The following is a 72,089-nucleotide window of genomic DNA, read 5'->3' as shown; positions in this document are numbered from 1 at the left end:
AAAACTATAGTGGATCACTGGTTAGTTATGATAAAGGACTTTGATAAAGTGAGTAACTTAAGAAAGATGTACTCCATTTTCATTTTATGAACAATTATTTTCATGTCACACCATATGACGATTTTAGGCACAAGTACAACAAACTGCTGAATAAAGTCTGATTCCAATAAAATATCTAAAAACAAAATGTATTTCCATAAGGTTGAGAGTGAGTAGAACAAAAGTAAATAACTTTTATGCCTGCAATTTAAAGTTTTTTTAAAAACACATTTTTTGGGGCGTCACGTCACTGACCCATATACAGTAATGCAAGCATAATGCCTTTTGTCATGATGAGACAAGATGATGTTATTTGATTATTGTATTTGTTTTATTATTACAGACACACACACGTGATGTTGTACTGTACTGTGCTCCTTGAAGACTAAGTAAAACCCTTATTGCGAAAAGTGGTCTGTCCAGTGTGTTCTAACCGACACCCCTGGGTGAAGTGGGGTATCTGGACCAGCCAGATAGTTTAATACAGTCCTTCCCTTTAACCCTCACCAACATTGAGGTCCTTCGAGCCGGATCCACGCTTTAATTCAGGACAAGGATGGATCAGTACAGAGGTGATACCCGACCGAAGAGGGATTCACATCGACCACGTCACCTGGATGAATATGTAGTGGGCTATCCAAGCCATGCACCACAGGATAATCATCCATTGAGCACAGTACAGTATGAAGATGAGCACCAACAGATGGAGGAGAGAACAGCCAGGTCGACCACTCCCAGCTGTCGTCAGGCCACTCCTTCCCAACTTCAGCATGACAGGGACGAACGAGAGTCCCATGGCTCATACAGCCACGACGGGGAGTTGGAGGTTATGCGCGAGGAGAACATGCAACTTCACAGATCTCAGCTGGCAATCCAGCAAGACGTTGCACAGCTGAAATCACTGAAGGACGACATGAAGTGGCTCATGGAGACTGTAGGCCGCCTAGCAGTTAGTGGTAGCCACCATACACAGTCCAACAAGGAGCCAACTAAACGGTCTACCAACTGTCCTTCACCTGGACCTTTATTGTCTTCAGCAGAGGAGGAAGAAGACGAAGAGGATGAAGAGGAGGAAAGGGCAGAGTCGTTGCACAGAGTATCACTATCACATCGGGCTAAGGCTGAAGAGCAGCTACAAGGCCACAAGATCGTCAACCCTACAGATAGGGTGACACAGCACCTGGATGCTCCACGCAACACTGCAGCTGGTGGCATACCATCAGCAAATGTCCCTCTGTCTTCTCTCACACGCCATCCATACAACGTAGGTCCACCCCGGGGTTCTTTGGACTCTCTTCAGTATCATCCACAGGCCAGGTCCACACCAGTTCGACCCAATACAAGTCAGCAGACCCATAGGCCTACCGTACATTCGGCCTCCCCCCAACAGACAGCCTCCAGGCAACAATCACAGGCCCAGATGCCTGGTTCAGGACAGGCATCCATCGGGCAGTCCTACAGTGGACCCTCTCACGCTGAGTCAACCTATCGGGGGCCCAGGCCTACTATACCGAACTTCAGTCAGCGCGACCCAAGTCAGTTTGCCAAATTGAAGATCGCGCTAGAGAACTTGTTGCCAGCTGATGCAACAGAGCTCTTCAAGTACCAGATACTAACAGATCACCTCAAGCTGGAGGAGGCGAGTCTAGTAGCGGATTCATATCTCCACTCTCCAACTCCATATACGGACACCATGGCAGCTCTGAATGAAAGGTATGGGCAGCCGCACCAAGTGGCGCTGAAGAAGATTGCCAGCGTCATGGATTCCCCTGACATCCGCCGCGGTGATGCTGCTGCCTTTGAGAGGTTCGCCTTGCAGGTTCAGTCGTTGGTGGGACTGCTGAAGACCCTTGGCCAAGAAGGCAAGAGTGAGCTAGGCTGTGGGTCTCATGTAGTACGCCTGCTCAGTAAGCTGCCCCCTGAAATGAGATCAGCGTTCCGTCGCTCAATGATCCACCGCCCAGGTGCCATGTACTCACTTCAGGACTTTGCTGTGTGGCTCCAATCTGAGTCTTGGTGCCAAGACTTTGATAGTCAGTTGACCTACAAGTCAGAGAGATGTCAGGGAATGCGTCCAACATCTGTTCTTCATGGAGCTGAAGGTGCTGATTCCCCCGCCCCTGCAGGGAAGAAGAACGGCAAAGCAAAGTATTGTCCCTACTGTGACAATGATGCACATTACCTGAACCAGTGTTCAGCCATCCAGAGCCTCACTACGGCCCAAATCACTGAGTGGATTCGCTCCAACCACAAATGCTGGCGCTGCGGAAGATCCCATCGGGCGGCACAGTGTACCCTCAAAAAGTCCTGTGGCATCTGCCAGGGCAGACATTTGCCAGTCCTGCATGAGGTCAACATCAGGACTCCTAGGGAGGAGCCAACAGACCAGAGAGCAACCTCTGTTAATACAGCCACGGAGGTACTCTACCTCGATCGACCGACAGGCCGCAACCGCGTACTGCTCAAGGTCATCAGAGTGATCCTGCGTCACGGTAAACGCACACTAGATACTTACGCCATATTTGATGACGGGGCCGAGCGTACAATGCTCCTTCCGGCAGCAGCAGAGAAGCTTGGCCTACAGGGCACGCCAGAGAGTCTCGCCCTTAGAACCATCCGTCAGGATGTTCAAACGCTCAAAGGCGCCTCAGTATCCTTCAGAGTTTCCCCTTCCTCACAGCCTAAGAGAAGTTACCGTATCAGTGGAGCCTTTACGGCAACTCATCTAGGACTGGCTGATTATTCTTATCCTGTAAACAGTCTGCAGAAGAAGTACAAACACCTTGCAGGTCTTCCCTTACAGCAGTTCGAGAATGTCAGCCCACTTATCCTCATTGGAGCCGACCACCCACATCTCATCACCCCCGACAGGCCGGTGCGGTTGGGTCCGCCGGGGGGACCAGCAGCCATCAGAACGAGATTGGGGTGGACGCTACAAGGCCCCACTGGAATAGTGGAACAACAGTCACGGCCACAGCAGTGCCTCTTGACTATGACAGCCCCGGTCAAGTGGCCAGTGAAGCCAACAGCCTCGGCCGAGGAGTCAAGTTTCTGCGGTGTTACATCCGCAGTGACAGATCCGCAAGTTGCAGATGCAGACAAGTGTGACACCGGGAGGGAGCTCCTTGACGTTCCTGCGCGGGTGCTTCACAGGGCGGCAGACCAGCATAGTAGCCCTGCAGCTGCCGAGTCCCAGAAAGCAGGGACCCTCACCTTACAGCAAGCCCAGAGAGACAGCTTCCCGGATGAGCTGTGTCTCTTGAGATTAAAAGAGCCTATTCCAACTAGTAGTCGCCTTCTCACTCTACCCCCAGAGTTCGACAAGTCTGATGAGATCATCAGAGTCGGCGGGAGACTTCAAACATCAGGAGATCTGGACCCTGTTACCCCAAGTCTCCATTTGATGGGGCGGCTCGATGGGGCGGCTCAACGGATCCCTTCCTCAAGTCGTCTAACCAGATACAGAGCTCCACAGCAGACACCGGTGCCAGCACTAGACTTACCTGGACTGCAAGCCAGACAGAAATGGCGCACCACCAAGGACGCTTTTACCGACCAACAACCTCCCCAAGGGTGTAGCCTTTTGTTGGAGCAAATAGCTTCCATTATTTGGGGGCGGCTGTACAAAAGGCTGGCTCTCAACGAGGTGCGTGCCTGTGCGTGCGTGCTCGTTGAGCGTGTGCGTGGAGCGGCGGGTGCGCGCACACACCTGCACGGAGCAATCAGCGGACTGCCTTTTGATCTGCCAGAGCGCAGCGTCAGTGTCAAACAGACTGTTCCCCGTACGAGGCAGAGAGTGCAATTCAGTTTAGTTTGTCATAAAGACGTTCTCTTCAACCCTTACACGTTGTGTGCGTCCATGACGATGTAAGTCTCTGTTTATCTGTTCATTTCAGCCACAGTATGTGCCCTTTGATGTACGCTGTTTTCACACGTTGTGATGCGCTTGGTTTGACAGACAGTATGATGCGCTGATGTACTGTATGTAGCCAAGAGTGGTATTTAGTTGGGTTATATTCTGGTTTAGTAATGCCCTGTATTTTATGTTCTATATCTACCTGACAGTGAGCACATATTTCATGGATGTGATTGTGGGCATTAGGCCAAGTTATTGCATAGTTCATGTGAAGATGTGTATAATTCATATTGATTAATGTACTGCTGCTTGTTGAGCATTGTCTATACTTTATTTCCATTACATATATGATGATGATGAGGTATACAGTAATGTGTGCAGGCACTAGGCCCTTGTCAGATCATATAATTGATATTATGTTTATGTAGATATGTGCTGCTTATATTAGCATTGTCATAGGTTTCATTTCATTGTGTATACAGCATTTCATGATGTAGCCCAGTATGCCAGCATCATGCCTTTGTCTTATATACAGTAATGCAAGCATAATGCCTTTTGTCATGATGAGACAAGATGATGTTATTTGATTATTGTATTTGTTTTATTATTACAGACACACACACGTGATGTTGTACTGTACTGTGCTCCTTGAAGACTAAGTAAAACCCTTATTGCGAAAAGTGGTCTGTCCAGTGTGTTCTAACCGACACCCCTGGGTGAAGTGGGGTATCTGGACCAGCCAGATAGTTTAATACAGTCCTTCCCTTTAACCCTCACCAACACATACTGTTGATGCAAGGAAGGTAAAATTAGAAGTTGAAGTCAGAAAGTACTTTATTTTCTCATTTCGAAATATGTCCTGTGATGCGCATCACGCCGCGGTCAAACAGCTGCTGCTTTCTGACCTGCGGTGTGTGGCAAGGCAGCAGCGCGCGCACACGCACACACGCGCGCAGAGAGAGAGAGAGAGTTGAATGGACATGCTGGCTGCTGCGCTCACAGCAGTGAAAGTTACTAAACTACTAGGTGACGATGTTTATCTGTCACAGAGGCATGGAGCATGTTTGCAACATGTTCGTTATCAATCCTACGTCCAACATGCGACAAAATAAAGGAATAATAAGGCTTATTGGACAAGCTAGAACTGGGACCAGCCGATGATGATGTGATGGAAATAATCCCCTCGCCCAGATGTGTGGAGAGAGAATGTGAGTGAACAACAAGTTGGTCGGCTGTGTGTACACGTACCTGAACTCTAGCATTAGCCAAACCGAATCCATACAAAAAATGTTAAATCCATAGTCCGCGTGCACGTGTATGCGCGTGTATGCGCGTGCACGCGACGCTCGCGTGTATGTGCTTGCATGCGTGCGTATGCACATGCGCGCGTTTTTGTGTGTGTCTGTTTATGTGTGTGTGTGTGTGTGTGTGTGGGGGGGGGGGGGGGGTAGGGGTACTTGTTTATTTACCTATACTGGACTGGTGGTTCTGCAACCTCTGCAGGTGTTGTTTAGTAATGTTAGGCTGTGGCTACTGGGTTGTGGGTTCAGTTGGATGAACTGGACATTGTCTACTGCCTGGTGTTGTCTTACTGTACTGTATGTAGTGTACTACTGTAATGTACTGAGATCAGTTGGTTGAACTACTAGACATTGGTTATATAACCAGGACAGGTGTTGTCTTGTACTGTATTCCTATAATAGTTTTTTATTTTTTTCATCAAAAGGATGCTGTGTGAATGTACATGGCAATCTTTGTCCAATAATGGGTAAAATAATTGTCATGATGACTAAAACTAGACTAAAATGTCAACAGTTTTTGTTTATACTATACTATTCTACTTATACTATTATTTAAATTAATTATGACATGGATCACTGTTTTAATGGATGGCCTTCTGCCCTGGCACTTGGCCTTTGTGCCCTCAAATATTTGACAACACTAAAGGCCAAGTGGCCTTGCCCCTAAAATGACGAAATTCCAGGCCTGGATGGAACTGCAGTTGCGTTTTTTGGAGTATATGTCGCAGTCCACCATTCAGGCCAATAAATATATCCATTCACGCTCCAGAGTATGCTTCCTTCTTTAAATGACAGTTGTGAGATGTTTTGATTCCATGTTAATGTGTACAGTATATAAAATGGACATTGCAGTAGACATCAGATATAACAATCTTGAAATATTTTTATACGAGGTTTATGCAGTCAAAATTCAAAAAAGTAAACAAGTGCTACACAAGAGGAATGTATAACATGTTTTATTTTAACATTTTAGTTTTGTGCTTTACATTTTGATGCTAATACCTTGTACATAAGTCTTTTACTCAAGTAAAATCTTGAACACAGGCCTTTGGTGCTACTTTTACTAAAACATTTGATTACTTTATACACCACTGCTAAACTGTACTGCCATTTGAGGCATTGATTTCTAATTTCTACATTAATGCTTTTACTCCTAGGTCTAGATAGGGCTGTGTTGCGACCCTCTGATATGGCCATGGAGATTTTGCAATATGTTTTTAATATGTTTTTATTTGTATCACATTAAAAACGGGTGATTCATTCTATACAGTACACTGTTAATTATTACCAGGATCTCACAATACTTTACATTATTATTTCACAATATAATACTGTATTCTGAATATTACTGTGTAATCACACCATCCTCTGTGATAACACAACGAATGACTGTACTCTAAATTGTTATCAGGATTACACAACACTTTACAATATATCTCACAATAAAACATTGTGTTCAGAATGTTATTGTGATATCACAACAAATGACTTGAACCGCGCTGCATTGTGGGATTTCATTTCAAATTTTCATCCATTGTGAGAGGGAGAAGCAGTGAACTGATGGTGAAGATGGAATTATGAAATTATGAAGTCAATTTCAATTCAAAGGAGCTTTCAGAAGTCGTGTGAAGTTCATAACAGTGCTCTGCTAAGGTAAGTCAGTTTTCTCTCCTCCACCTTATAGTTGTGCTATCAGTCTTGCTCCAGCAAATTGTGTGCAGCACTGCCGCCGAAAGTTTTTCATGTCTGTAATAACATTTTAAATGTGTGTTTCCCTCACACACCGTTATAATTAACTAAATAACAGATATACAAGCTCACAGCGGCGGCACTCGGTGCCGCGCTGTGAGCTTGTAAGCCAAGCCGGTGTGTGTGTGGTTTGTGCCACTCACAGGCTCACGTCCATGGGGCTTTAGTGTTATGTAAGTCGGCTACGCAATGTTCGCCCTGTCGGTTCAATACGACCGACGCGCGGGGAGCTCTCCCACGACGCACGAGTTACGCGGGTCCATTGTGTGGTTTCTGTGTGGACACAGGCTCACGTCAGCGGGGCTTAGTGTCATATGTTGGCTGCTTACTAGCGGTAGGGAACGTTCGCCCCGCCGGTTCAATACAGCCGACGCGCGGGGAAGAATGCGGGTCCATTTGGTTCCTATCATTTAGCTGTGGACCACCTGGAACTCCATCACCCAGACGCGATAATGACCGGACACCACTTTGAGAACCACAGACAATCCTTGTGTCAGTTGTTGTATCCTTACGCGTTACGCCGGGTCCATTTGGTTCTCAACTATATCAATGATAATATTTGCACCGCGGGGGAGGTTTTATGCTCCAGTGTGGCTAAAAGTTGCTGTTGTAAAAGCAACCGATCCACAACACAAGCCAAGCGTCACGACACAGGAGTCTGTAGATCATTGGTTTTCAAAGTGGGGTCCGGGACCCCTCAGGAGTCCTTCAGGGAGTTCCAGGGGGTCCCTGGCTAAAACAGGTCCATTTGTTCTATTTGTACATTCTGAGAGTTAAATTAACATATATCATCTCAGAGATAGAAATGCCATTAAATGGGTGTCCTGGGGGTCCTTGAAATTAAAATGGAATCACTACAGAGCCTTAAAAATCTTCTCTTATGGGGGTCCCTGGCGTGTTCGTATATCTTTTCAAATGGACGTCCACTGGCAGATAAGTATTAAATTGGGGTTTGTTGACGTGAAAAAGTTTGAGAACCACTGCTGTAGATGGTCTATATTCGACGGGTGCATGACACCATCAGATTAATGATTGATTATTAGCATACCTGACGTTGTGCTGTCCACTGCAGTAGGAGCATAAATTCAATTTCTGTCAGAAATCCCATCATAAGTATAATGTCCTTAAATCCTTATGCATGGATTACATCTATATATTTAATTGCCTACATTAAAACTTTGTTTTGACTTTGATGGAATCTCCTCGCCCCTCCCCTTTCCTCCACATGTGAGACATTATGGTCATTAGGGTGACATAGGGTGATTTTTTCCCCCTTAATATCATAATGTAAGCGTACCTAGAAAATAATGTAAGTCAGAAAATACTGGAATGTGTCTGAATAGAGATTTTATTTTTTATCTTCATCAAATAATATTAAAGTAAAATAAACTGAACATTTTGGAAAGATTTCATTTTTTTTTATGTACCAAAACAGTACATGCCACAGAGTGATACGCCACTCTGTGGGCATAAATACATTGTGTGTGTGTGTGTGTGTGTGTGTGTGTGTGTGTGTGTGTGTGTGTGTGTGTGTGTGTAGATTGTGGAATGCATTTAGCATTTCACCTCTTAACAATATCACACGATGGGTATCTCTGTTCAGGTGATACAATGAAACCTTGGGCCTGGAAGGATGCTGTCCATTGAAGAACAAGTGATGGGACCACATGATGTCTGCAGTATCCTGAGGATGGCACGTGCACTCTGCAGTTTATCCAAAGGTATTATACTTATAGGCTAATGAAAATTAATTATACTGAATTTAACATTGTTAATAGAATTTGGCATAGAATAATACAAAGTAGATCTAATGTGATTGACAAATTGATTGAGGTTCTAGATAAGGTTTTAGAGGTCCTGGAGAGAGTTTGGTGTCAGCTTGAGATCTCTTGGGCATGGTCATTGAGGTGGTTGTTGTCTTGTCTTATTTATTTTACAGGCGTGTGCCGCAGCCGCCGATGTGCAGAGGACAGAGAAATTACCAAGCACCCCCTGCTTGATTGTTCAAGGTACTGTTGATATCTGGATTTTATATTATAACCTACATGATCATAAGCTACTTTTCACATAAACTGATCAGTGTCTTGATCTACAGCAGTGGTTCTCAAACCTTTTCGTGTCAAGGACCCCCGAATTGACAAGCCAGTAGACCCCATTTGAAAAGCAATGCCAGGGACCCCCATAAGAGAAGATTAGGCTACAGACCCCCCATTTAATAGCATATCAATCTCTGAGACCCCAATCTACAGTATATTGTAAAATCTATGTTAATGTAATTCTGAGTGTACAAATGGGAACAAAATTGACATGTTAGGGTCATTTGGTTCTGAGTTACATACCCAATAAGGGTCCATTTAGTTCCTAATTATCATTTAGCTGGGGACCCCCTAGAACTCCCTCAAGGACCCCTGGGGGTCCCCAGACGATTCATCAACCTGGTTGTAAAAATAGTGTAAGTAAAGTGACTAAATCTGGCTTATATATCTGTCTTACCTTCAAAAACCCTTCAAAATCCCAGACAAAAAAACATTGCTGAATCTGACCCTAATTTGAGAATTGTCCTAAATGCCCGTTAAATCAAAATAAAGTGAGTTGTGTCACAGTTTGTGATGTTGCTGATCATTGAAATTCTACTCTTGTTCAATTAGCATTTCACCTCTACAATATCACATAATGGGTATCTCTGTTCAGGTGATTTAATGAAGTCTATGGCCTGGATGCTGTCCATTGAAGAACAAGTGGTGATGGGACAACACGATGGGATCATTATTGGATAGCTGTGGTTTTCGCGATCTACTACAACTTCAATCTGCTCCTGAGGATGGTGTGTGTACTCTGGATTGGAGGTATTGTAACACTGAAATTGTATTGAAACATTGTACTGGATTGATTGCAACATTGATACTTGAATGTTACTTACTCTCAGTACTACTTTCTTTCCGTGGTGTGTAGGGCAGGGGTTTTCAAAGTGGGTAACGGGGCACCCTGGGGTTCTGCGACGGCAGTCCAGGGGTGCCGCGAGATCATTTGATAATATTTGGAATGTATTTATTTGGACAGATATTTAGTATCATTTAAGTACAGTTCTAACCAAAATGGCTATTATCGCAACGTTATCCTCTCAACATAATCACTTTTCACTAGTTTAGTACATTTTATGGATGATAAATACAAAACTAACGGTTTTGGACAAGGTTTCCACCCGACAACGATGATATGCTATAAATATAAGGTGCTGGGAGTGAAAATTATAATGTAGGGGTGCTTCGGATTAAAAAGATATTTATGGGGTACCCTGAGACAAAAAAGTTTGGGAACCCCTGGTGTAGGGTTTACTTAAGGGAAAGGGGAACTGCTGCATGTGCCTTGTATAAACGATGCAATATATGTCTATGTGAAACTAAAAGTTGTTGTCTTGTCTTATTGTTTACAGGTGCTTCATGGGAGAGAGGCTCCAAATCGAAGAAGCGTGGCGGTATCAACCCACACGTGAGCACACTTTTGAGACAACTTGTGGACTTTGAATGGTCGATGGTATTCAGGACTCCAATATGAGACACACTCATACGCATTTGAAAAAAACTTGTGGACTTTGAATGGTCGATGGTATTCAGGACTCGAATATGAGACACACTCATACGTGTTTCAGATGCCCTACTCTTGTTTGTTCAACTCCACCAGCCATTATTCTTATCTGGATATGTAAAATTGCCAATATTCTTTGCTGATGCCCTGTCACTTCATTCAGCAATGCTCGCCTCTTCTGTCTCGGCCTGCACGTTAGCAAGGTGCATACTGTAATCATTAGGTTGCTTTGTTTTTACCACTGCTGTGTTGCCTTATACCTTCAGGACTTATGTGACTGAGTACAATGTTGAGGTGTACTTCACATACTTCGTGCCTGCTGAAGTGTGTTCATATAACACACAGGAGGGTTGCCAGAGAGAACCAGTCACCATTTCTTCCCAAGTTGTGAAGGCAACCTCCATTTGTGTTATATGGACAAATTTCACCTCTGTTCCAACTGGCATGAGGGTGAGTAGATGAGTTATTTTGCAGTTAAAGGAACAGTTCACCCAAAAGGGAAAATGTTGTATCTACTCACCACCATGCTGATACAAAGTCAGGTGAAGTTTTTTAGTCCACAAAATCACTCCTAGTCAGAGTTTCACAGGAAAACAGTGTTGCAGCCTCCTAAATAACTAAAGTCTATGACAACCAGTTTTCAAACTGGTTAAAAAAAAGTGCCTCCAGACACCAGACCAAACTCCAGGAGTGTTTGTAGACTTAACACTTCTAATGAGTAAAAGGCTTTGAGAGAGACTGGTGTGGTTCTTCTTTGTCCATTTGAAATGTTGCACTGTGTTGGAATTGTACAATAAAAAGTTTAAATGAATGAAGTTGTATTTTTTTGTTTGTTTTTGTTTTAGCGTGTTTGTTGTATGTATGGTAAAATCACAGTTAAGACCCATTCCCACTGAGCCAGATAACAGATAAAGAAATCTCTTTCTTCAGATATTTTTCCATTCAAAGTGGATGATAGATAGTTAGATACAGATAAAAAAATATCTGTCACAGATAAAAGAAATATCTGTGGCAGATATTTTTTATCTGTATCTACCATCCACTTTGAATGGAAAAATATCTGGAGAAAGAGCTTTTTTTTATCTGTTATCTGGCCCAGTGGGAATGGGCCTATAAATTCAAATTTACAATATTTTACTGTATTAGATACAATTTACTGTAAATGTACAGTAAATTACTGCCTACTGAGCTGCCTTACATTCACAGTAATAGTGTAAAAATACAGGCAACTACTGTAATATTACAGTAAATAACTGCAATACATACTGCTAAATCACAGTAAATTACTAACATTTCACAGCTGTGAAATTACAGTAATTTACTGCGCAATATTTACTGTGAAAATTACTGTGAAAGTAATGCAATTAGTAGCCAGTAATTTACTGTAATTTTACAGCGAATTATTTTACAGTGTATATTTGATTAACTGCAGCAACTTTAAGCTCATAAGAGACAATACATTGAAGTTAACAAAACGTTTTAGCTTTTTTTCCCCCTTTTTTAGACGGTCCTAACAAGTACAGTAAAAATGACAATGTCTAGAATGTTCCCTTCTTTAAATTTGAGGTGATTGTATTAAAATAGATTTTTTTTTCATGTTCAGGAGTGTAATGCATATGTTTCTACAATGTCTAGAAAGAGTGGTCCTAAAAAGTTCAGCATTAGTCAGAGGTCCTAAGTAGGTAACCTATGTGAGAATGTGTGTGTGTGTGTGTGTGTGTGTGTGTGTGTGTGTGTGTGTGTGTGTGTGTGTGTGTGTGTGTGTGTGTGTGTGTGTGTGTGTGTGTGTGTGTGTGTGTCACACACAGCATTTTCGTAGACAAACACCCAGGTATGTACTTTATGGTCACATCATATTGTGACCATTGTCAACATATTTATTTTGCAGCTAGATCAAACAATGTAGGATTTGCGTTTGTTTGATTCTTCAAACCCGCCTAGACAGGTGAGTCAGGTGAGGTAGCTAGACTGTTGGAATCAATTGAATATTGGGAGGCTTATTTAGAGAGTAAACTATAATATTTACTTTACACACACACACACACACACACACACACACACACACACACACACACACACACACACACTAAATAGAAATAAATAACTGAAAAATGTTGGTCCTGTCTACAGTCCAGTCGTGGAGGGGTTCAGAGAGAAACTCCTGACAAACGCGGGGTCTGAAGGAAGGAGGACAGAGAATTTGAACCAGAGGGCCCTAAAGGACAAACCAAATGAACAAGTAGAGGTACAGTTCCCACAGCTATCATTACAAAATATGATTTTTTATTACCCTTTTTTTAATTGTTGAAACTTGTATTGTTTACAGATGGGTTAAGGATCAGGGAGAGAGGTTTGCGGGATCCACCATCAAAGTTCATTGCATTGCTGTAAAGCAAATTTTGGAGTACGTCGAGCAGAGAGGGCTCGAACAGGGCCTTTCTTCTCTTTTTAAAGAAGCAAGCAACAGTGAGTGCGTTTCCATACCTTAATGTCAGAGATAATCCACAAACATGTTTCTTTTTTCAGATAACAGTTACTTTAATATATGTATATTATAGAACAAGAGGAAACCACAACGAGTGTTGGGGAAGTTACTTTGAAAGCGTAACTTGTACAGTTACAACTTACAAGTAACTCACCATGGCAGTAACTTGATCAAGTTAAAGTTATACCCCTGGAGAAATATATTCAAATTACATAGAAAAAGTAACTTGAGGTAACTTGATTTTTTTTTAATTGTTAAATTGAGAATGTACATTTGGTGTACATGAAACAAAGTATAATATCCTACAAAAAAGTCATATGCCAGCAGAAATATGCCTCTCAACTGAGTTTTATATTTTATTTCAAAAAGGTTGACATTTTCTTTAGTAAACATCTGTGTTCCTAAAATAAAATTCCACAAAAAAGAGGATCTGTTGAAGATAATGTATGACATTTGATCTTCAATTTGATCACATCTCTCAATTGTGTAACTTAACTGTACATTTTTTTTTTAAAGACTGGTGCCCTTTATAGTGATAGCTACACCTTTGATATACATATTAATTAAACTGTTACATGACATTTGATCATCAATCTTAACAAAACTTAAATGTAAAATTATAACTTTGCTTGTAACTTCTTGTAACTTGTAACTTGAGCCAAAAATGACCCAAAAAGTATCTTTGTTACTTGACGAATTACAGAAATATGAATGTAACTCAGTTACCAGCAAGTTACAGCAAAATGTAACTCAGTTACATGTAACTTTAAGTTCCCCAACACTGACCACAACAAAGAAGAGCAGGAAAAGGTCCCCGCCCCCCTCAGATGACACTGCAGACAAGAAGGTGCCAAAGAAAATGCCCCCCACCCAGGGTTCGAGTTATGTGGGGGCCAATGGGGGCTTAGCCCCAATAGATAAAGTCTGGGACCCCATAGTCAAAAACCCCTATGGGGTCTCTTTTTTCTTTTTTTTTTTTCTTTTTTTTTGACTGACAGTCCCACATACATACCTAAATGTCCAAATAGATAAACGTATTCCCACCATACATTGCCGGCAAATATCGAATTTTCATAACACCAGGGATTTTCCCAGTTAACAGTGAACAGAGTGCAGTTAACATCGGTGCAATACCGCCAGCCGCCTGCACTGTTTGTAGCGGGGGCGCTAGTGAGATAAATGAGAGTTTTGACACGATTTTGCACAGTGAGGAAGAGAGAAGAAAGTTTAGCTTTGTAGCTCCGTGAAGTGAGCTGAGGAGAGGGGAGTGGAGGAGAATACATCGCATTGTCTTCATTTTACAAGGTGAAGTTAATTTGAGCAACACAGCACTGTTTGTGTTTAGTGGACACACATACTGTACACATGCTGTTACCCAAACCACGCTTGCACACCCACATTAATAATTATGAGAATAAAAGTAGGCTATGTAATCATTATTAAAATTATAATCATTATAGGCTCCACTAAATGTTCAGTCTATAAATGTAGGCCTATTTGCAAATGGAAAGGGGGGAAAACAGCTTGTTTACAATTCACTTGCTACCTCTTATATTAGATTTTATTCTCTATCACAATGCTTGTAAAGCAGTCAGTCTTGGAGTTCCCTAACATTGTTTAACTATGAATTAATTCAATTAGCCTTTCATTATAGCCCCAAAGACACCCAAAATAATATTGTGAAAGGAAAAATATGATTTAATAAAGCAAACCCGTTTTAGACGACTTTATACCATATCCATTTTAGACGACTTTATAAGGCGCTGTGCGCCGGCGAGATATCACCCAAATATGAGGGCCCCCATAGCTCTCTGGGGATAACTCGAACACTGCCCCCACCCCCCGGGAAAGAGGGGAAAAGGACAAAGAAGACCTCCCCGCCTGATTCTTCTTCCTCAGACGAATATTCGACTGAGGAAAGGAAGATACCACAGTATGTCATGCTATGAGCAAGATAAACACAAGACATCAAATGCACTGAGACATGAAAACCATGAGAAAACATCCTGTTCAAAGATAGATAGACAATTATAAATGATTAGCCTTAGGGTTGTGTGTGTGTGTGTGTGTGTGTGTGTGTGTGTGTGTGTGTGTGTGTGTGTGTGTGTGTGTGTGTGTGTGTGTGTGTGTGTGTGTGTGTGTGTGTGTGTGTCACACAGCATTTTCATAGACAAACACCCAGGTATGTACTTTATGGTCACATCATATTGTGACCATTGTCAACATATTTATTTTGCAGCATGATCAAACAATGTAGGATTTGCGTTTGTTTGATTCTTCAAACCCGCCTAGACAGGTGAGTCAGGTGAGGTAGCTAGACTGTTGGAATCAATTGAATATTGGGAGGCTTATTTAGAGAGTAAACTATAATATTTACATTACATACACACGCACGCACGCACGCACGCACGCACGCACGCACGCACGCACACACACACACACACACACACACACACACACACACACACACACACACACACACTCTCAAACACATTCTCACAAATGTTACCTACTTAGGACCTCTGACTAATGCTGAACTTTTTAGGACCACTCTTTCTAGACATTGTAGAAACATATGCATTACACTCCTGAACATGAAAAAAAAATCTATTTTAATACAATCACCTCAGATTTAAAGAAGGGAACATTCTAGACATTGGCCGCGTTTCCCAAAGCGATTTTGAGTGCTCGTAAGCTCAGGCATGGTCGTAGAGACCAAAATCGTCCTTCGCAGCCTGCGCAGGCATCTGTCAATCAAGAGCAACGAGGGCTTTCAGGAAACCGGTCGTCTCGTACAATGGAACCAAATAGCTGTGATGACGGTTGAATGCACACCTCATACGAATGGCCATCGTAAGGAGGATTTTAGAAGCAAACACCTTTCCCGCAAGTTTCCCACGGGTGCTGCAGACGTGTCTGTACGATGTTTTTTTTAAGGGTGCGCCGGGGCACCCGTAAGCACCCTTCATAGAAAACTGAGCACTATATAACTAAGTATAACTATTTAAAAATAATCTAAGTCTTGTGGATGATAGAGTAGGCTATTCTACACACCTGCTATACAAAATAAACAAGTGAACTATTATATTTAGGCTATATAATAAATAAATAAAAAATACAAAGGTGAACTATGTTTTATGTTATGCGTGTCGCTTGCTTTGATATACTGAGAAATAGCGCACCACAACACACATTTACATAAAAAAGAACACGCTTATAGGCTGTCTCATTTGTTAAGTGGGTCCGTGGACCAGTGGGGGTCCCCTGTCCCCAGCTAAAAGGCATGCAGCGATGCGTGGAAGCGGTGATAGAACTCGGATCATCCCGTCGCTAGTCCAACACACAACCCCCCTTGCCAACACGACTCAGCGAGAATCAGTCCGCTCAGACAGTCGGCTGGAGCCAGGCACTCATCATCCTACACTCTGAGAGTTAGCCTACAAATTGGAACCATTAGGTTCCTAACTTGCAAACTTCCAAACTAAAATATAGGATAACAGCCCTGCCTCTTTAGCCCCTTGTGCGTCGTGCCAACACTGAGGTAAAGAGGCGCACGGCTGTTATATTTTAGTTTGGACGTTTGAAGTTAGGAACCAAATTGTTCCAAAATGCAACTCACATTTTGAGAGTGTAGGATGATGATCGCCTGGCTTCAGCCCACTCTTTGAGCGGACTGGTTCTCCAGCGCTGAGTCTGAAATCAGGCTAGGAAGATGAGGGTCCATTGGTTAATATAACTAATTGTAGCCCTATAATTATTACAGCCAAGAGGGGGCGGACAACAGCCTTTGAAACTGAACACAGGCAGATTAGCATGACGAGTTGTGAGTTGGACTAGTGACTGAGAGCCTCGGGTTCGACTCCCGCTTCAGTAGATCGATATAAACGATACAGAGCTCATTTTGAGAACCAATACTCTAGTCTACAATACTGTAGGCCTAGCCTATAAAATAAAAAATATATATATATTTAAGACGGGCAGTTAAGTCAATTTGTGCAGTCAGTTATAGGCCTACCAACAGGCAACAGCGCTTTGCAGCTTTGCATGTAGTTTCAAATTAAAACAAGGGGTTTGTGCGGTCAGTTAGCCTACCAACAGCGCTAAAAGTGTGTTAATTTTCAGTGTTGTATGTTTTATTGATGGGCCGGCCCGATACAATCACACAAGCCGCTGAAATTCATTTCGGAGCGCAGCTGCTGACGTCCTATCAATCGAAGCCCAGAGCCATTCAAGGAGAAAGTTGCATCATCTCCGTTCACATGGGGCCAGAGTTGGCAGAACTCTCTAATACAAGGCTCTGGCCAGCCACTGGCGTGCGAAGGCTGTTTTACGAGAGGCGCAACAAGCGCATTTGAGAAACGCCATAATCGTAAGGACCGCAGCCGAGCGAAGGCCCTCGTACGACCTGCGCTTTGGGAAACGCAGCCATTGTCATTTTTACTGTACTTGTTAGGACCATCTAAAAAAGGGGGGAAAAAAGCTAAAACTTTTTGTTAACTTCAATGTATTGTCTCTTATGAGCTTAATCAAATATACTGTATAGAATGAATCACCCGTTTTTAATGTGATACAAATAAAAACAGCTATAGTTCACTTATAGTTTTATTCTATCCTCCAGATGTATTTTGTCTTGGGGGGGAAAAACATATTGCAAAATCTCCATGGTAGTGATGCGCGGATCGACCCGGTCCCCCCACCCGCCCACCAACCCGCCCGCATGCGGGTGGGTGGGTCAAGGTTTTCAGACTCCATTGGCGGGCGGCGGGCGGGCGGGTTATCACCACTCTCATGTGCAAAACATAAATAAGAATAATCACCTGTTCTTATTTGCCCTTTATTCTTAATAAGAGTAGGCCTATAAGAATAAGAATACTACGTTTGAATACGAGCACGACGAGCGAGCGAGTTTTAAAATGCGCCAGAGAGGAGCGAGGTTTCTCCTCCGCTCCTTGGTGTGAGGACCGTCCCAATTCCGCTCCTGTTGGGGCCGCGAACCACAGTTTGCCAACATTTGACACAACGTGAGCACAGCAGAGAAGATGCAAAAACAATTCAGCGCATGTCGCTGATCAGGATTTCACTTATATGTCTCTGTCATCCACACAAGTCTGTTTATAAATACTTTGTGTCGGTTAAGTTATATAACCAGCCAGTCAACGGATACGATTTGAAACACAACTTTCGCAAGTGAGACAGATTTTTTGACTGACCCAACCACGCTCACCTCGAGACTCCAGTCGCTCCCATCTCTCCAATCTGGTGATTAATCAATAACCAACAGGATTTAATATTGTCCGTCTTTTGCTGTCTGTTTAAAGTGCGAAGCGCTGTACCTATAAATATGATTGACATAAAACCTGAAACGCCATTCTTACCCCGACGATGCCCCAGAGAGACTGAACGTCTTTGAATGAATGTCTTTTAGGCTAAACCCCAATTTGAACAACACGTTTGTTTATTTAGCCCATGACAATATTGTGCTACTGTAGACCTTTCTGTAAAGCGACTTTGGGTACTTAGAGAGCCGTAGGACCTATATAAAGATGAGCTATTTTTTTTATGCGGGTTGCGGGGCGGGCGGATTCGTTGATTTATATATTGTTCTGCCGCGCGGGCGCGGGCGGGTTACGTTTCGTGCGGGCTGTGGGTCGTGCGGGTTATGAAAAAAAGCTGACCCGCGCACCACTACTCCATGGCCATATCAGAGGGTCGCAACACAGCCCTATCTAGACCTAGGAGTAAAAGCATTAATGTAGAAATTAGAAATCAATGCCTCAAATGGCAGTACAGTTTAGCAGTGGTGTAAAAAGTAATCAAATGTTTTAGTAAAAGTACCAATAGCACCAAAGGCCTGTGAAGGCCTTCAAGATGTTACTTGAGTAAAATACTTATGTACAAGGTATTAGCATCAAAATGTAAAGCACAAAACTAAAATGTTAAAATAAAACATACATATACATTCCTCTTGTGTAGCACAGAATTTTTACTGCATAAACCTAGTATAAAAATATTTCAAGATTGTTATATCTGATGTCTACTGCGATGTCCGTTTTATATACTGTACACATTAACATGGCATCAAAACATCTCACAACTGTCATTATGAATGGATATATTTATTGGCCTGAATGGTGGACTGTGACATCTACTCCAAAAAACGCAACTGCAGTTCCATCAAAACGTTATCCTGCACATTTGTACAACCCGACTGAAATACAATAAGGCCTTTTCTACGGCAAAGAACTGGTTTGGTTCTTTGGGGATGAACCAGTGGTGAGTGTTTCCACCGAGAACCAAGTTGGTTCCGAACTGTAAAAGTCGGTTCGGGATTGTAACCACAAATTCCTTGTTTTTGCAGTGAACCGTGGAACTGAAATGGGGACAACGGTTCTGGTTCAATCTGGTGGAAACGCAAGTCTGTTCCCGGCCGGTTTACAGAAACTAACCAGGTTCTTTTTTTGGAAAAGGCCCTAATGTGTATTGCAGAGCTTACAGCTTAGTGAGGCAGGCTGTGGGTCAAAGCCCTGCAAACAATCCAAAGCAGGAAGGCAATCGAAAAATACCAATCACAAGCAAAAGGTCAAACACAGAGAAGCATGGGTATATAGACATATGAATAACATTCCAAGAACCTATCACTTCAGTCCTCTGGTTAGGGTTACAGTATGATTAAATTGCTATTCATCTGTAATTTTTCAAGTCTTTAAGGTTAACTTTGGGGCCTGCTTGCAGTGTCCTCAATGACCACCATAGTGTGTGGCTGTAAAGAGTCCAATCTTACAGCAGCAGGGGAGGGGAATTGGAAAAATGACACCACCATCATTGGCCTGATTACAGACAATAATGAGAACTGGCAACTGAGAGGAAGCGAGAGACTTGACATGGCGGTGTCAGGATAACAAAACAATCAAAGAAAAAAAAGTCAGACACAGAGAAGTCTACATCCTTTGGTCGGAAACAATTCTGTTGTAAACAAAGAACTTCACTGCTTTCCAGTCCCTTTCAGATAATGCTTGAGGAGACGCAGCGATGCATCTCTCGCAGTCCTGCTTTCCTGGTATCCTCCCAGTTCGGAACATCATCAAAAGCCCAATTCGGACGGGATTAACATTACCTGAGGACCCCAGGTAAAGTGGAAAGATCACTGAGGTCCTCTGTTTTTTTAATCCCGTGCGAATCGTCCATGTCTGTAATAATCACGGATGACAGGGGGTAAAGATTACAGGCCGTTTTACCTACCATAATAATCACTTTACAGACGTCCTCTGATAAAACTAATCCAGCGCGAATCTCCGTAATCGGGGTATCTCCGTTATCGGGGTAAAATCACCTTTTTTCAAGCAATGTTTTTGTTTTCCCAGGCGATGGACGGGCGGCGCGCGCGCACACACACACACACACACACACACACACACACACACACACACACACACACACACACACACACTTTTTTAAACAAGTCTTTGTTTTTAGCGCCTTTACCCACACAAGTTAACTCAACCTCCCTCCCTTTTTGCGCTTTCTTTCCTGTCGTGAGTCGTGACCCGTGGACAACAACATGGAGGAGGCTTTCAGTTTTTTGGACAGCCTTTTGGGCGCTTCAGTATCACCTGCCTACTACACAGGCACAGCTTTAGAATGGGGACCCATTCGCAGCAAATACAATGCAAGAAGAGCGAAGTCTCGAAAAATGTTGAGAGGTGTAATTCTCCTAGCAGCATGCGGTAAGTTATCTATCAACAGAATATGCTATTATCGTTAGCTCATCCTATTGACAATAAAGTAAGAATAGCACTTTCGAATCATGTGACTCCTAAATAGTGTGTCAGTAGGGATTCCTATGTAGCATACTGTAAATTCTCTAATAATATCCTGTATTCAATATAAAAAAAAATACGAGCCTCCATTAATTTCTGGGGCGCCGTCGGAAAGACGGGAAAAAAGCGAGTGATTGAAATAAGACGTTTCTCTGTATATTTTTCTCCTCCTCCTTCTGTCTGTCTGCATTGAAGTTTTGCTTTGACATTGGAATGTGTTCTTATTAAATCACATCTGCTTAATTTTCACTGTTAATGTGTTGTTAATGTCAGCTGTTATTTGCTGAACTGTTAGGTTAAAATTACCAGTGTCCACTGTCTGTCACAGTGTCTACTGTGACGTTCTAGACCAGTGTTTCTCAAATCTTGAAATTGCCAGCTGCAGTAAAACTATCAATACTGCAATATAGAAATACTCTTTTACAAGTAAAAGTCGGGAATTCAAAATGTACTTGAGTAAAAGTATGAAAGTGTAAAAATGTACTTAAAGTACCAAAAGTAAAAGTACAAAATGTTTGACAATAGCAGATCTACAAGCTCACAACATGAGCTTCTAGATCGGCTATTTTCAAACCGTCTATGTATCAAATAGGGCTAAAGTCAGTCACAGTTTTGTTTTTACTTTACTGGAGTATTTCATAGTTTCAATACTTTTACTTTTACTCCACTACATCTCAGCAAACATTGTACTCCTAAAAGCGCATCGCTAGCGCCTCCAGTCTGGCACAATCATAGTACTGCATATCACCACAGATCTGTCTGTCTGTCTGAGTGAGTCAATCAGTGTCAGTCTTGACAGTTTTTCTAGTAGCCTACTTTCAGTTGGCTGATAATATGACTGTTCCTATCCAGTTGGCCTATATTTACTAAAATGAATTGAATTGCACAACTCATTACTGATACTTTAAAGTACCAAGTCAAGTGCCTTATAAATGTCCAATAATATACAGGTACTGATTGCCTTCCCTCTCTGTTTTAGCCAATGACTGGTACATTGAGAAGACACCACGGGAGCGAGGTCCAGCGTTCTGGGAGAACGATGTGCTTCGGACCTTTCGTGAGAGCGACTGGTACGAAAACTTTCGGATGCCCGAGGAGGATTCCTATGTCCTGTGTGACATGTTGCAGCCTTACATCGATCCCCAAACGACTATCATGCTGGCTCCTCCAGTTCCCCTTGAGAAAAGGGTTGCAGTTGCTGTCTACAAGCTAGCCAGCACGATCGAGTTCCACGATATCGGCAACCTGTTTGGCATTGGAACCAGTACAGCCTGTGACATCTTCTGGGAGGTGTGTGAGGTGAGTGGACCACAATAGGAAAACAGGCTTCTGCTTTTTTATGATTTTCATCCACATTGGTGTTTTTATTATTGTGATTTTATAAAGTGCAGTTTGCTGATAAAAAATTAATTCTATTCTATAGGCACTATGTCAACTGAGGAAGGTCCTCGTGAAGAGGCCAAAAACTGTTCCTGAAGTGCAGGCAGTCATCGCAGGTGAGGACTTCCAACATATTTAAAAAGACAGTAAAAGGTCTTGTTTGGGATGTTCCTTATGGGCAGGGTGTTAACTGTACTTGTACTGTACTACATTTCTATTGTATTGACTATACATGTACTGGTCTCCGTTTTTGTCTAATAACATTTTCAATCAATCAAAGGTTTTGAGAGGAAGACGGGATTCCCCATGTGTGCTGGCGCGTTGGACGGGACGCACATACCCATCGTTGGCCCAGCAAACTATCCCACTGATTACTACAACAGGAAGGGATGGTACAGCATTCTTCTGCAAGGACTTGTAGACCACACGTACAGGTAGGAGCTTGAAACGTGAGCCTGTTACATACTCGATTACAGATTTACTGAGTACCCTGTATCAATAAGCTTTGGGCTTATCAAGCCTGTTGGAGCATATAGTGTCCCATGACTATTCCTACATTAAATATAACACTTATTGCACATTAATGAATGGTTGTTTTAATGATAGGCAAAATATTTACTTTTGTTATCTTCATAGATGGTCAGCCACAAACCCAGTCACAACAACTGTCCAATAATAAGATATACAGTTCTCTTCAGAATTTGTCTTCTTATGTCTTTGCACAAAACATATATAAAAAAAAGCTCAATAGTGGGCTCAATAAAAGCCAGGCTCAATAAGCAGGATCGATAAGGTGCTCATTATCAATAGAAATCTAACTAGCTCCATTCCTACTTACAGGTTCATTGACTATGATGTTGGCTGGCCTGGCAAGTGTCACGACGCACATGTGTTTGAGTGTTCCCGCCTGTGCCGCAAGTTGCAGGATGGCACCTTTTTCCCCCCTGTCAGCAGAACCATCCAGGGGGTCAACATACCTGTGCTGATTGTTGCCGATTCGGCGTACAGCTTGACCAGCAGCATCATGAAGCCGTTCCCAGATGGTACAGTGAGGGGACCAGAGAAATTCTACAACGCCTGTTTGAGCCGTGCACGAATCCATGTGGAACATGCATTTGGCCGGTTAAAAGGTCGCTGGCGGAGCATCATGAAGCGGAATGACTCGCACACAAAAAAAATGAAGTACGTTGTGTCTGCCTGTATTGTGTTGCACAACTTCTGCGAAATGCAGGGAGTTGAGTACCTGGAGTACGAGGAAGACCTGTTGGAGCAGCCGGAGCCAGAGCAGTACGATGCACCCGGGCACTCCCCAGGAGAACACATCAGACAGGCTTTGGTAGCCCACATCGAGACACAGCAGTAAGAGTGTCTCAGAGTGTCTCAAAGTGCTATGTTTCAGGGCAAGGACCCTTTAGTTGACAGAAGCAGGGACCCCCCACAACCTTCTCAGACCCTTGTCTGTGCATTTGAGTCATGTCAATTTGTTTTCAGATTTAACCACTTGAACCAGCACTGCTTAATAAACTTGACCTTTCACTCTGTACTTAGTCTTGACACCTTTTTATTTTTTTACTAAAGTTCTCAGTATAGGGATGCTAGGGTTCAAAAGTTAAAGTTACTTGTATCAAAGATTTGGACCATTTGCAATCAGCTCTAACCAAGTACAAATTAGGGCTGGGCGATATGGAAAAATGTACCCTCAAAAGTATGTAACTGTCAGTGTAAAAATGGACACCTATGGGTCCACTTGGTTTCATTACTACACTGTCAGAGTTAAGGGGAGATCTTGACATTTTAAAGTTTGAGAACTATTGATTCAGACCAAAGGTTTAAATGGATTCTGCAATGAATCTCTGTATCAATTCACCGGATATATTTTGTATAAGGGTCCCTCATTGTATCACGATATATATGACATCTCTGAAAAGGTGTATCATGGAGACGTATCGTCCCAACGATATTTATCACCATATTGCCCACCCCTAGTAAAAATGCAATTGAGACTCAAGTACTAACATCTTGTTTTATCAATGTAATATAGTGACCTAAAATTCTATATGGGTTGTTTTGAGCCAAACAAGTTTACAGACCCATAAGTTTGAAATGAAACATTTATTCTGTACTGAAAATAATTCTGGTGCTGTCAGTCTTACAAATGACAAACAAGTCAATACTGCAATATTGAAATACTGTCGAGGAAAATCACCCATTTCCAATATTGAACTGTCATTAATATACCTTGTGGAACATTAAAAAGTTCCCCATTCCCCATGGGGGTGGGGTACCTTATCCTTTTCCACACAACTCCTAAGGTCTTAGTGAGTCCTGTTGTGACTCATGAACATAAGGCTTTCAGCTCGACAGCGTACAAATGGAACCAAATAGAATATGTGAGTTGTACAAACGTATTGGCATCAAAAGGTACTTGTACCAAAAGTTAAAGTATTTGAAAAGAATAAAAAAAAAAAAGTATCCCTTTCTCTGGATAATGTGGATATAGACACATCAACATAAATACTGAGGTATAACCATAAGGTTTAGTGCAACATGAGAGATATATCTACATACATACTGAGGTATAACCATAAGGTTTAGTGCAACATGAGAGATATATCTACATATATAATCTGAGATACCGTATAACCATATGTTTCAGTGCAACACGAGAGAGATACATCTACCGTACATATTTACTCTGAGACCACAAGGTTTTAGTGCAAGGTTTGACCGAAGGGCTTTTTTATATTATTTTAACCAACACAGATGCAAAGGGTGTTCAATAGCACATATTTATGAAAAAAGAGGGCCTATCGGGTGGAGTTAGCTGGTCTGGCATTAAGTGTGGAATTAGGTTTTGTCCCAAGCACTTTTTACTACTTTCCATTGGTTAAATATTATGTCAACCAACACCCAGATGTAAAGGGTGTTCAATAGCCCTGATTTAAGCCAAAGACGTATTTAGTGCAACATAAAGGGGATACAACATACTTTTACATGACACAAGGGAAGGGAGGGAGAGGGAAATGCTAAGATTTAACACAGGAGATGAAGGTTAAGGCCCATTCCTAATGGGCCAGATAAACAGATAGAAAATGTCCTTTGTCTCCATTCAAGATGGTAAAATACAGATATGATGGTAAGATACAGATATTTTGTATCCATTTATCTGGTCCAGTGGGAATGGGCCTTAACCTTCATCTCCTGTGTTAAATCTTAGGGTGTTATTCTTGGAAATTGTGCACCCGATGTGCTGTTGGGGCAGGTGGGCCAGGGGCTAGGAACTCAAAGTCCATAGACTCCGCTGCAGGCCATGGTGGGGTGGGGTTGTGCCTTGGTGGGAATAATGGTGGAGGTCCAAGGCTTCAGCCTGTTGGGTTTGACCTTGGCGAGGCGGAATGTAAGGGATATTGGCCTCCGCTGATGGACCTTGGTGAGGTGGCATGAAAGGTAAATTATGAGGGGTTGCATCAAATCGGGGGAACTGAGGGGCCATATATGGTGGAAAGTGGGGGGGGTGTTGTGGCCTAAAAGCCTGTAACATCTGGAACATGAACTCCCTGTTCTCCCGAGAACGTCTCTCCTCAGCCTCCAGTCTCTTTAACTCAAAATCAAGGCGCTGTTTCTCCAGGTCTATTCGTCTTCTCTCCACCTCTTTTTCCCACTCAAATCGCTCCTTCTCGTGGTCATTCTCCATCAGCCTGTCCATGCCTTTATCCAGGGCCTCCATTATTTGGGTTTTCCTCCCCTTTCTGCGGCGATAGGCTAAAACATTGACATGAGACAAATAAAAATGACATGAGTATTAAAATGTAGTTTGTAGAGAAAGGCACATTTTGGGGTAAAAAAAAAGGTTAAAGCAGTGCAAGTAACCATTGCTATTCTGTCCTACAAACTGTAGTAACTTTGTTTTTTGCCAAAATCATATTTGTTTATCACAAATATTAAATTAGCTTCTGTGATTTTGTGGATAAACACACAAAAAACGTTCTTTCCACAAAACGATGGTTTAGTGATCAGTCATCACTTTTCACAGTTTTGTGGGTGTTTTTGGGGGCCATTTCTAGCCCAAGGAAAGTTTTTTGTGCAAAACAAATGCTTGCAATGGATTCAGAATCACCCCTAACATCCTACTTAAAACAGGGTTTTTTCTGGGTATTTTCCTCCTGTATAGAAAGCCAATGGGAGCCCAACTTGATTTGGCCGTTGTGGCGACCCCGAAGGTCGCCGGCTCGGGCCCTCTAGCTTAATCATTAGAGCAAGCCCTGTAGCGGGGCTGTTAAGGAGAACAATACTTCAGTTCTGGAAAGAAGCACCACAATTTTACAGAGTGTACCTCTTGGGTCATTCTTTAGAAAAATCACATTAGACACTTAATTTTCAAAATGTCCGCCAGTTTTAAAGATGGCCGCCTTTTCGGATATGTTTTACAGTACGCCAGCCAGTTAATATCGAATTTTCATAATATTAGAGTTGTTTTGTAGGTTTTAAAACATCCTGAGTTCATTTATTACACTTTTAAAGCAGCCAGAATAACCTTTCTGACTTTTGGTTGGGGTCTTTCCTCACCTGGGACCCCCCAGACAGACCCCTGAGCCTATTTCAGTAATCGCTCTGCTCCTGCACCAGAACAATGTTAAATTAGATCGGAAATATGCTCTGAAATAAAAAATGACTAGTAGCAAATAACAGAGGTCTTCCACGGGGGGTCCGGGACCCCTGGGGGGGTCCTCAGAGCTATTACAGGGGGCCTGCCAAATCTCGATGAGATCTTTTTTTTTTCTTTTTTTTTTTACATTTGAAACTTTGAATGTTTTTATGTATCCTGGTTTTATGTATTGTACTTTGATGGTTTATTAGTATTCTCAGTATTATTTATAATGTTTTTTGTGTTAAAACAGTTATGGTTGACAGCTGTTACTGCAGGGATTGCAATAATGAAGGTATTGCAACTTTTCACTTTGGGTGCAGAACAACATTTCCATTTATTGCACTGCACTCACACTGACAACACACACACACACACACACACACACACACACACACACACACACACACACACACACACACACACACACACACACACACACACACACACATTTTAACCATTTATTTATGTCCACACAAAGGAGATGCATACAAGGACACAAATAGTATAGGAGCAGTAGAGTAACATTTACAAAATCATGGCATTATGTCTTCATGATACAATAGCAAGGCACTTGGTACTCTACGGGTATAAGTAACAGCGTCTCCGCCATATGTGGCGGCTGCCGATTATAGCGGAGACGGAACAATACTTTGCCAGCCTTTTTGCCTCTTTTTTAGGCACTCCAAGTTGTTGAAACCCTCTAACAACCAGCCTGTGGGTATGTCCTAGGCTGCCAAATATGAAAACAAATAGTCTGCACCTGTACCCCAGCTCTGAGATCGTATTTAGGAGAGGTTGGTATTTAATGACCTTGGTCATGAAAGCTTCCTCTAGGCTAGGGTCAAAGGTGCAGGCCATCTCCAATACAGACACTTCCCTGGACTCTTCATCAACCACAACAACATCTGGTGTATTAGCTGTCAAAGATGCAAACATTTCCAAGTTATCACAGAGATGAAACATGGATGGAATGACACGGGAATGTTTGTACACACACACACACACACACACACACACACACACACACACACACACACACACACACACACACACACACACACACACACACCTCTTTGTTATTGTCACCCCAAAACCCTCACCTTATCCTCTTATAGAGCCCATGGTTAATTACGCCCAAAGAGATTCACTACACTACAGTAATTTCAGACATGCAGGATATATTCGTCTTCATCATCATCTTCAATGTCCAACCTAATAGTGTTGACACAGTCTCCACCATAGCATAGAGTGAAAGGCAGGTTATTTGAGCAGCTGCACCGTCCCTTACAACCTGCTTTGCAGACACATTTGATGGGCTCAAGTACTGCCTTTGGAGCAGGGAGAGCAAGAAAACTGAAACCTGGAATATACCCTCCACTCTCTGAATTCCATCTATTTTCTTCGATTGGTGGAAGCACAGGGAAATTTGTCAGGTATGATTTATCCTGCATTGTGACGGAGTTGGCACGGAGGTAATGTGGTAGCAGTGCAGCACGAGTTGGAGGTAGCATCTCACCCTCCAAGTTATTTGACAGAAATAGTTCCCATCTGAGTAATCCCAGGGTTGTTGGACCTTTTGAACTGTAAACATGGCATGCAAAATGTTCGGACTGCAATGTTGATGGAAGCTCACAATTTATAAGCTCAGGAGGAATGGCCAATGACCTTGCCAAGGTCCTTGAAGCGGTTAGTGGCTTGGTCATCATCATCATCATCATCATCAAGTAGGCATTGACCCATGTCTTTTTGGTGATTCCAACAAATGTTCTTCCCCAGTCAACACCTGAAAAACGCAAAGGAACCCTTGACATTTGTAACATCAACTTGAACTCACTCGAATATATCAATTTCCTTTTTTTGTACCGGAGGCAAGGACTTGATAAGGAATCGGGGTATCAGCCTCTTCATGTGTTTGCACTTCCTCAAAATCATGTCCCTTGATGAAGGTATCGTATTATGATGCCTACTTCGTCATACCTGACAAATTGCCCTGAGCTTCCATCAATTGAAAAAATAGATGGAATTCAGAGAGTGGAGGGTATGTTCCAGTCAGGTTTCTTGCCATCCCTGCTGCAAAGGCAAAGCTCATCAAATGTGTTTGCAAAGCAGGTTACAAGGGACGGTGCAGCTGCTCAAACAATAACCTGCCTTGCACTCTCCTCCCTGCAAATGATATAGTGGAAACTGTCAACATTATTAGGGAGGACATGTATAGTAGTGAATTTCTTTGGGTACAATTGACCGTGAGCTCTTTAAGAGGATAGGGTGCGGGTTTTGGGGTGACGATAACAAAGAGGTGTGTGTGTTGTGTTGTCAGTGTTAGTGCAATGCAATAAATGGACATGTTAGACTGTGCGCCCAAAGTGAGAAGTTGCAATACCTTAATTCTTGCAATACCTGTGAACCTGTCTGTCTAACACACACATGTTATAAATAATACTGAGAATACTAATAAAAACAGTTTCAAATGTAAAAATATATATACATATAAAAAAAAAGAACTTCCCCATCAAGATTCGGCAGGCCTCCTGTAGTAACTCTGAGGACCCCCTAGGGGTCCGGGACCCCTGTGGAAGACCCCTGGGTATTTGCTACTACTCATTTTTGCTTTCAGAGCCCAGTTACAACAACTTTAATGCTTCAGTTATGATCTAATTTAACATTGCTCTGGAGCAGGAGCAAAGCGACTACTCAGATAAGCTCAGGGGTCTGTTTGGGGGGTCCCAGGTGAGGAAAGACCCCAACCAAAAGTCAGAAAAGTTATTCTGGCTGCTTTAAAAGAGTAATAAATGAACTCACGATGTTTTAAAACCTACAAAACAACTCTAATATTATGAAAATCGGACATTAACTGGCTGGCGTACTGTTCAGAGGCAGCCATCTTGGAAACATGGCAGCCATTTTGATTTTTCAGTGTCTAACGTGTTTTATCATAGGAACAACCCCTAAGGAGTACTTGTGAAAAGTTTTAGGTTTCTTTCCACTTGTGAAGTATTTTAGTGCAAAAATGCATTTACCTGCCCCGCTACTGGGCTACATCTGTGCAAAATGTGGTGCTTTCAGACTGATTTGCACAAAATGAGCATTGTCTCCCCTTAAGGCCCCGCACTAATTTATCATAGTGCCATTTAACAATTAGAACAAACATCACTTAAATTAACAGTATATATTAGAACCCACCAGTTCGTTCACCGGTAGACGACCCGGTAGACTACTGGGTTGAAGACTGGGGCCCATCTTCTGCAGCCGATGTGGAGCGCCGGGAACTTGGTCTGGCACGACTTGCAGAAGACGCTGGTGTCGATTCTGCACGAGTTGACATGGAGAGTCCCGTTACTGATCGAACACTATGTAATGACATTAATCACTATAAGAATATAGAGCCTTTTAACAATTAGACCAAATTACACTTAACAGTACATTTTAGAACCCACCGTTATGAGTTCGTTCACTGGCTGAAGACTGGGGCCCATCTTCTGCAGCCGATGAGGAGCGCCGGGAACTTGGTCTGGCACGACTTGCAGAAGACGCTGGTGTCGATTCTGCACGAGTTGACATGGAGAGTCCCGTTACTGATCAAACACTATGTAATGACATTAATCACTACTAGTCCTTACCCGTTCAAAGATATGAGCTCTGAAATGATGTGCAGTGTGTGGGTTATGGGATGTGCACTGTGCACACAGTATATGAGGGATGGAAAGTAACTTTAACTGGTTCTTGCATGATAATATGTAGGAGCATCAATGTTAAGAAATACCCGTTTCGTTTAATGGCTACAGAGATACTGTGTACCGATCTGCATGATTTTTGGACAAAATCTGTAACAGGGCCAGACAACAGAACCCCCCCCCCCCCCAGCCCCAACCCGGGCGCCCGCCCGCCCGCCCACCCACCCACACACACACACACACACACACACACACACACACAGAGCTGGTTAAACATGTTGCCTCATGCTAGATGCAGAATAGATATGCCTCAAGCTAGATGCAGAATAGATATAGATACACCATAAAAATGCTAATATACAGCATATGATTTGTGAAAGTGACAAACGGGCTTCACAGTTATGTTAGGTGTGTTCATATGCTAATGGTGATGCGATTTCAGATCAATTGCTCCAGCCACTGAGGAGAAACGCTGTGACAGACAGACACTCAGACAGACAGACATTTGGAAAATTATGTTTGACTAGCCCTTACCCGTTCAAAGATATGAGCTCCGAAATGATGTGCAGTGTGTGGGTTATGGGATGTGCACTGTGCACACAGTATATGAGGGATGGAAAGTAACTTTAACTGGTGCTTGCATGCTAATATGTAGGAGCATCAATGTAAGAAATACCCGTTCCATGTAACGGCTACAGAGATACTGTGTACCGATCTGCATAAGAATATAGAGCCTTTTAACAATTAGACCAAACATCACTTAAATTAACAGTATATATTTGAACTCACCGTAATGTGTTCGTTCACCGGCTGAAGACTGGGGCCCATCTTCTGCAGCCGATGTTGAGCCGCGCCGGGAACTTGGTCTGGCACGACTGGTAGAAGACTGGGTCGATGAACCTGCTTTGATTGATTATTTTTAAGGCTGGGACTTTAACTGATTAATTGCGATTAATTAACTACAGAAAATTAACGCGATTAAAAAAATTAACGCATTTTAATCGCACTTAGTTTTTGCACCACAGAACCTTCAGTTTCGGGCATACCGATCATAGCGATGCACCAACCAAGAAGAGACAACAAACGCAAAGGGAGAAGTAGCCAATCAGAGTGCTTTGCTTGGCCCAGTGGATGCGAAATTTAGATTTAAAAAATTCATTCGTTGATTCACTCGTACAACAAATTGTGTTTTACTTGAAAAAAAAAATGCTTCTCAGGTCAAATATCGATGTGCGATTAAAATGTGATTAATTGCGATTAATTAATCACAGAGCCTGTAATTAATTAGATTAAAATGTTTAATCGCATCCCAGCCCTAAAAGTATAGTCAATACAATTGAAATGTAGTACAGTAAAAGTACAGTTAAACACCCTGCCTAAAGGAACATCCCAAATAAGACCTTTTATGGTCTTTTTTACTTTGGAAGCCCTCAGTATTTAATTCATGGACATAATAGCAAGCAAAGAAAACATTCAATAATATCGCAGTTGTAAAAACATTATGTAAAGGATAGGGGAAAGAAGGGGGTGGGGCTCACTTCTCGCCACTTCTGCTCCGGCAGAAGACAGGCCTGAAGTCTCTGCCACATCACTCTCGGCTGTGGGAGAAAGGCCAAGCACGCTGTCAACCTCTTCCCTCTCAGGTGAACCTACAAAGGAGGACAATATATACACCATAGTTTCTTATAGTTAGGATGGGTTAATTGCAGAGGGAAAATGCAGGTACCGAGTGAAAAATACATAACAGGTATGCAACTCTAGAAGAGTTGACAAAATGGTCAATGTTATGGTTCATGTGGTTACCCCCAATATATATGTAGACCCACACACAAATACATTTGTATTATTATTATTTATTCATTCATGTTTTATTTATATATTTATATATTTATGTATTCATGTATTATTTATATATGTATTTATGCATGTATTATTCATATATGTATTTATTTATTATTATTTATGTGAATATTTACTTAGAAAGTCATCGTCGGAACTGGATCCCCGATCCATTCTAAGTTCCCCCGGATTATTCATAGGTCGGCATCCTGAAAACGAAAAAACAACAAAAGGATAGTGTACAACTGTACATGGTCCATTCTGCTGTCCTCACATTAAAACAGCCCAGGCATAGTAGTAGTCAATGTTTGTGTCAATCAAAATTCTTATGCAAGCAGTAAAATGCAATCTTACCCAGCACAGCATCCAGTTCCTCGTAGTAAGGACATTTTTGGGGTGAGGACCCTGTCCTATGATTGTCTTGCAGGCATTTTCTGTAACTGTTTGATTGAGGATTTTATTAGAGGTTTGCATATGAAAAGATACAGAACAGATCAAGCTTTTGGGCTTGTTTAAATTGGGGTCCATTTTACAACTCATGCAACATTAAATGAAACAGTAGCCACTGGGTGGGCTAGCCAGTGATGTAAAGTAACTAAGTACATTTACTTAAGTAAAATTTTGAGGTACCTGTACATTACTTTAGTATTTCCAATAATTTTACTTCTTCTCCACAACATCTCGGATCCAAATATTGTACTTTTACTCCGCTACAATTATTTGAAAACTTTAGTTACTTTGCAGATATAGACAGGGTTCCCACACATCTTTACCAATTAATTTCCAAAACTTTTCCACAATATTTAAACCCGATTTCCAGGACTATATAACAATAATTGAGCTCAATAACGAGTTGCTTACTCCTATGCGCAATGCCCAAACACAGGTAGTGTATGCCAGTGGTTCTCTACCTTTTCAGGCAGTGACCCCCGAAATAATCATATTTGAACTGGGGACCCTGGAACCCTGATGAACACTAGGAGCAGAGGAATTTTGTAACACGGTTTTATTGAGAAAATGCAACGCATTGCGAGCGTTGTGAGCATGTAGATCTGCTATTTTCACAGTTTCTGCCTCTAATATTTGACCATTAGGCCAATTGTTGAATTTGTCATTGGCCAATGTTGTATTTGTCATTTCAGAGGTATTAACAAAATCAATAACCAAAGACAATGCATAGCTATTTTTTCCAGGACCCTTGATCAATTCCTAAACTTTTCCAGTACTGGAAAAATATTTATCTAATTTCAAAATATTTCCAGGAATTTCATGACCGTGGGAACCCTGTATAGATGATTATATTATAAAACATACATTAATGCACTTTAGCCCTATTCTATACTGTGGCTATTTGAAAATAGCAGATCTACAAGTTCACAACGCATCGCGACACGTGAGCTTGTAGATCTGCCATTTTAAAACATTTTGTACTGTTACTTTTGGTACTTTAAGTACATTTTGATGCCAATACTTTTGTACTTTTACTCTAGTACATTTTGAATTCTCGACTTTTACTTATAACAGATAGTATGTCTACATTGCAGTATTGGTACTTTTTCCACCACTGAATGAAACTAGGCTAGTTAACAGTAGCCCCACACACTTTTTTAATTTGGCGAGTTGGATTTTTGGCGACGTGACTGGTTACCCAACCTACCTTCGCCGGAGGTAATCTAAACGCTCCCTGCTTTTAGTCCAGTCGCCAAACTGCACGATTGAGGGATGTCGGAGGATAAGTTCTTGATGTATTTTCTCCCAAACCGTGTGGTTATGAACCATTTCTTCAAAGTCCCTCTGGTACGCAGGTTCACCCCATATGGCAATCAAACTCAGCGTCTCCGCCCGCGACCAGTTCGTCTTTTTAGGCATAGCTGTAGGTGAACGACATCCAATAAATTCATTTAAAAACTTTTAAAAACACTAAAGCTAATGATGGCGTTCTCGACAAACAATGAACTTACCGTAGCAATTCTCCAAAAAACTTTGTGAGACGCTCGGCGTTGCACACACGTCTTGCCTTCTCAAGCGTGGATCGTGAAAGAGATGGAGAATAGGACTTCTTCCGGTTTTGAGGCGAGAGAGATCTGGCCTCCGATTTCAATAGGGCACGAGTTGTGGTGTAGCATCCGCATATAGTAGGCGCTAGTGATGCGCGGGCCGACCCGGTGCCCCCACCCGCCCGCCAACCCGCCCCGCAACCCGTGGGTGGGTCAAGGTTTCAGACTTTTTCAGGCGGGCGGCGGGCGGGCGGGTTATCACCACTCTCATGTGCAAAAAATAAATAAGAATAATCACCTGTTCTTATTTGCCTTTTATTCTTAATAAGAGTAGGCCTATAAGAATAAGAATAGAACGCTTGAATACGAGCATGAGCGAGCGAGCGAGTTTTAAAATGCGCCAGAGAGGAGCGAGGTTTCTCCTCCGCTCCTTGGTGCGAGGACCGTCCCAATTCCGCTCCTGTTGGGCCCGCGAACCACATTTTGCCAACATTTGACACAACGTGAGCACAGCAGAGAAGCACAAACAATTCAGCGCGTCGCTGATCAGGATCTCACTTACCGTATGTGTCTCTGTCATCCACACAAGTCCGTTTATAAATACTTTGTGTCGGTCGGTTAAGTTATATAACCAGCCAGTCAACGGATACGATTTGAAACACAACTTTCGCAAGTGAGACGGATTTTTTGACTGAATGAACCAACCACGCTCACCTCGAGTCGCTCCCATGATCCCATCTCTCCAATCTGGTGATTAATCAATAACCAACAGAATGTAATATTGTCCGTCTTTTGCTGTCTGTTTAAAGTGCAAGGCGCTGTATAAATATGATTGACATAAAACCTGAAACGCCATTCTTACCCCGACGATGCCCCAGAGAGAATGAACGTCTTTGAATGAATGTCTTTTAGGCTAAACCCCAATTTGAACAACACGTTTGTTTATTTAGCCCATGACAATATTGTGCTACTGTAAACCTTTCTGTAAAGCGACGTTGGGTACTTAGAAGAGCCGTAAAGATGAGCTATTCTGGAGATGATATACCACCTTTTTTTTAAATGCGGGTTGCGGGGCGGGCGGATTCGTTGATTTGTATATTGTTCTGCGGGGCGGGCGCGGGCGGGTTATGTTTCGTGTGGGCTGTGGGTCGTGCGGGTTATGAAAAAAACCTGACCCGCGCATCACTAGTAGGCGCTGTATGAGAACGGTCCATGCACTACACGGTGCCCTGTAGAACTCTGTGCCACTATTATTTAGGAAAAATACGTCTTTACTTGAGTAAAAGTATCAGTAGATATACTCAAGTAGAAGTCCGGTGTTAAATAAAAATATTTAAAAAGTAGCAGATCTACACGCTCACAATGTGAGCTATTTTCAATTGCCAAAATGTTCACTTGAAGCTACAGCTGAAGTGCTTTATGTATGTTTTGTATAAATCAAAATCTACAAAGTAACTAACTAAAGTTTTAAAATAAATGTAGTGGAGTAAAAGTTTGGACTGAGATGTAGTGGAGTAGAAATTAAAATATTGAAAATTGGATTGACTAAAGTAAAGTACCGGTATGAATAGCCTAACTCAAATGTAGGTACAGTACTTACATAAATGTACTTGGTTACTTTACTGGAGTATTTCCAAAACACACATCAAGCAGACTCAGGTAACATTTTTATATTGTGGTATTTTTATTGGTACTTTTACTTAAAAAACATTAGAGTACATTTTCACCACGTGCGACACGCAAATCAGTAAACACTGACGTCATCTTCCAGTGCCGACCATGACACACAACAGCTGTGCCTTGGAGCTCTGTAGCCCATAGAAAACGCTATACGCAATGGATTAATGTCCGTAAAGTAAAGGAACTACAGATATGGCTTATCCCGTCCGAATCTGCCATAATAATCACAGGGGACGTGGGGTAAAGATTACTTTACCCCACGTCCCCAGGTAATGTTAATCCAGGGCGAATTGGGCTAAAGAGTGTTCAACAGCTTTAACCTCCTCTTTGCCCGTTTGGTACCTTAGCAAAGGAATTGCAGTATGCATTTAAAACACAAGAAACTATATGTTGAAAATAGCTAAACATTAAAGAATACAGTACATTCATAGCAAGACTCTTTCCAACAAGATGCCCCACGGCAACTTATTTCTGCGTGGTTATCAAACGATTGCCCTTATTTCACCGTATCTGCAACCCCATAATTTACTGCTAAATGTATACGTAGGGATGGGTTTCGAGAGTCACGGCTAAATCTTATTGGGATTTTATGGCGGTTGGCTACATTATACAATGTCATAAGTCTGATGTCATTTTGAATCAGACTGTAAGTCTGGCAGGCCTCTGACATGATGCTGACACATCTATAAACATATAAGGAGTCCCCAACAAGCTCACCTTCTGAACTTTTGACGGGTGGAGGGCGATGATGGTCTGGTCTCCCCTGGTTTGGAACTTTTTGCAGATTCACTGGTTGCACCGTGTGTCTCTTCATTGACTGTCGTCCTGGAAAAAACATTCAGAGAAAACACAGTTATTGTATTTGTAGCCTATATAGCAGACCTGGGCATTATAAGGGCCTTTGGCTGACTCTGACCGACCCTTGACAAGGTAACTTGGAAATGAGAAAATAAAGTACTTTCTCACTTCTAATTTTTGACTTCTAATTTTACCTTCCTTGCGTAGACAGTATGTGAAACTAAAAATGCATCTGGTTTTAGGGTCAATCTGACTGCAAATGGACACAGATATGACATTTTAGTAAGGCAACCTTACTTTTTCATTGCTTTATCATAACATATGCTCTTACCAGCTTATCGAAATGTGCCATTTACGTATATTATAAAACTAATATTACGCAGTATTGAGTCAGCTCTATAAATATTTTTTCTTCTTTTCTATCATTTGGCCCACTGTGGAGAAGAATTGCCCACAGGGGTTAATCCTATGCCACACTACCAAAAAATAATGACAGGCTTAACACGTCTGGGGATGTAAACGTAAAGAAAACAAACTAAAAATAAAAGGAACAGTTACTGTGATCAAGAGTACTGTACCAATTTTTTGAAGCGGTGAAAACCGCTTCCAATGAGTGGATTGGGGGGGCCCACGCCCATATATGGTAATTTCAGTCCAGAATAAACAGGCTTTTTCGAAAACAAAATGTATGTCACCTCATGTCCATATATGGTAATTTCAGTCCAGAATGAACAGGTTTTATCTGTCCCGTATGTCCAGAATATCAGTCCAGAATGAATAGGCTTTTTCAAAAAGCAAAATGTGTGTCCCATGTCCATATATGGCCATTTTAGTTCAGAATGAACAGGTTTTATCTGTCCTGTACGTCCAGAATATGTGTGTAGTGTCTCTCCCGGTCTGATGATTGGATACTTTGAGGATTGGTCAAGCAACATGATAATTCGGCCCTCCAGATAAAATCATTCATTCATTCAGAATATATAAAGAATGTAGAATTCAGAATATATAAAGAATGTTTAGATCACAGAGTTCATAACTCTAGAACACATAGAATAAAAGTTCACCGCTTCACTTCGAACCGAGGTTTGATTTTTAAATATACACTAACCTTTTCCGGGCGGATCGTCACACTCAGATTCGCCAGACTTGTAACTTTCCATTGCTGTAGATGAACCTGCAAGACAGCAAAGAAAATAAAGTCAGCATCAATGTTCTATTTGGAGGGCAGATGTGGGCTGCATTCACACTGCAGATATAGAGTAGTTATTGTGGCAACTCACAAACACGGCCAAATATGGAGTTAGATGTTGCTTAACCACAGACCTCTGACATCACTCTGAAACGTCTATAACCATAAGGACTTCCCACACACTTTTGACGTGTGGAGGGCGTTGATCCAACCTCTGCCTTCTCCCCTGGCGTGGATTGACTGGTCGCACAATCTGGTTAGTCCGGCTGTCCTGGAAAAAACTCTGACATCACTCTGACACATCTATAACCATATAAGAAGTTCCCAATGCAGCCATGGCCAAATATGGAGTTAGTATGTTGTCTAACCTCAGACAGTATTGTAACCTTCATCTAAACTTCTGTGACATCACTGACACATCTGTAACACATCTGGGTATGAAAATATTAAAACAAGTAAAACAACCAGTAAGACTCCCTAATCGGGAGATAAGCGACCGTTGGTCGCTTATCTCCACAAATATCACAACCTCCACCTCTCACGTCATACGGGTAGCCATAGTTACACCTGGAATGTTGAATCTCCATATATGGAGATAACCTACGCATCACACAAAGTCTGACCTCACCAGCCCATACTTGGGCATGGACGACTTATATCTCCATATACGGAGATGGCCATATATGGAGATACGATGACATCACAGAGTCCACAGCTGATGATGTGGCGTGATGTCATACAATACACAAACAAGCCCTATATAAAGGGGCAATTCTCACCAGGGAAGAGAGCATTGCCTGGAATGTTGAATCAACCTACGCATCACACAAAGTCTGACCTCACCAGCCCATACTTGGGCATGGACGACTTATATCTCCATATACGGAGATGGCCATATATGGAGATACGATGACATCACAGAGTCCACAGCTGATGATGTGGCGTGATGTCATACAATAAACAAACAAGCCCTATATACTGATGCGATACGATGACATCACAGAGTCCACAGCTGATGATGTGGCGTGATGTCATACAATAAACAAACAAGCCCTATATACTGATGCGGAGATATGAGCAGGGCAAAGGTGTGACGTGTGACGTGTGACCGACCGACGGATGGCCGGTGGAGGTTTTCATAGTAAACTGCTCCCTGATGGTCGCAATAAATAATAATAAAGAGTTGCTGTGATCAAGCATACCAATTTAAATATACACAAACCGTTTCTGGGTGGATCCTCATCAGAGTCCGACCCGTCTGAGTTGGAATCTTCTATAATCTCTGTTGTCTCTGCAAGACAGCAAAGCAAATGAAGTTGGCATGCAATTCAATAAGTGCAAGCTTAAATTATACAGGCATCTCACAACTTTTCCCTTACAACTCATAACTTATTACCATCAGGGGAGATGACTATCTGGTCGAGACTCAGACCCTTGAAGTCAGCTAGTCTCCCTTGCTCACATGCCACGAGTAATTTGTTTATCTTTGCCAACTGCAAAGTTCCTTCCGGGAGGCGATAAAACTTCCTGTGGACTCGGATATCATGTCCAAGGAAGTTTGCCAACAGATCTTCCTCAGTGTCGTGAAGATTGAGCACTCTTGACATTCTAGCGATTGTAGCGATCGCATTTTTGTGGATGTCAAAGCTTCCCGTTTTTCCGCCCCACACTTCTTAGCCAACTCACGGATGCAGTCACACCCCCTGTGGCTTGTGTCATACTCTGGTCTTGCAAATAAGAAGCGGTTTTCTTCCAACACTCCACATGAACTTCTCTCCTTCACTAGGAGATCAAGAGATTTGACCATAGCTGGCGCGAGGATCACGGGCACTTTCCTTCCACGTTTGCTTCGGATTTCAACAAGTCCAAAATGACGGCAGAGCTTTTTTTCCACCTTTGACAGGGCTTGTTCTTCTATTGAAACGGATCACCTGTGCCAGAGTGACTTTGTCAAGATTGCTCCAAATTATTTTTCTCTCAGTCATGGGTTTGTTTTCCACATCCAACAGGGTTAGGGTTAGGCTTTAATGCCAGTGAGGGTTTCCCAAATCTGTTTGTCTCTTCTTCATACTTAGCTGTTGCATAGACAACACCGATAAAGTGCATAAAATGTTGTGGATGGACATAATCCTTAACCTCTTTTACGGGGGTCATCGTCCTCCCGTGGATCAGCAGATCCCCCAGTCCTCGCATGAGTTGCCGAACATTATTAGATTGTGTGGGAGTGTCACGCTGTTTGTTAAACATTTTTTCTCCAACCTTCAGAATGTATGCGTCTCCTTTGACAGCATGGGAAATTTCATCCTGCTTCATTGTATTAACAAGATTCCATACCTTCCTCCTCGCAGCATTAGGTACTGGTTGAGCACCAGCACAGAGAACCTGGATTCTTGTCTTTACAGACATTGTACTGCGAACCTCCCAGGCTAGTCTGCAGCGTTTAGCATGCTTCCACATGAACTTCCTTTTATAACAACCACCGCACCCTATATACAATGTGCATAATCACGAAAATTAGTCTTCGCATCGCTCTCTTGTTTACAAGGAACCATTATCCCTTTGCCTTCCTTTATAGTTTCAATGTTATTTGCCTGATTTCCTTTTTTTCTAAGCAGGGCCAGATGAGCCTTCCTCTCCTTCGACTTCTTTGCATACATGAGTGCATTAGCCACCTCCAGTTCTTCTTTATGCCGTCGCTCCATATGTCTAGCTATTTTTGCCTGTGGTTCGCCGCAAAAAAGGCAAAATGTCCTGACATGGTCTCATCATATTGTCATCATATACAGTAGATCAACATGTCAACGTATTTATTTAGCGGCATATACAAATAACATAATACTGCCATACCGCAGTCGTGTAATGCATACTGTGATGTCAAGTTTGTAACCGCAATTATGATTTCTTTCAAAACAATGTTTTGGGGGAGATATACTGCCATATTGCCATTCCGTCTGTCAGTAAAGAAATATTTATTACGGCGATAACTACATACTGCTCCAGCCCTAGTGTACTGTTAATCATAGCCGCGGGAACTAATTTACAGTAGGAGGTGCTGTCACGCGCTCCTCGTGCACGCGTGTGTCGCGCGCGCACCTAAAATTAGCGGTTTTATGCGGTTTTGATCGTGTTTTATTCGGGTTTCCGCAGTCTATGTTTTAGCTAAATGTAACACAATCGGGAACAGCTTTCTCTTTGCATCTCCACATGCACCATCCAGCAAGATATAGTCTGGATTGGTACCAACAGTCAGACAACACGTGCCTGTTTCATATAATCATTCAGTTCCCAGAGCTTTTCAGTTAATCTACTTAGTTCCTTTACACCACTGTCTACAACAGCAAGCATGATGGTTCCCAAACGTTTTAGCCCGTGAACCAAGAGACATTAAACGTTAGGGTACCCTGTACCAAACAAGTAGTAATGAAAATAGCAGATCTACAAGCTCACAACGAGTCGCTTCGCACTGCGTTGTGAACTTCTAGATTGGCTATTTTAAAGACCCATACAATGTGTCCGCTACACGACCGACGCATCGGTCCCGACCCCAGTGTTAGGAAACAGCTGGTTCTGGACTGGTTCACCATAGCCATTAGCCACTAGCCAAACAGTACATTAGCCAGCACTGCAGCATAGCATAGCATTCATCATTACAAGTCTATATAGCCACGACTGACCAGTGAAGACGCGAGGACTAGCAGAGGGCGATGTTTAATGCCTTTATAGCCTAGGTTGTGTTGTCTTGGTGTTCTGTTTATATTCCTTTATGCCCGTGTTGTTATATTTCACCGAGTCCAAGACGCACGTAGTACGCACGGAGAGACAGGCGCACAGACAAGTTAAAAGGGACGTCCTTTGAAAGCCATTTCCTCTCTAAACAGTGCCCAGAAGCACATTTCAAAACAAGAGTCTTTCTTTTTTTTTTTTTTCTATACAATCGATCATTCAACACATGTTTATTTTGAAATTGTACTGGAAATAGAAGTAGCCAATAGCTCCTACTTCACGCCACTGATGTCAGAGCCTCTACTTGCCGAGGGCCAATATTTTTCCCCAACCCCCCTTTAGGGGGTGTGGTGGGGGGTGCGGTGGGACCTGGGGGAGAGGGTGCGGCCGCCCTCCCAGCACCCCTACTTCCCTCGGGTATGCTGTTAATATTACACATTTCTCTCCAAATAAGCATCCCTATATCCAGTTGATTTCCACGGAGTAGCTACAGTAGATTGTCACCTGACTCACCTGTCTAGACGGGTTTGAAGAATCAAACTAACTCAGTTCCTCTGGACATTGTTTGATCATGCTGCAAAATAAATATGTTGACAATGTTGATCTACTGTACTTGGCACAATATGATGAGACCATAAAGTACACACCTAGGTGTTTGTCTATGAAAACGCAGTGACTGACACACACACACACACACACACACACACACACACACACGCACACGCACACGCACACACACACACACACACAGACAGGCTAATCATTTATAATTGTCTATCTATCTTTGAACAGGATGTTTTTGAAGTAGATCATTACACATTATATGTATGGTGATACATTTGGACACAAACAAAAACATAGTCAGGGCGAGGCCAGACATTCCACTAGGAGTGCAGGGTGAAAGGTCGACCTGGGCCTCCATGGATAAACAAGTGAAGGGAGTCAGGACATCTGGATTTCATCCAGAGTGCGTGCACATGCACACACTCGGCCCCTACTCCCTGCACACACACACACACACACACACACACACACACACACACATTGGTACAGCTCTCTCATCCCTATATTTGGTCATGTGTAAGTTAACACACATACCTCATGCACAAACTTAGAAGATGCAGGCATGTGCATAGACACGTGAATGTAATGTAAATCACCTTACGATTGCTGTATAGTCTTTCATGCCTGTTTGTATGTCGATTGTGTTGTTGGTATTGAGTATCATGTATGACCAATTACCAAGGGTGAGCTCCTATCGTTCGCTCAAGGGGGGAAATATGAAGTAGATCATTACACATTATATGTATGGTGATACATTTGGACACAAACAAAAACATAGTCAGGGCGAGGCCAGACATTCCACTAGGAGTGCAGGGTGAAAGGTCGACCTGGGCCTCCATGGATAAACAAGTGAAGGGAGTCAGGACATCTGGATTTCATCCAGAGTGCGTGCACATGCACACACTCGGCCCCTACTCCCTGCACACACACACACACACACACACACACACACACACACACACATTGGTACAGCTCTCTCATCCCTATATTTGGTCATGTGTAAGTTAACACACATACCTCATGCACAAACTTAGAAGATGCAGGCATGTGCATAGACACTGGTTATAAAAGCTAGCCCAAATCTCCGTACTTTGTTCTGTTGGAGTCAGCCCTCTGTTGGAGCTGGGGTCTGTTGGAGGGCTCACAATACGCTACATCTGTCTAACCTGAACTCCCCGTCTCTACAATAAAACCAACTATTGATGGACAAAGGACTGGACTTTCATATCTGTTTTCTGTGGGCACAGAGAGCCCCAAAACCCCCTCCAATACACAACATTTTCTCAAGGTTTTCATGTCTGGAATTGAAGCAAAACGCAAACATTTGACGTGCAAACTTTTGAAATTGCCTCCAGTAAGGGGGCCAATGCAATAATTATGCAATACATCAATCAATCAGTTAAAGATTGTTTATTATCTAGCATATACATCAAGGTTCAATGTTCTTCAGAGAATAGGTTTAAGAATAAAGATTTAAAAAACTGGAATAAAAACAGTGGTGATGAAAACTCCCATATCTGCTGGGTGAAGTATGACAATGTGCAAGATGTGTGAGCTGCTGTGATAGGAGGATATCAAATGGAACACAACCACCTTAAAGACGATCATGTCTGCATTGAGTAATACATGAAAACTGTGCCACCCCTTCAAATGGTACATTATTTTATTTTGATTGTATTATATTGATTGTATTATACTGTGTACACTTCTGCTTTGGCAATGCAAACATTTGTTTTCTCATGCCAATAAAGCCCTTTGAATTGAAAATTGAAAATCGTGCGCTATTTCAAAAGGAGTATCTGCAACAGTAGATTATCGCCTGTGACCTGAGCTCACCTGTTCAAACTGATGATGACCACAGTTCCATTGTTTGATCACTACTGTACTTGGCACGATATGATGTGACGCTAAAGTACACACATGACAAAGGTGTTTATCTTAGTGGTAAAAAACAACACTGAGGTTAACGATTTAAGGATATAAATACCGCCACCACAGACCACACAAGACCACACAAGACCAGCCGATACAACTCAACGTCAGCAGTTATTTCATCTGAAAGGAGACACTTCAAACTACCAGAGGCAAGTTTCTTCTCCTTTCAGTGGACCATCTGTTCCCATCTGCTGAAATTAGACCTTGATGTTAAATGATAGAGTAAGTTTGTAATTAAAATGTTCCTATTATGTCTCTTTGTTGTAGTTATAGTTTCATACATGGACACACTTTGTTATTGCTACATCCTAAATCTATCTATATGTCTAGGACTTTAAACATGATGTATTCTTATGGTTTCCACAGAGGATGAAGGTGTGCATTGCTCTCACGGTGCTCTTTGCTCTCCTGGCTGGAACTGAAGCTGAGGGTAAGAAAATCCATAGTACAAATATGAAGATCAAACTCTTCACTCTTATACTTGGATTTAATAACAGCACTTCCACATTCCTGGATCATTCACATAACACCACACAAGGGAACAAGCCATGAAAAGATGGGAACCAGAAATTAAAATGTAATTTTCAAACATTGCATATAGTAATAGTTGTTCCTCAATGTTTTTGCTGGGTTTTCTGGTGTATTTGTAGGGGTGTCCGAAGCTGACAAGAAGACCATTGTGGACAAACACAACGAGCTGAGAAGAGGTGCACACACACACACACACACACACACACACACACACACACACACACACACACACACACACACACACACACACACACTCTCTCTCTCTCTCTCTCTCTCTCTCTCTCTCTCTCTCTCTCTCTCTCTCTCTCTCTCTCTCTCTCTCCATAATACTAATACTAATAATACTACTACTACTACTACTGCTACTGCTACTGCTACTACTACTAATAATAATAATAATATACTTACTATAGGTGTGCAGCCTAGCGCCAGAAACATGCTGAAGATGGTAAGTCACCAGTGGATGTTTAAAAAAGCAAAAAACACATACAGCTGCATACTGTTGCCAAAAGGCTATGGAAACACTCATCCTCTCATGTCCTTTCATTCTCTCAGGAGTGGAGCGAGGAAGCTGCTGCCAACGCTCAGAAATGGGCTGACAAATGCACCTTGGAACACAGCCCGAAAGGGGCACGAAAAATCAGCAGTAAGAGCCGCTTAACATTAATAATAATATTTATGTTATAGTATTAACATAACATTAATTTATAATCCATCACGCAAGTACAGTATGTGTGGTAATTATGGTTGCCAACCATCCCTTGAAATACGGAATCGTCCCTCATTTGGAAGACACATCCCTTATTGAACTGATAAGGGACAAAATACTGTGTTCATTATTATTATGGGGGAATCAATCAATCTCTTTCTCTCTCTCTCTGTAGCCAGTGGTTGTGGGGAGAACCTGTACATGTCCTCTCTCCCTCTGTAGTACAGAACCTGTTCATGTTCTCTCTCTCTCTCTCTCTCTCTCTCTCTCTCTCTCTCTCTCTCTCTCTCTCTCTCTCTCTCTCTCTCTCTCTCTCTCTGTAGCCAGTGGTTGTGGGGAGAACCTGTTCATGTCCAGTGCAGAGAAGACATGGGACGATGCTGTCCAGGCCTGGTATGATGAGGTGAAGGACTGGAAGTACGGGGAGGGATCTGTCAACGGAGGAGTGGTGGGACACTTCACACAGGTACACTGGAACATACTGTATGTACTCTGGACTTAAATGTTGCAATGTCACAATATAAAACAAGCCATAATGGCGAGTGGCAACTGTCAGTCTTAAATCCTTAAAGGACTGCAGAGCACCCTAAATTAGGCTATATGCATAGAACAATGTTCAATTTTTGCTGCAAATCTAAATCGTTAAAATCACTAAAACGATAGAAATAAGTAAATGAAAACATTTTAACACTCATCTTTTATTTTCTCTAATGACTATCTAAAATATGAACCCTTGTGGTAAAAAAAACAAAGTTGTCCTTTAAATTGTGACAAAACTTTTGGGGACCTCTCTGGGGGTCTCGACCCGCAGGTTGACTGCCGGATTGCTTTGATGCGTGGCTCGCTCGCTTCGCTGCATGCAGAGACAGTGTGTGTGTGTGTGCGTGTGTGTGTGTGCGTGTGTGTGCGTGTGCGTGTGCGTGTGTGTGTGTGTGTGTGTGTGCGTGCGTGCGTGCGTGTGTGTGGCCAGCAATCATTGACGAGCGCCGCAAACACACACAGCTGACTGACCAGTTGTTGATTAGTGTGACAGACAGACAGCTACTGTAGGCTTTACAAATACACTGTTTTTGATTGATTGATTGATTATTTTATTAGACAAAAATGGAGAACAGTACAAGTATAGTCAATACAATTGAAATGTAGTACAGCAAGTAGGCCTACACTTAAACACCCTGCCTAAAGGAACATCCCAAATAAGACCTTTTACGTTTTTTTTTTTTTTTGTTTTACGTTGGAAGCCCTCAGTAACGATACTGTTACAAGTAAAATGTCTGTTTTCAAACTTTTACTTGAGTAAAAGTGTCTAAGTATTTGCTTTAATTAATTTGAGGTTAAATGTGAACTAGCCCTTGTCCTTGACGTGTCCCCTAGCAGAGGTACCCTCACAAAAACATGCAGTAGTCCTGGTCTCTATACTGCCTCCCCCTGGGAACCGCTTGGAATAACGTGTTCCTTCCATTCACTACCTCCACCTGGGTAACTCCCCCTGGTGATAAGAAGCGGCTTGTCACTCCCCATACATTGACGGAAGCACAAGCTCAGTTCGGGGCTCTCCCCAGGTTGGCAGAGGGAGAGCAGCGCCCAGGATTACAGCTTAGGCAGTTTGGCACCGGGTGAGAAATGGGTTACAAAAGTGATAAGTAGTGTTGTGTGTGTTGCACAGGTGGTGTGGTACCGCTCCAACAAGGTGGGATGTGCCGTGGCCCACTGCCCCAACGCCGCTTACCAATACTTCTACGTTTGTCAGTACTGTCCAACGTAAGTACTACTGTACTCTACTCACATTAGCAAGATGTTCTAGTGGGCCCGGATCCGGAACAGGTTTGAAACCACTAGTATAGATGGACTTGGGAACACAAAAAATATCATCATATCATGTTTAATATTTGATGTTGGGTCCCTCATTGCGGTGTTAATGTGATGTTGTGTCCCACATTGCAGTGGTAATGTGATGTTGTGTCCCACATTGCAGTGGTAATGTGATGTTTTGTCCCACATTGCAGTGGTAATGTGATGTTTTGTCCCACATTGCGGTGGTAATGTGATGTTGTGTCCCACATTGCAGTGGTAATGTGATGTTGTGTCCCACATTGCAGTGGTAATGTGATGTTGTGTCCCACATTGCAGTGGTAATGTGATGTTTTGTCCCACATTGCAGTGGTAATGTGGGTGGCCTGGAAGAGCCCTACAAGGAAGGGCCAGCATGTGGTGACTGTCCCAATGCCTGTGATGACAAGCTGTGCAGTAAGTGACCAACATTTTGTTTTAGTTTTTCTTAAAAGGTTATTAACAAAAAATGTATCAGGAGATGTCCATCTGGACGGAGTGCCCATTTATCAGGTGTTCCAGTTTGAGTGTTCACGTCTAATTTCACTTTTTTAATCAGTTTTTTCTCCATCTTGATTGGATAAAATTGGTATTCCGACCTGAAAACGTATTTTCTGTTTAATAAAAAGCCGGAGCGACATGGAGACCGCTGTTACTGAACTAAACACTAAACTATAGCAATCTCTTACCTTATCTTTGAACAATTAGTCTCTATGAGTTTATGAGTTAATTTTGGATCCCCATTAGCTGTTACACCTGGCAACAGCTATTCTTCCTGGGGTCCACAGAAAATAATATACAGGTACATACAAAAAAAGCAAATAACATATATTTACAAATATCACAGAACAATATATATAATCAGATAAAATACTCTACAGCATAAAAACACAGTTACTGCATTCAGATAATGTTACATGGTATACAGTGAATATAACAGAATTACAATTAATCCGGATGTCTGAGAAAATGCTTTAGTCTGTTCTTAAAAAGCCTTTTACTGTTAATTGTTGTAATACATACTGGTAGAGAGTTCCAAAAAGTCATTGCCCTGTACATGACTGTATTCTTCATTGCATTAGTTCTTGGCTTAAGTGCTGTAAATCGACCCTTCGCTACATGTCTGGTATTATATTGGTGTCTATTGCTGGTATAATGAATGTTTTCATATAAGCATTTAGGTTTTTTATTTAAACAAATATTCCTAAAAAATACTGCCAGACTAGTAGTTAGTCTCTGTTCCACCAACAGCCATGACAGATTCTGATGAATAGATAGTATATTGAATCGAATATTGCACTTAAGAGCAAGACGAGCTGCCTTATTCTATAACAAGAGAGTTACATATTTTCCTTTACCCTAACACCAACCCCATTCTTTACCCTAACACCAACCCCATTATTTACCCTTGCCCTAATTCTCCCAAACCTTAGCCTCAGTTTAGGATTGGGAGAATGATGAGGGTGAGATAACAGAGACTAAACCTTAACAATATTCAGGAGAAGGTGAGACGTGTAATAAGTTAATGATATTTCACCGTTAAATCTAGCACCATCAACTCACCATCAACTCTCTCTGTCATTCCCTGTCTGTCTCAGCCAATCCCTGTCCCTACAACGATGGGCCAAACAACTGTCCTTCTCTGAAGGAGAAGTGGGGGTGCAGTCACCCCACCATCGCAGGCTGGTGCCCCGCCTCCTGCAAGTGCACCACTGAGATCATCTAACTCCTGGCCACGCCCACTCCACACGAATCATGATTTACTGGATTGAATCCACATTCAATTATATTCCTTATTCTGCCTCTCTGGGTCGCGGTCTCTCTCTCTCTCTCTCTCTCTCTCTCTCTCTCTCTCTCTCTCTCGCTCTCTCTCTCTCTGGATATGCATACACTGGTTCTCAAAATGGGGTCCTTAAGGGGGTTTCAGGTGATCCCCAGATAAATTAGTTGATAAAGCATCAAAATCGGTTTTGACCACAAATATCTTATACTTCAGCTATGAAATAGCAGAACTACAAGCTCAAAGCACATCAACAATGCGTCTTGTTTTGAGCTTCTTTGTCAGCTATTTTCAAAAACACATGAAAACAACAAATACATTATATTTACATATATATTAATTTGGGGATCCTTGACATGAAAATGTTTGGGAACTGTTGTTCCTTAAGTGGATTCCAGGCACTCTCTGGGTTAGGGTTGACCCATTACAAGGTTGTAAATCCGGCCCTTGTGGGTCCATTTGGTTCCATTTGCAGACACGTGCACACATACAGTAAACATCACGCACAGAAAATAGGCATTCTCCTATATCCGATATTTTCACCAAAAGTGCCCTTTTAGAAGACCATGCATGATGCCTCTCTAAAATTCTCTGCACATCCCTGTCCAACTGTACACTGTGGAAGTTCAGGGGAGACCTTAAATTTAAATGTTTGAGAACCATTGCTATTATGTACTGTATATCCAATATGTACTGTATGTATATCCAATATGTACTGTATGTATATCCAATATCACTCTGTGCATTTAGACAATAAAGCATTTATAGAATGAGCATTACAATTCTGACTTTCTCTCTTTCATACCACCCCAGCCCTATACGGTTAATATTACAACTTTCTCTCCAATAAGCCTCACAATATCCCAGGGGTCTTCAACAGGGGGTCCGGGACCCCTAGGGGGTCCCCAGAGTTACTACAGGGGGTCCTCCAAATATTTGAGAAATTATAAAAGTTGTTCTCCTTTTTATTTATATTAACCACTTGAACCCTAGTGTCCATGTTCTCAGAACTAGCAGAAAAAATAGCAGATCTACAAGCTCACAACGCCTCACAATGCGAGGCATTATGAGCTTGTAGATCGGCTTGTTTGGCAAAGTCGCAAAGAGCTTTGGTGTTGAGGGGAAAAGGAGCAGACTAAGTACAGAGTGAAAGGTCAAGTTTATTAAGTATTGACGGTTCAAGTGGTTAAATATCTGAAAACACAAATTGACATGAATCCAAAATACACTGATGATTGTGCTGTCAAAAAATGAAAATATATGGAATCCATGAACAGGTTGTAGGGGGTCCCTGCTTCATCTCTCTCTCAACTAAGGGGTCCTTGGCCTGAAAACGTTGACAACCCCTGCAATATTCATTGATTTCAGGAACTACAGTAGATTGTCACCTGACTCAACTGTCTAGACGGGTTTGAAGAATCAAACAAACTTCACCTCAGTTCCTCTGGACATTGCTAAATAAATACGTTGACATGTTGAATCTCTGTACACAATGATGTGACCATAAAGTACACACCTGGGTGTTTGTCTATGACAACACTGTGACGCACGCGCGCGCACACACACACACACACACACACACACACACACACACACACACACACACACACACACACACACACACACACACACACACACACACACACACACACACACACACACACACAGGTTTGCAATTACTACTTTGTGGGGACATTACACATAGTCTACTATATTTGTGGGGACATTCCATTCATTTTTAACCCTAACCCTAACCCTAACCCTAACCCTTAACCTAACCCCTAAACACCTTGTGGGACACTAAAATTTGTCCCCACAAGTTTTTTTTCTCCGATTGTACTATCTTTGTGGGGACATGAGGTCCCTACAAAGTAGTAATTCCCCGTCCCCCCACACAAACACACACACACACACACACACACACACACACACACACACACACACACACACACACACACACACACACACACACACACACCCTAAGGCTACTCATTTATAATGTCTATCTATCTTTGAACAGGATGTTTTCTCATGGTTTTCATGTCTCGGTGCATTTGATGCAGTGTGTCACGTTAGATTAAGAGCGTCTGGTAAAGGCTTAAGTTGTAAATTGTTTTCACAGAGCATGTGGGTGTCCATTGCTCTCACGGTGCTGTTTGTTTTACGTGCTGGAATTGAAGCTTGTAGTTTTAAACCAGTCCAGTGTTATTTGTTTCTGTTTTAACATTACAAGGTCTGTGATGAATGATGTTCGGGTCTTCAACAGGGGGTCCGGGACCCCAAGGGGGTCCTCAGAGTTACTATAGGGGATCCTCCAAATGTTTGAGTGAAAGTTTTTCTCTCCTTTTTTTATATTAACTTGAACCCTAGTTTCCATATTCTTAGAACTTCTTAGAATTTTAGCCAAAAAATCTGAGAACTTTAGCCAAAAATCTACAAGCCGAGCTTGTAGATCTGCTATTTTTGCCAAAGAGGTTTGGTGTAGAGGGGAAAAGGGGCAGACTAAGTACAGAGAGAAAGGTCAAGTTTTTTAAGTATTGACAGTTCAAGTGGTTAAATATCTGAAGACACAAATTGACATGAATGGTTGTGATGTCAAACGATGAAACTATATGGGGATAATGCGGGGGTCCCTGCTTCATCTCTCTTCTCTACTAAGGGGTCCTTGGCCTGAAAACGTTGAAGACCCCTGTTCTATATCAATACTGTAGCCCAGGGGTCGGCAATAGGTGGCCCGCGGGCCAAAACTGGCCCCTCCAAATTATTTCTGGACCCTCAGATTTTGAATTTATTCAACTTGAATATGACAGCAGTGGCGTCAGTTCAGAAAAAGGTAAGGTATGGCAACATGACACCAGTGATGTTGCCATACCTTAGCAACAAGCATGATACATTTATTTTAATATTTCTTTCCCCCAAAATGTCTATGGTTTCTTGGACTGAATATGGCAGCCAGCCTGGAACAGTTGTTCAAATGCAGCTAAACTTGGCAAGTTAGTAAACGTGCCACAATTAACAATAATGAATTGCACCTGTGCAGCTGACCTGCGGAACCTGGGAATATACTATTCTGTCAAGATGGGGAGAATAAAAGTGTGGAGAATAATTATAATACCTTGTTAAATTTTGCATTTGTAGTTATTTTAATATAATTTAACAACATAACCAGCACAGATAGACATTGAGACATTCATGGATTTATATTTTAAAGTAACTTGTATTCTCCCCCTGGACCCAGGGTATGGCAGCTGCATACCCCTGCCATACCCAACTGACGCCCCTGTATGACAGGCAGAGGCAGCACGCAGCAGTGAAGTGACAGAGTGGCCGTGCTGCTGCTGCTTCTGTGAGCTTGTACCGTTGTACCGGTGGTCAAAGTGCTTCTGTCTTTTGATTTAACATCTCCTGTTGACTGCTGTAATTTTGCATAATACTGTATATATTTCCAAAGCCATGGAAGCCAGGCTGAAGCCTACAGAGCAGCAGGTAAAATGATCAATACCACAATGTAGGAAATAGGCTACTCAGTAGAAATAGGTTACTCTTTTACAAGTAAAATTATTAGTATTCAAAATTTACTTGAGTAAAAGCACAGATGTATTGGCATCCATATGTACTTAAAGCACCAATTTCACACGTTTTCAAAATGTATGAGAATCTTTTGAACATATATCTGTACCATATCTGTAGCAGATCTTCAAGCTCACGCCGCCAGTACATTTCTGATGCAATGTGTAACAAAATCAATTTAATTTGTCCAACAAATTTAGCCAAGGACAAGTAAATACAATATCTGATGTCAACAGAAGCAGCTGCGTCTCATGCTACAATTTCAGTGGAATTTTCCCACCTTATCAAACTATTACGTGTCTTACTCCTGTGGGAAAAGTATCACAATTTCTTTTCTACAGAGCAGCAGGTGGCCATATACAGTACAGATGGCAATCTCCTCCCCCTAGTGCAAGGGTTTTCCAAGTGGGTGACGGGGCACCCTGGGGTGCCACGACGGCAGTCCAGGGGTGCCACGAGATAATTTGATAATATTTTTAATTTAAGTACAAAGTTATTTACAGTTACCAAAATGGCTCCTTTGTCAATGTTTTCCTCGCAACATCTCGGGGAGAATAATGGCAAAAATGGCAAAAATCCCTTTATATAGAGGTGAATTACTTCATTTTCTCAATTAAACACAAATTCATTCAGATGATGTCATCTTATAATAATTAATGACAAAAGATTTAAACATTTTGCCAAAAAAAATGTTAGATCATACTGTTATGCTGAAGATAATACGGCATAAAGGTTTGGGAACCCCTGCCCTAGTGTTCACATTTAACTGCAAATTCAGTTATTTTATGCATAATTGTCCCCAAATTGGAATAGTTTTTTGCAGATTAATCTGATTTACCGTCCATCTGTGATGTGACAAAATATTGTAATTTAGATATGCCTTTTATCATATTTAGGCCCGGGCATATTGAATGCTTTAACTATTGAAAAAATAGCAGATATACAAGCTCACCGCACGGCACTCTTGTAGATCTGCTATTTTTGAAAAAGTCGTGAAAATGTGCGCAAATATTTGAATATATGTATTTTTAAAGCGAACGTTTGTAACTCAATTGCTTCTGGGTGGTCCCTGGAACTAGATATTTTGAGATGGGTGTCCGACTGTCCGTGGCCAAATACATAGCCGAGGGAAGTAGGGGTGCTGGGGGTGCGGCCGCACCCCCTCCCCCACGTCCCACCGCACCCCCTAAAGGGGGGTTGGGGGAAAAATATTGCCGATCGGCAAGTAGAGGCTCTGACATCAGTGGCGTGAAGTAGGAGCTATTGTTGGCTACTTCTATTTCCAGTACAATTTCAAAATAAACATGTGTTGAATGATCGATTGTGTAGACAAAAAAAAAAGAAAGACTCTTGTTTTGAAATGTGCTTCTGGGCACTGTTTAGAGAGGAAATGGCTTTCAAAGGACTTCCCTTTTAACTTGTCTGCGCGTCTGTCTCTCCGTGCGTAACATGCGTCATGGACTCGGTGAATTATAACAATTTAAGGAATATAAACAGAACACCAAGACAACACAACCTAGGCTATAAAGGCATTAAACATCGCCCTCTGCTAGCCCTGGCGTCCTCACTGGTGAGTCATGGCTATAGACTTGTAATGATGAATGCTATGTTATGCTGCTGTGCTGCCTGGCTAATTTTTGGGCTAGCTAGTGGCTAATGGCTATGGTGTACCAGAACCAGCTGTTTCCTAACACTGGGGTCTGGACCGATGCGGCGGACACGTTGTATGGGTCACAACGCAGTGCGAAGCAACTCGTGAGCTTGTACATCTGCTATTTTCACTACTTGTTTGGTAAAGGGTAGTAATGTCTCTTGGTTAACTGAGCTCCAGTTAAGTGAAAAGGACCTTTTCTTTGACTATCACGACCACGCCCACGTCCTCATTCCAGAGGTCCTCATCTCCTGCCTATTAGCTCCACGCACCTGTCCCTCATTAGTTTCACCTATATATACACCCCTCCTCCACTCTGCTTCAGGCAGTATTGTTTGACACTCTTAGAGCCTAGCAGCTCCACACGGTCCCGTCCGTGTATGCCTTTGTTTACTACAGTATATGAACTTTGCTTTAAACTACTGTTGCCTTACTTACCTTTGTTTTGGAGTTATTAAACACCCTTGAAACCTGCGCCTGCATTCCAGTATATCATTACAGAATACTGCCTCCATGGAGGATGCAGCAGGTTTACAGAGGGTTGTTGGTGAACAGGGGCGTGTCCTTGGCGAACACAACATTAAGCTGAATCAGCTAGGCACAGCCATGGATAAGGTTCTAGCCCAACTCCAACAGCTGACCACCACCGTGGCGGCTTCACAGCTAGCCGCTCCGAACCTACAAGCTCCTAACGCGGATCAACATGCTGTTCCGCCGGACTCTCCTCCTCCTCCAATTACTGGCAGGTTAGCGCTTCCTGACAAGTATGATGGCACCGCTTCAAAATGCAAGGGGTTCCTCCTACAATGCTCCTTGTACTTTGCCCACCAGTCTGGAGCCCCCACGTCTGAGGCCTCCAAAGTGGCTACTATCATCTCTCTCCTGACTGGAAGGGCTTTAGAGTGGGCCACTGCTGTCTGGGAGAATAGGGGGCCTGAGGTCAGGTCCTATGATTTGTTCCTGGATCAGTTTCGAGCTGTTTTTGATCATCCACCCGAGAGCCAGGATGGAGGTGAGCGGCTTCTTCAATTACGCCAGGGTTCCCGTACCGCTGCTGAATATGCACTCACCTTCCGCACCGTGGCCGCATCCAGTGGTTGGAATGAACCAGCTCTGCGCACCTTGTTCCGAAAGGGGTTACGGAGGGAGGTCCAGACAGAGCTGGCCTGCAGAGATGAAGACCTGTCCTTGGATGCTCTCATATCCATGGCCATCCGCCTGGATAACCTACTCAGAGAGCGCCAGAGACCTTCTCGCTTCCCTTCGCCAAACACCACTAACTCTGAGCCTGTTCCGGAGCCCATGGAGGTGGATTTTGTCCGTCTCTCAGCGGCTGAGCGACGTCGTCGTATCCAGCTGGGTCTTTGCCGATACTGTGGAGCTGAGAACCACCAGCTTGCAGACTGTCCACTGAAACCGGCGTCGCACACTAACCGCAGAGAGCAGAGAGACAGCCCTCTGAGACCTCCTACTACTACTACTGAAGTGAGTACCCCACCTTCAGCTATTAGTACCAAACCTTTTCTGGTCCCGATTACTGTTGATGGCTGCTCTTCATGTGATGTCTCTACAGCATTAGTGGACTCCGGGGCTGCAGGGAACTTCATTGATAAGGACCTTGCTATGTCCCTTCACCTACCCCTTCACAATCTTATCACTCCCATTCCCATCCAAGCTCTCGATGGCAGACCTGTAGGTGACGGTACCATTACCCACATCACCAGTCCCCTCTTCATCACAGTAGGCGCTATGCATCGGGAGAGCATTCCACTGCTTGTGATTAGAGCGCCGATCCACAAGATCACTCTCGGTCTCCCCTGGCTCCAACTTCATAACCCCACCATTTCATGGACGGAGCCGGAGATTACAGCCTGGTCAAACTATTGTCGTAAAAACTGTCTTTCCTTATCATGTGGGTCTACGACAGTGGAAAGTCCAGAGTCTGCTTCTCAGCCCACCATCCCTGAGGCCTACCAGGACCTGAGTGAGGTTTTCTCCAAGGAGGGAGCCAAGGAGCCATTCTTGGTGTTGACGGACCACCGCAACCTGGAGTACATCCAAAAGGCAAAGCGCTTGAACTCACGACAAGCTAGGTGGGCTCTATTCTTTTCACGCTTTGACTTTATCCTTTCTTATAGACCGGGTTCCAAAAACACCAAGGCCGATGCTCTTTCTCGGATGTATGATGCAGCCGAGTTTCCAGCTGTAATTAGTCCCATCATCCATCCCTCTCGCATTGTGGCACCCGTGCTTTGGAACATCGAGGAGGAGATTCGTCAGGGCCAGGTAGCAGATCCTGTTCCGGCAAAATGTCCTTCCGAACGCACCTATGTTCCCATGACTGTGAGGGATCAGTTACTAACCTGGGCGCATACTTCTGTGGCAACTGGACATCCAGGTATTACCCGCACTACACAAGCACTCTCCGAGAAGTACTGGTGGCCCACATTAGTCCAAGATGTCAGTAGTTATGTAAAGTCCTGTTCCATCTGTGCCCAGTCTAAGTCCCCGCGACACGCTCCAGCTGGTAAACTACTTCCGCTTCCTGTTCCTGAGCGACCTTGGTCACACCTGTCCATTGACTTTGTTACTGATCTCCCCTCTTCTAACGGTTACACCACCGTGCTGGTAGTAGTTGACAGATTTTCCAAGGCCTGTCGTTTTATTCCTCTCACTGGTCTCCCCACTGCCTTCCAGGTAGCAGAAGTGATGTTTGAACAGGTGTTCCGGCACTATGGCCTTCCGGAGGACATAGTTTCAGATCGTGGCCCTCAGTTCACCTCACGTGTATGGAAGGCCTTCATGGGGAAACTGGGGGTTGCAGTGAGCCTCACCTCTGGCTACAGGCCGCAGTCTAATGGGCAAGTGGAAAGGACCAACCAGGAACTGGGGAGGTTCCTACGCAGCTACTGCATGGACCGGCAGACTGAGTGGTCCAAGTTCCTTCCCTGGGCTGAGTATGCTCAGAATTCCCTCCGCCACTCATCTACAGGTCTGACTCCCTTCCAGTGCGTCTTCGGCTACCAGCCTCCTATGTGCCCCTGGAACTCAAGTAGGACAGAGGCCCCTGCTGTGGATGAGTGGTTCCGTCATTCTGAGGAGGTATGGAGTGCAGCTCATGTCCGACTCCAGCGTGCCATCCGCCGACAAAAGGAGCAAGCTGACCGTCATCGCAGCAACACTCCGGTCTACAAGCCGGGAGATCGAGTCTGGCTCTCTACCAAGGACCTCAAACTTCGTATGCCCTGCCGGAAGCTGAGTCCGCGCTTTGTGGGTCCCTTCAAGATCCTGCGGAGCATCAATGAGGTATCATACAGACTACAACTTCCTGCTCATTACCGCATTTCACCCACGTTTCATGTCTCCCTCCTCAGGCCTGTGACTCCTGGTCCCCTGGCTGATGCTGTCCCCCTCGATACCCCACCACCTCCTCTCGACATAGAGGGCGCGCCTGCCTATGCTGTCAGAACCCTTCTGGACTCCAGGCGCCGTGGGGGTCGGCTTCAGTATTTGGTGGACTGGGAGGGGTTCGGCCCTGAGGAGCGTTGTTGGGTTCCAGCTGTTGATGTTCTGGATCCGAATCTGATCCGGGACTTCCATCAGCATCATCCCGATCGACCCGCTCCACGCCCTCGGGGTCGGCCTCCAGGTCCTGTTCGTCCTGCGGCCAGTGCCGCGCGTCAGGGGGGGGGGTACTGTCACGACCACGCCCACGTCCTCATTCCAGAGGTCCTCATCTCCTGCCTATTAGCTCCACGCACCTGTCCCTCATTAGTTTCACCTATATATACACCCCTCCTCCACTCTGCTTCAGGCAGTATTGTTTGACACTCTTAGAGCCTAGCAGCTCCACACGGTCCCGTCCGTGTATGCCTTTGTTTACTACAGTATATGAACTTTGCTTTAAACTACTGTTGCCTTACTTACCTTTGTTTTGGAGTTATTAAACACCCTTGAAACCTGCGCCTGCATTCCAGTATATCATTACATTGACGATGGTTTGCCAGATTGCTGACATAGAAACATAGGTTTTTCAAAATAGTTCAATAGTTAAAGCATAAAATAATAATACACAATAATGTGTACCCGTTCTAAATGGATTATATAACCATTACATTTTTAACCACTTTTAACGTGGCATCCCAACTTTGGGAACGTCAATGTAAGTTTCCGCCCGACAGAGACAATATAAAAATGCAATTCATTATAAACGCAAGGTCGGCGCGGTGCGCAGATATCCTAGCCTGACTCTCGGCCTGAATTGACATTTCGTTTCACTCCATTATTCAGTCTGAAAGTGCTTCCATCCAGAGCTGTTTCTGGGATGGGCGTTGCCAAAGAGGCAGTCTTCTGCGATTGGTTCACCGCCTGACCAACACAACAGTAGCAAAGCAGATGACATAGTGTTGTTATATGTGGCTGGCTAGTGGCTAGCCTGTTGCTTGCAAGTGCTACTAGCTAACCAAAGAAACAGCAGGAATAGGAGCACAACGAATTAGTAATCAAACACATGTCTGCTACTGATGTTTCATAGCGAGATCGATACGATCGCATTTTACTGCATTTTACCGCGACGCGATGTGTGCGGTCCAGTCCGGCGGCGGCGAATCGCACATGTGTTCTGGGAAAACACCACCCACGCTGACGCTGATCACAAGACGCTGATTCACAACGCTGATTCGCCGTACGGATTTCCAAATGAGGAAAACCTCTTCAGTTACAGCAACACCAGACTACCTGAATCGCCAAAACAAAAATGTAAAGGCGATTCAGGGTCTGAACCAGGCTACAGATATCCTCCACTGACATGAAAACGCCCCCTTCCCATTGAAATGCATTGGCGAAATAATAATCCAAATCTAAAAGTAACTAAAGGTTTCAAATAAATGTAGTGGAGTAAAAGCACAATATTTGGATCTGAGATGTAGTGGAGTATTAGTGTTAAGAGTGTACGGGTCAATTTAGACCACCAAGGAACCCCACAGAGTCCCGCGAAATTCTGGTTTCCCCCATTCCGCCAATGTATTTCAATAGATTCAGTAGATGATGTAGATGATTTCTGCAAAAACCGCTCCACTGTCATTGAAATAACAATAACAAAAAAGGGGGGGAAATAGTTCTTAGTACATATAGTACATATAGGCCTACTTACTGTCCAGAACGTCTGGTGGTGACCAAGGAGGGCCTCCATGTTGGCGCCCAGGTCTATGTGGTCCTCCCACATGTTGAAGTTTTTGATGATGTCGCTGGAGGAGGTCATCTTTGGCAGAGAGAATGCAGAATGCGAGCATGTTGGAGCCATGGATCTTTGTAGAGGTAGCAGCCGTGCACCTGCAGTGATAGATGTGCTCCAAAATGATACAATGTTGCAAACTTGTTTGGGAACCGATCGGTTCCCAGGGATACTTTAAGAACCCATTTAGGCCTAGAATTATTGAATGCTTTAGCTATTGAAAAATAGCAGATATACAAGCTCACTGAGTGCCGTGCTGTGAGCTTGTAGATCTGCTATTTTTGAAAAAGTCGTGAAAATGTGTGCAAATCTTTGAATATATGTATTTTCAAAGCGAACGTTTGTAACTCAAATTTTGCTTCTGGGTGGTACCTGGAACGAAATATTTTGTGATGGGGGTCCGTGGCCAAATAAATATCATTTTGGGGGTCCTTCAAATGAAAAAGTTTGAGAACCACTGACATAGTAGTCTCTCAAGAACAGACTAACTGAGCTCCAGTTAAGTGAAAAGGACCTTTTCTTTGACGATGGCTGGCCAGATTGCTGACATAGAAACATAGGTTTTTCAAAAAACCTTAGAAGGATTCAAAAGACACTTATAGAATCGTGTCAAATTTTTAATTTGCAAGATTTTTCAAAAATAGCAGATCTACAAGCTCGGTGCCGCGCTGTGAGCTTGTATATCTGCTATTTTTCAATAGTTAAAGCATTCAATAATCCTAGGCCTAAATGGGTTAAAATGCACTCTGATTGATGCACCTGGTCACCTGTCAGAAATCCATCAAATGTATCTGTTTTTTTTTTGTAGCATTTCCATGATATTCCCATGCCGGGTTCCCACTTCCCAGGCCCATGATCAGGTCAAACAGATGAACCCCAAATGACCCCTGAATTAAATATGGATCTGGTCGACAGGTCTGAAATCGGCAATGCCGCTGCACAAATTCTCTGCTAAATAATTACAGAAGGAATTCAAAGGTTGTTGCAGTCAGTCAGTCAGTCAGTCAGTTTTAGTGGCAAACTGACAGTGTGTGTGTGTGTGTGTGTGTGTGTGTGTGTGTGTGTGTGTGTGTGTGTGTGTGTGTGTGTGTGTGTGTGTATGTGTGTGTGTGTGTGTGTGTGTGTGTGCGTGCGTGCGTGCGTGCGTGCGTGCGTGCGTGCGTGCGTGCGTGCGTGCGTGTGTGTGTGTGTGTGTGTCAAAGTACAGAAAATTGGAAATGCTCAAGTGAAGTACAAATACCTCAAGATTTTTACTTAAGTATAGTATTTAAGTAAATGTACTTAGTTACTTTCCACCATTGGCTTTGTCGCACATGGGCCTACACTCTGTCTCCTGCATGTCATGTGATGCAGTTTATGATCCTAGATCCGTTGCCAACACGTGTTTATCACCAACAAATTCACACACACATGCACGCACGCACACACACACACACACACACACACACACACACACACACACACACACACACACACACACACACAGCATCATCATAAATACTGGCTCTGGGCTGTACAGTACAGGACTCTCGCCCGCAGGTAGAAAGTTCTGAAACAGAAGTCTTGGGGCCAGCCGTCGCCAGACAGAACAGACACAGAATGAGAGTGTTTTTAAACCTAGCGCTGGTTCTGTTTTGCTGTGTCAGAGACAGCAGAGGAAACATCTTCGGTGAGACAGAGAGAAGAGTTGAGAACAAGCATGAAGTGAGCGAGACAGACAGGACCTGTTCGCCCGACATGTGTGAACTGCTGATGAAGATCGGAGGCATGGAAGCCAGACTGGAAGCCACTGAAGGTCAGGAGTCATCAATGTATCCAACTGTCCGTCAGTGGTGGAACAAAGTACCAAAATATTTAAGTAAAAGTAACAATAATGCCATGCAAAAATACTCTGTTACAAGTAAAAGTCCGGATTTCAAAATGTACTTGACTGAAAGTACAAAAGTATTGGCGTCAAAATATACTTAAATATTTTAATGATAACAACTTCAAACCTTGGTATGACGCAGGCATTAAAGAAATACATCACTTGTTCAGAAATGGCTCTTTCTCTCCTTTAGAGCAGGGGTTCCCAAACTTTTTTTTGTCTCAGGGCACCCCATAAATATTTTTTTAATCCGAGGCACCCCTACATTATAATTTTCACTCCCAGCACCTTATATTTATAGCACATCGTTGTTGTTGGGTGGAAACCTTGTATGTCCAAAACCGTTTGTTTTGTATGTATCATCTATATGTACTAAACTAGTGAAAACAGCAGATCTACAAGCACCCAATGCCTCGTGATGCTATTGCAAAAACAAGCAAAGAATTTTTTCACCATACACTGACTGGAAGTCATCTATCCCTCTTACAGTTTCACATTGGCTAAGTGAACTATCCAGCTACACTCCTCTGGACAACATTTATTATATTATTAAAAATAAACAGCAGGACTTTTGTCAGGTTTGGCAACCTCACATGGATTATTTTGCATCTTATAGTTCTATACCCATAACTACTGTATAGTAGAGTCCTATCGGCTATTTTCAAATGGCCATATGAGAGAGACACAAGCAAATACAAGTAGTAACAATAACAATAATAGTACAGTAATTTGCATTATTGTAATTGTTGTAGATGTAATATGTCATTTTGCATGAATGTGTATATATTTCTTTCTTCAGCCATGGAAGACTTGCTGAAGGCCACAGAGCAGCAGTTGGCCATTCTACAGACTGAGAATAAAGGTAGGCTACAAGATAAAAAGCTTCTCTCCACAAACAATCAGGCACATAAACAAACAAGAACGGTCCAGAGCAAAAAGAATCGCTAGCCGACCCGCCATATCCCACTTGTCCCTTCCCTGCACTATACGCTCAAGCCTCACCTGCATTACATAATAGATACTGTGAGGCTGAACTGCACCTACTGTACATGAATATATTTACTGTGAAGTTTTTAATTATACCAACCTGTTGCACATAGAGAACATACTGTGAAGTTGACAAAAAAGTTATAGTACAGTAGCTACTATGGGAAAATATTGTCATGGGTATATACAATAGGCTATACCAAACTTTATGTACATGTACAGCTGAGGATGCGTTTTACATTCTCTTTGCTCTTTTGCCTTTTGCACTCTCTTTCTTTCCTAAGTCATTATTACTTAGGGAGGGGTCGTTTTTTATTGAGGGGTGTTACTGGAGAAAATGTATAAGCCCTTTTATAAAATGCCATGACCCTCCCTCTCAATTGGGGAAAAAATCTGTGACCCTCCCCAAGCATTAAAATAAAAAAGACTGACCCTCCCCTACAACATGGCATTTACCACAGTAAAATTATGCCTATAAAACCTATATTATTATATTCCTAACCAGTGGCGAGAACAGAACAGAGATTTTTTTTCTTTCTTTCTTTTTTTACTGTAAATAATTAGGATTTTTTTTATGGTTAAAAACGGGTGCGGGCGGCAGCAGCAATGAACAATAATGAATAGGCTAATATAATGAATTGAGATCCCAGCTGCACTTCATCCCAAAAACACATTTCCAAATATAAACTAACACACCCTCCAAACTTAAGAAACACACAGTGAGTAGCCTATAGTGCTGCTAGTGTAAAAGTCAACGTGGACATCACATAAAAGGTGAGAAGTTCTCACAGGTTGAGAACAGGTTATTTGACATCTAGGTTACAGATTAAACAGTAGACACATGTGCACAACACAGAGAAGGCTTGTAACTGCTGCCATTCATTTTGTGCTGTTGATTGCCTGTCGTCAAATCTGGATCAAATGCGCATTTTCAACGAGCGGTCGTTAATTCTTTTTAGCACCTTTTCACTTTTTACTTTAGGGAGGGGGGATACAGTTCTGACAACCATTGTTGCTGCCTTACACAGCTCTCCATTGTTTTAGGAAAATACATTGTAGTATAAACACAGCCACTTCAGTTCATTCACACTAACTGCAGTGACTGTGGGGCATTTCCAGGGATGGCACCCACGGTTTGTCATTAAATGAAGCAGAAGGCTGTTGACAATGGTTGTGTAACCCATGTGAACTATAGGGTCACTAAGAATGCACCTATTTATGTGGTTTAGAGGTGTAATGGCATTTCGTTTCCACTAGAGGGTGCACTACACTGCACTACTACTGTCTCTGTAATTCATGGAGTAGAAAGAGAGCATTGCATTATGGGTACTTCCTCTTTAGAGATCGTTGACATTGAATGAAGGCCAGAGAGATTCTTCTCTGATAAACTTGGTATGAAATACACCAGAAACACACCACTAAATAATATTTCATGGTTGAATATTTCAGTATGATATGATAGCTAATAAGCACTTCTCTTATTAGAGTCCCTGTGATCCTGGAGGAAAACGAATTCAGGCAAACTTTGTTTGTTGTGAACCCTGGTGAGTGAAAGCTGTGTATTTCACTGGGCCTCAAGCCTGTGTTTATGTAGCTATTTCTCACATGTTTGTATGCATTGAGCCTGAAACCTTTCTTATAAACCAATCAGGGGTTTGATACTATTGTGTCTGATGTTTGAATATACTCTGGTGCACTCTGTATCACTGTATTATTGAGTTAGAAGCTAATAGATGCTAACCGCGAATTAGCATCTATGCTAACTGAAAACACATGGGTCTTAAAACATGCTGTAGCATGCTGAAACACTACTAGTGTATTCTATATATGGTGTTTACATCAAAACCCTATGGGTTGAGTGGATTAAGTCCATTTCATGTTTGTAGTAGCCACAACTACATTGTATTTGTACAAGTTGGAATAATATGAGTACATTTGTCCTTTGTTGAAAAGTTCATTATTAAATTCATGATTAAAGGGCATTACACTAATTTTGGAGTCTTAAAAGGATAAAAAGGTTTAAAAAGAATTACATTTTATGTTTAAAAGGTGAAGATAAGAATTTCATTGTAAATAATTAATGCATTACAGTATGCTGTTTAATTTCATTTAATGTATTTCTGTGGTCAATGGTTATACATGATTTCATTGTACTTGAAGCATCCTTACTCATTGGTTATGTGTTGAAAGAGATTAAGAAGAAATGAGTTAATGATACCAACTCACAAGAAACTATTCTCATAAGAACATAGATTAATTTGGTATTCTGCACTTTGTGTAGATTGGTTTTTTGACAACCCCAGAAAACTACAAGTCTGAATTCTGTTGATGGATGGCGAGCTACCTAAGTGACATCTGTGGACGGTTGGGAGCGGTGTGGCCAGCCGCATGACCGCTGCAGAGGAACCTGTTGGATTCGACCTACTGAAACAGATAAGATCTGAAGCTGCTACCTCTGCCCGAGGAGCAGTGCCCACACATTTACACTGACGCCTCGCGCCCGAGGTCTCCCTTTTCCCCACTGCACACACATGGGGAACTGAACTTAGAGAACTGAACTGAACTGGATAAGGAACTGAACTAGCATATTCTGAATCCCTCTCAAAGGGAACCCTCTCAAAGGGAACACTAAGAGAAACCCTACCAGGGTACTTTAAGGTTAAAGGGTTTTAACACCCTATGGACACTTTATTTTTCTATTTTTATTTCAGAGCTCTCTTTGTTGTTTTCCATACGCAGCGCTGCTACTGTACATATTGCCACTGTTGTGCACAATATCATTTTGTTGTTGATGTTTATTGCTTGACTACTGTTGCTGTTGGAGGCAATAAAACCAAGTCAAGTCTGTTCAACTCAATTCTAACTCTGTGGGTTATTTTAAGGGCAACCACCACCGAACCTAGGTAGATGTCTAGCGCCTCTCGTCCTCTGTCATCGGGGTGGGATAGGGGGCGCTACACAAAAGTGGCGAGCTAGCCAGGAGTGGTTTGAAGCTCCTTTTGACCTTTTCACTTGAAAGTTGAACAGATTGACACTTTTATTGCATTCCTTGGTGAATACTGATACCATAGACATGGATGTGATTCAAACTGAAAACGTTAAAATACCTAATTCCGTCATAGTAAGCCGAGTAATTGGTGATGACACAGAAGTTGTTGAACATTTAGAGCATTTTGGTGCTATTGAAAGGGTATTAGATGTACCCACTGTTTCAGGGAAGCCTAGAACCACAATCATTGTGGAATTCAAAACGGGTGAACCAATTGAGTCGCTAAAAGATCAGTTGCCCTGCAACACATCTAGTCGGCAACCAGATATTGTCTACCACATTCAGCTTTTGTCCGAGTGGTACACTGCTAATAGAAGCTCAAGCTTAACTGACACTTACTTAGCTGATCTTAAGGGCATTGCTATGCTAAGTGGGGCAGACTTTGAGAAGGTTTTACTTGAGGAGTTGGCTAAAATTCAAAAGTCAACTAAAAGTAACACCACTGAACTTGAACCAGATGTATCTGTAAAACAGTCTGCTATTAGCACAGCCCAAACTGAACCATCAGCTAGCGACAAAGACAATCCTATAAAAATAGGCTCTTTGACTGACTCCCATGGACATGACTCACCCCAGTACACTTCCCTAGGTGCAGAAGCATCCTCTCTACATAGGAAGCGCGCCTTGTACTTACCCCCTGAACAACTCACCACACCTGAAGTCCAAAGGGTAGTGGTTGAGCACATCATAAAGAGCAATGACATGCCTTCGCAGTGGCATGGTCCTGCTAAATTTAGACCCTTCTCAGGAAAAACCCCATCTCCAAATTTTGAGTCTGATTATGATACATGGCGCAGTAATGTAGAGTTCCATCTCACCGACGGCGCAATGTCTGACAAACATACAGTCCGAAGAATAGTGGAGAGTCTTCTTCCACCTGCTGCCAATATTGTAAAGCACCTCGGTAATAAGGCTACTCCTCATGACTATCTCCTCCTACTCGACTCAGCGTATGGCACCGTCGATGATGGAGACGAGCTTTTCGCGAAATTCCTGCACATTAATCAGGACTGCCCCGAAAAGCCTTCAGCTTATTTGCAGCGATTACAGACAGCACTCAGTAAAGTTGTTAAAAGAGGCGGCATTGCTGCTAGTGATTCAGAACGCCAGCTGCTTAAACAATTCTGTAGAGGTTGTTGGAGCAACGATTTAATTGCCAACCTTCAGCTCGAGCATAAAATCAAACATGATCCACCCTCATTCTCTGAGTTGCTTCTTATGCTACGTACTGAAGAGGACAAGCAAGCTGCTAAGTCCAGCCGAATGAAACAGCATTTGGGCATCCATAAGACCAAAGCCCAGTCAAACTCACTCAAAGTGGGAGAGTATGGCACTGATGATACTGACACTACGGGAGATGGCACTATTCCCTTAAATGCCCAAAACATTGAAAAACAACTTGCAGAGTTACAATCTCAAATGGTTTCTCTGAAAGCAGCACTTAGTACAGGTTCAAACCAGACATCTGCTAAGCCAAAGAAAAAGTTTACACCCAAGGCCTCCACTGAGGTGAAGAGCTCACCCACCGCCACCGGTGAGTCCACGAACGTTGTCACAAAGAAGCCTCGACCAGGGTATTGTTTCAACTGTGGTGAAAATGGCCATATTAAGCCCTCCTACCCCAACGAAGCAAACCCAGAACTAGTCGCGGCGAAGAACAAAGAATTCAAACAAAAGCAAATGGCTTGGGAGGAACAAAATCAGCAAAATTTAAACTGACATCAGTTCCTGACGAGGGACAGACAGGAACTGAAACGAACAAATGTCCCAAAACTCAGACTAAGGCATCCATTCAGTCTCATGATGTAAACTGCCAGGTTAAGCTACCTATACCTAAGGGGCTTGTAGGACAGAAGTATACTGCTAATGTCACTGTGGCGGGAGTCAACTGTAATTGTCTCCTTGACACTGGGTCACAAGTGACCACTATCTCTGCTTCGTTCTACAAAAGTAATCTGTCAGAGACACCCATCCAACCCATTGATGCCTTAGAGGTTGAAGGAGCTAATGGTCAAAATGTCCCATACTTAGGCTATGTGCCCCTCAACCTTAAGTTCCCCAAGAACTTTATCGAAACAGAGCCTGAAGTTTCTACTTTAGCGTTAGTAGTCCCTGACTTACGCAGTAGCTTTGACTTACCTGTACTAATTGGAACCAATGCACTTGATGTGCTGTACGATGAACACTGTGATGGTAAAAACCCAAATGACCTGACAGGTCATTTGGGTTTTTACCATGACTATAGACAGATCCTCCGTACGCTTAAGCTCAGGAATGAGGTCAGCTCTACAGGGAAGATGGGCTTAATGACTCTCAAATGCAAATTACAGCAAGTAATACCTGCTAAGGAGAGAGTCATCTTGGAAGGCTATGTTAAAGCCGACACCCCCTGCGGATGTGCAGTTGTTGAACAGCCTGCCGAATCAACTTTGCCTGGTGGAATCCTTGTAGAGAGCTGCCTTGTTACCTTGCCTAAGCAGAGTCCTTTCAAATTACCTGTGTGGGTCAGGAATGAAACTGAGCATGACATAACACTTCCCCCAACCTGTGTCATTGCAGAGCTTCATACTCCCGATAAAATCTATGACAATTTACCTGCTTCAACCAAAAAGGCTGATCCTGTGAAATGTTGCCCTGTTACTGCTCAGTCAGTAGATGAACCAGCCAAGACAAAACTGACATTTGACTTCAGTGATTCCCTTCTTTCAAAAGAATGGCAGGACAGAGTAACACAGAGTTTAACAGCTTATGCTGATGTTTTTGCCCAGCATGATCTGGATTTCGGACATTCGTCCAAAGTGAAACATCACATAAATCTAAAAGATGAAACTCCCTTTAAACAAAGGTCCAGACCAATTCACCCAAACGATTATGAAGCAGTGAGGAAACACCTGCAAACACTCCTAGAGGCGGGAGTGATTCGCGAATCAGAATCTCCTTACTCATCACCAATCGTGGTGGTTAAAAAGAAAAATGGTGACGTACGTCTATGCATCGACTATCGCAAGCTCAATTCCCTGACAATACGCGACGCATATGCACTTCCCAATTTGGAAGAAACTTTCTCAGCCCTTGCAGGATCAAAGTGGTTCTCCGTAATGGACCTAAAGTCTGGTTATTACCAGCTAGAGATGGAGGAACGTGACAAGCCAAAGACCGCCTTCGTATGTCCCTTGGGGTTCTACGAATTCAACCGCATGCCCCAGGGCATTACCAATGCGCCCAGTACTTTCCAGCGGTTAATGGAGCGATGTATGGGAAATCTTAATCTCAAGGAAGTACTGGTCTTCTTGGACGATGTTATTGTCTTCTCGAGTACATTAGAAGAGCACGAAACGAGGCTTCTCCATGTCCTCCAGCAGTTGAGAGAATATGGGTTGAAACTATCCCCAACCAAGTGCCGTTTCTTCCAGAGCTCAGTCCGTTATCTAGGCCACATTGTTTCCAGCAAAGGGGTAGAGACCGACCCTGAGAAGGTCAGTGCCCTCCGCACCTGGCCAAAACCGCAAACACTCAGTGATCTTAAATCTTTCTTAGGCTTCGCCGGGTACTATCGCCGGTACGTGAAAAACTATTCCAAGATAGTAAAGCCTTTGAATGATCTGACCGGAGGCTACCCACCGTACAGGAAAGGTCTTAAAGTAACACCTTGTCCCGGGAAGTACTTTAATCCCAAGGAACCCCTTACCCAACGGTGGACTCCTGCCTGCCAGGAAGCCTTTGAGGCAATCATAGACAAACTCACCACAGCGCCAGTACTTGGATTCGCTAATGCAGCGTTACCGTATATTCTCCACACGGATGCAAGCACATTTGGTCTAGGGGCTGCCCTATATCAAGAACAAGATGGCGAGATGCGAGTTATCGCCTACGCTAGCCGAGGACTCTCATCTAGTGAAAAGAGGTACCCAGCTCATAAGCTAGAGTTTCTAGCCATGAAGTGGTCGATTGTGGAGAAATTTCAAGACTACCTTTACGGGAACACGTTCACGGTAGTAACCGATAATAACCCATTGACATACGTCTTGAAGTCCGCCAAACTGGATGCTGCTAGTTACCGATGGTTGGCTGCTCTTTCCACCTTCGACTTCAACATCAAGTATCGGGCTGGCAAAAGCAACCAGGATGCAGACGGCCTTTCAAGACGGCCTCAAGATACTCTGGTCGATGATGATGCCTCCCTTGAGGAACAGGAGCGAATCAAACAATTTGCTTCTCACCATCTATCTTCATCTCCCGACCAACATGATCTACCTGCTGACCCCATTAATGTCCTGTGCCACCGCCATCTACTAAGTGAAGCAGACGACAACCTACCTTCTATCACCTTGGTAGAGTCCCTTGCTCTTACTGCTGATGCGGTACCAGACATATATGGCGATGAGGAGACACAAGGTTGTTCCACTATACCTACCTACAGCGAGGAAGAACTCCAACAATATCAGCGGTCTGACCCAGACATTGGACATGTCGTTAACCTGCTGGAAGCTGGAGATGAAGCCAACTCCAACCTCAACCCTGACTCCCTAGAGTTGAAGTTGATGCTAAAGGAGTGGAAACGTCTGGAATTGAGAGATGGTCTTCTCTATAGAACTCGCAAATCGGAAGGTGAAACCACCTACCAGTTAGTGGCACCTAAGTCCCTACGATCCACCATTCTCACGTGCCTCCACGATGATATGGGGCATATGGGTTTGGAACGAACTCTCGACCTAGTCCGGTCAAGGTTTTATTGGCCTAAAATGGCTGCAGAAGTGGAGAAAAAGATCAAGTCGTGTGGCCGTTGTGTCCGAAGGAAAACACCACCTGAAAAGTCAGCACCGCTTGTGAACATCAACACAACGCGACCCATGGAACTAGTATGCATGGATTATCTATCCCTGGAGCCTGACAGTCATAATACCAAAGATATATTGGTCATAACTGATCACTTTACCAAGTACGCTGTCGCTATACCAACAAAAGATCAAAAGGCTACGACAGTCGCAAAGAGTCTTTGGGAGCAGTTCTTCGTGCATTACGGTTTTCCGGAACATCTTTTAAGTGACCAAGGCAGGGATTTCGAGTCTCAACTCATCAAAGAGCTCTGCGTCCTTGCCGGTATCACGAAAGTACGCACAAGTCCCTACCACCCAAGAGGAAACCCGGTGGAGAGGTTCAACAGAACTCTTCTCGGCATGTTAGGTACCTTAAGAGAAAAGGATAAAACTCACTGGCGTGATTATGTAAAACCCCTAACCCATGCCTATAATTGCACCAAGAACGATGTGACCGGGTTCAGCCCGTATGAGTTGTTGTTTGGGCGCCAGCCTAGGCTACCAGTGGATATTGTGTTCTGCTTACCTGTCAGAAATGGCTCTCCTAAATCTCACTCCCAGTATGTGAAAAGCCTGAAAGCTCGTCTGCAGGAGAGTTATGAGATTGCCACCAGGAATTCTAAAAAGGTTGCTGACCGAAACAAACGCCGCTTTGACAAGAATGTAAGAGAGTCAACCTTGGAGGAAGGTGACCAAGTGCTAGTACGGAGCTTGCGCTTGCGAAACAAACACAAACTTGCAGATAAGTGGGAATCTACTATCTACAAAGTTCTTAAGAAATTGGGAGACTTACCTGTGTATACAGTTCAGCCCATGGATGGAAACGGTCCCAACCGAACCCTACATAGGGATCTCTTACTCCCTTGTGGTGACCTAATAGAACCAGAGGAAATTGAACAGGCCAAACCAAAGGTTCCCCGGCCAAGAACCAGGCGTAGTCAACCTCAGCTCCCTGAGGAACAACCCTCTGATTCTGAGGATGACTCTGAAGGTTTCTGTCCTGACCAGTTGTCAGTTATACCTGGGGAAACAGTTGTTGGAACTTACACAATCCCTAGAAGACAGCGACAAACTGTTACTCCAGCAGAGGAGAGTAACCGCTTACCGACCATGCCAGTTAACTCCTCGACCTCCCAGCCTCAGGACGAGCCAGATGTGGGCGGTTCTGCTGAGTTGTCTACTGAAACCGATGAAGCTCCACCTGAGACGGTTGATGGAGAGGAGCCAGAGAATATGGACGAGCAACTTCCTGCTGAAGAGGAGGATAACTTACCGGATGTGACAAATGAAATCCCAGCTCCTGATGAGGACAACGATGATGAATCAGTAGATGAAATCCCAGCTCCTGCTGAGGAAGACAATGACGACTCAGCAAGTGAAACTCCAGCTGATGCTGAGAACGTCAATGATGTATCTTCTATCCCAGAGGATGAAGAAGTTGAAGTTCAACAAAACACTGAGGTGGAAGTTGAACTGACCTCTGAGACAACAAGCACAGAAGATGGAAATCCACCCATTACAGATGGAGAAACTAATGACTCTACACGTAAATCTGACCGACCACGTAAACCCCCTGACCGTTTTCACTACCTTCAGTTGGGTAAACCCTTAGTCTCCTTTGCACAGAGTCTCTTAGAGAGTTTTAATCTAGCTCTAGACACTATGACTGAGTATGATGGTTCCTCCATGGACCATAGAGCAACGCATGAAGGGACTCATGCAGAGTCAAGGGGGGAGGATGTAACCCATGTGAACTATAGGGTCACTAAGAATGCACCTATTTATGTGGTTTAGAGGTGTAATGGCATT

The 72,089-nt window shown here is 43.0% G+C and overlaps 1 protein-coding gene across 1 annotated transcript; it reads left to right on the top strand.

Moving 5' to 3' along the window:
* Positions 1-45,824: 45,824 nt before the first annotated feature.
* Positions 45,825-49,052, top strand: LOC308300333 (cysteine-rich venom protein DIS3-like; the record flags this gene model as incomplete). The annotated part of the gene is made up of 4 exons (XM_080744149.1): positions 45,825-45,962; positions 47,163-47,257; positions 47,658-47,743; positions 48,925-49,052. Exons 1-4 carry the CDS (start codon positions 45,846-45,848, stop codon positions 49,050-49,052), a joined length of 426 nt encoding a protein of 141 aa, XP_080600275.1. The 5' UTR covers positions 45,825-45,845.
* Positions 49,053-72,089: the final 23,037 nt, after the last annotated feature.

Source organism: Nannobrachium achirus (genome assembly GCF_963921795.1).
Source record: "Nannobrachium achirus genome assembly, chromosome: 16".
Classification (NCBI taxonomy): domain Eukaryota; kingdom Metazoa; phylum Chordata; class Actinopteri; order Myctophiformes; family Myctophidae; genus Nannobrachium; species Nannobrachium achirus.
Note: the sequence above shows the minus strand (reverse complement) of the source record. Positions and strands in the feature narration are given on the sequence as shown.